We start from the raw sequence: 64,450 nt of genomic DNA on the forward strand, positions 1-64,450 counted from the left end.
ACTCACTCTCATTTCATCAGTCCATAAAACCTTAGAAAAACCAGTCTTGAGATGTTTCTTGGCCCAGTCTTGACGTTTCAGCTTGTGTGTCTTGTTCAGTGGTGGTCGTCTTTCAGCCTTTCTTACCTTGGCCATGTCTCTGAGTATTGCACACCTTGTGCTTTTGGGCACTCCAGTGATGTTGCAGCTCTGAAATATGGCCAAACTGGTGGCAAGTGGCATCTTGGCGGCTGCACGCTTGACTTTTCTCAGTTCATGGGCAGTTATTTTGCGCCTTGGTTTTTCCACACGCTTCTTGCGACCCTGTTGACTATTTTGAATGAAACACTTGATTGTTCGATGATCACGCTTCAGAAGCTTTGCAGTTTTGAGACTGCTGCATCCCTCTGCAAGATATCTCACTATTTTTGACTTTTCTGAGCCTGTCAAGTCCTTCTTTTGACCCATTTTGCCAAAGGAAAGGAAGTTGCCTAATAATTATGCACACCTGATATAGGGTGTTGATGTCATTAGACCACACCCCTTCTCATTACAGAGATGCACATCACCTAATATGCTTAATTGGTAGTAGGCTTTCGAGCCTATACAGCTTGGAGTAAGACAACATGCATGAAGAGGATGATGTGGACAAAATACTCATTTGCCTAATAATTCTGCACTCCCTGTACAGCCTCTATGTCTTTGGACTGTGGGTGAGAACCCATGCAAACTCCACACAGAAAGACCCTGGTGGTGGTATTGAACTCAGGACCTTCTTGCTGTGAGGCAACAGTGCTAATCACCATTTATTACTGCCAGTAATGTACTTATTTATACTTTACTTTGTATTTTCTAATGTAATTTAGTTTGACAAATTTATCAAAAGATTTCCATTATGCTCAGTTTTCTACACTGAAGTATTAAATTTGTGTATTTAATTTAATTTAATTTAATTTAATTTAATAGCGCTTTTAGAGCTTCGCTTATAGCGTCGGGCTTCCATACATCACGTGCTTCGCAATGTTTTTCGATCATCTGATTGGCTGCTGCAGTCTCGGCAGTGCTTTTAATCTGTGGAACAGGGAAGTGAAAGTTAGCTGCAGTTCATTATTGATGTGTGTAATCATTACACTGACACCTCATTAGTTACATTAACTCGTGAACAGCTGGTGCTACTTTACTCTTTCTTGGTTAGCTAAACGCGGCTGTACCGACTTCCTGTTTGATTTCAACGGAAAAAAAACTGTCCCATTGAGGTGATAAATAAGAAGATGACTGAAGGTAATGGCAAGGTGGTTTACTGGATCATTGCCTCGACTTTCATAGTAAATTTAGCTCAAACTTTAGCGGCTCGGCAGCCTCACGTCGTGTTTATCCTGGCCGATGACTTCGGCTGGTACGATATCGGCTACCACGGCTCCGAGATCAGGACGCCAAACCTGGACAAGCTGTCGTCCAGAGGAGTCCGCCTGGAGAACTACTATGTGCAGCCTCTGTGCACCCCCTCCAGGAACCAGCTCATGACCGGGAGGTATCAGGTGAGAGAACAGACTGGATATAAAGATAGGTTAAATACAGTTGATATTTCTTAATGACCAATAAGCCAAACAGTCCTGATCTGAACTTAATTCTTAATTTTTCTGACACAAATTACCGGTGTAAACGATCAATCATTTTAAGAGGTGTTAAGTGAATATGCTAAATAAATCAGTGAAATGGCTACAAACGCATACAGGGGAACAAAATAATGAATCTATTCCAATATTTTAGAATCGTTATTGTCACTTCATTCGACGAGTTGGAAAATATCACATTAGTTACTTGGTAGGCTTAAAAATAAATAAAAGACGGACATCTATATAGAGTCAGGTAATAAGTATTTGGACAGTGAGGCATTTTTTTATATTTTGTCCACAATTAAGCATATTTATGCAACATAATGCCATATTAGTGACGAGAGGAGCAAAAGCTTCAGGAGTGGTCAAATCAACAATCTGCTTTTCTAAAAAGACAGAATAAAGTGGCCAAGTTGGCAACACCCAAAGGTCTGAAGAAAAAAAAAAACACACACACAAAAATTACTAAAGTGGAGGATTACAGAATCTCTCCTGCTAAACTGAAGACAGGGAGACCACAACTGATGGTGGCTGCATTAAAGGCATAGCAAATGGTTGGTAACAAAGCTTCTCAAGGGAGAACAGTCATCATGGGAAGCCCCCAGCAGCCTAAGACCTATTGCACCACAGCTATAAGGGGGGGTTAAAGTCAACTCCTTTAAAGGAAGCTTTTAAGCCTAATCTTAAAGTAGAGAGGCCGTCTGTCTCCTGAATCCTAAGTGGTAACTGGTTCCACAGAAGGAGGGACTGAGGAAAAGAGTTCCCATTCTACTTTTAATTATCAGAGAAACCACAAACCAGCAGTCTGAGAGCAAAGAGCTCTATTTGGGTGATATGGTACTATAAGGTGTTTAAGATAAGATGTGGCCTGATTATTCAAGACCTGTATGTGAGCAGAAGGATTTAGAATTGAATTCTGAATTTAACAGGGAGCCAGTAAAAAATAAGCCAATGTGGGAGAAATCTGCTCTTTCTTTCTAGTCCCTGTCAGGACTCTTGCTTCATCATTTTTGGATTAACTGAAGGCTCTTCATTGAGTTTTTATGACAGCCTGATTATAACGAATTATAATAGTTCACCCAAGAAGTAACACATTCACGAACTAGTGTCTTCAGCATCACTCTTAGATGGATGTATTTACGTGCATGAAAGCTGGTGCAACAACGGGACAATTATAAACAGTCACTGCTCCCCGAACCTCGAGTACATGTCGGTAAGATGCCGGCCTTTCTTTCTACCGAGAGAGCTAACAGTAGTGATCATCACGGCTGTGTACATTCCACCCGATGCCAACGTAAACACGGCGCTCTCTATCCTGCTGAACACCATTAACGAACAGCAGCGGGCCCACCCGGACGGTGTTCACATAATTGCAGGTGACTTTAATAAGGCCAACATAAAGACTGTACTCCCAAAGTTCTGTACTGCAAATGTGACAGTGGACAAAAGCATTCGGGTTTTCCCAAATCAAAAACCCTGGATGACCAGCGAGGTCCGCTCACTCCTCAAAGCCCGTGATGCCGCCTTCAGGTCAGGTGACAGAGCTCTGTACAGGGCTGCTCGAGTTGACCTGAAAAGGGGGATTAAAAAAGCCAAGTCAGACCATAAAAGGAACATCGAGTCCCACCTGTCCAGCAACAACACACGAGAGGTGTGGCAGGGAATGCAAGACATCATCAACCACAGAGGCAGTACTGCGAAAACATGTCTGTGAAGGTTCTCAGTCATCCAGGTCATCGTAGTCAAAGGAGCTTGCAAAGAAAAGCGTCTGGACTTCTTTAAGTTGCTTGAAGACGTTTCACCTCTCATCCGAGAAGCTTATTCAGTTCTAAGGTCAAATGGTGGAGAGTCCCAGATATAAACCTAGTGGGAGTAACCCCCCACAGAGGGACAAAAGGACCTCCTGATGATCCTCTAATCGCCTGAGCCAAGGTGTGAAACTGGGCGTGGGTCCCAATCAGCCAGAGTTTCGGGTGTGTTCATTGTGAAACCTGGCCCCACCTTATCATGCGAATTCCTGAGGTCAGATGGCCCAGGATGTGAGTGGGCATTAAGGCGTCTGGGAAGGGATCTCAAAACTGGATTATGGCAGAGAGTTGGTGTCGTAAACCCCCGCCTCTGTTCAAAGATGGTCGCTCACAGTGGACATAGATGGCTTCTTTCACTCCTCTTTCAAACCATCTGTCCTCTCTGTCCAAAATGTGAACATTGGCATCCTCGAAAGAGTGTCCTTTATCCTTAAGATGCAGATGGACTGCTGAGTCTTGTCCTGTGGAGGTGGCTCTTCTGTGTTGTGCCATGCGCTTGTGAAGTGGCTGTTTGGTCTCTCCAATGTAGAGGTCTGAGCATTCCTCGCTGCACTGTACAGCATACACCACATTGTTAAGTTTGTGTTTTGGCGTTTTGTCTTTCGGGTGAACCAGTTTCTGTCTGAGCGTGTTGCTGGGTCTGAAATACACTGGGATGTCATGCTTGGAGAAAACTCTCCTGAGTTTCTCTGATACACCGGCTACATAGGGGATGACAATGTTGTTGCGTCTGTCCTTCTTATCCTCCCTCCCACTGAAGAAGCTTCTCGGATGAGAGGTGAAACGTCTTCAAGCAACTTAAAGAAATCCAGACGCTTTTCTTTGCAAGCTCCTTTGACTACTGCGAAAACAGAAAACCCGAGTGGGCAGCTGGCAGAGGAAATAAACAGCTTCTTCGCCCACTTTGAAACACCACAACAGCAACACTCATCTGCTTCAGCCCTGCTCCCATCCTCATCCTCACCTGGTTCCTGCACCGCTCCACTCACTGTAACAGAGCACGATGTCAGACGTGTGCTCCTAGCAGTGAACCACAGGAAGGCGGCCGGTCCAGATCGAGTACCTGGCAAGGTACTAAGAGCATGCGCACACCAGCTCACCCTCATCTTCACCAGACTCTTCAACCTCTCACTGGATCAGGCAGCCATCCCATCCTGTCTAAAATCGGCCACAATCATCCCAGTGCCGAAGAAGTCTCCCATCTCCAGCCTGAATGATTACCGCCCTGTGGCCCTCACACCGGTAATCATGAAATGCTTTGAGAGACTAGTCCTTCAGCACATCAAGGATTACCTCCCCCCCAGAATTCGACCCCCACCAGTTTGCATACCGTGCAAACAGATCCACAGAAGACGCCATCGCCACAGCCCTCCACGCTGTGCTGAGTCACCTAGAGCAGCGGCAAAGCTACGTCCGAATGCTCTTTGTGGACTACAGCTCAGCCTTTAATACAATCATCCCGGACATCCTCATCACCAAACTGGTCACTCTTGGCCTCCCTCCTCTCACGTGTGCCTGGATAAAGGATTTCCTCACAAACCGGCCCCAGACTGTAAGACTCGGCCCTCATCTCTCCTCCACTCGCACACTGAGCACCGGCTCCCCACAGGGCTGTGTGCTGAGCCCCCTCCTCTATTCTCTCTACACCCACGACTGCAGTTCGACCCACAACAGCACTCTCATCAAGTTTGCTGATGACACCACGGTAGTTGGACTCATCTCGAAGGGAGACGAGGCAGAGTACAGAGAGGAAGTCCTGAAGCTGGCAGCATGGTGTTCAGAAAACAATCTGGCACTGAACACTAAGAAAACCAAAGAGCTCATTGTTGACTTCAGGAGACACAGCACCGACTTGGCCCCCCCTCTACATCAACGGGGAGTGTGTGGAGAGGGTCCACACTTTCCGGTTCCTTGGTGTCCTCATCTTTGCTGACATCTCCTGGACAGGAAACATCTCAGCGGTCATCAAGAAGGCCCAACAGCGGCTGCACTTCCTGAGAGTCCTCAGGAAGTACAAGCTGAACTCCAACCTGCTGCTGACCTTCTACCGCTCGTCCATTGAGAGCCTGCTAACCTACTGCATCACGGTATGGTACGGCAGCTGCACCAAAGCAGATAGAGTGAGGCTTCAGAGTGTGGTCAAGACAGCACAAAAGATCATCGGCTGCCCTCTCCCCTCCCTGATGGACATTTATTCCTCCCGCTGCCTCAGCAGAGCAGCAAACATTATCAAGGACAGCTCCCACCCTGGCTTCAACATGTTCAGCCTGCTTCCCTCAGGGAAGTGCTACAGGTGCATCAACTATGTCCATATGTACATAGCGCTGCAGAACTGTACCCCCCCCCCCCCCCCCAGCATGTTTACACTGAGTAGGAGATGCTCTGTATCTCATTGCCTTTATTGTCACTATACAGTTGTACATTCTATTCTGTTTTAATTTTAGAGAATATTGCGCAACTTAAAGAAAGTAGTCCTACATATTTTTTCAATATGGACATTGGAGGACAAATCCTGATCAAAATCACTCCAGGATTCCTCACAGTGTTACTGGAGGCCAAGGTAATGCCGTCCAGAGTAAGTATCTGGTTAGATAACATGTCTCTAAGATTTTTAGAGTTTTATCTGCAGCAGGAAATTAGAGTTGATCCAGGTCTTTATGTCTTTACCACATACTGCAGTTTACGTCATTGTTGTGTCATCTTCACGGATCGATAACAGGATATTTAATGAACAGATGATCAATTCTGTGGACAGAATCGAGATCAGGATGTGGGAGCCAGAATTCTGGCTAGGTTGTAGGTCACTCAGTGAAATGCAACTCAATTTACATATTTAAGTAATGTGTGTTGGGTTTTTTTTTTTTTTTTTTTAACCGCAGGAGTCATTCCCTGCTGGCCTTCATAAAGGCGTAAGCTGCACATCCACCCACAGCAAAAGTGGAAAGATCACCAAAGAATTTGCATCAGTAGTATGAAGAGTCACTGATGGAGGTCATTGTGATTCCAGCTAGCTAGCGAGCTAACACTCTTATGTCTGATGTTAACGTCACATGTTTCGTGGCATTATTTGGTGTTTATGCATGTTAAATTGTCTTTCCTGTAAGGAACAATCCCCGTTATTATAACCAACACTTCTAAACAATAGTTAGATTTTCTTTCTTTTTTTTCTTTTTTTTTTCTTGTGAAATTTGGTTAAGCCAATCACAGAGGACCCTTCCCTGCACGATGAGAACAGTCTTCCTACAGGCTCTACTTTGGATTTGTAAACTTTATTTTAATGGAGTCTTTCTAGGGAATTACTTTATTATTATTATTATTATTATTATTATTATTATTATTATTATAATAATAGATGTTGATGGAAAGGAGAACAAGACAAAGTCAGGACATTTATTTTGAAACTTCTGTTTGAGTCATCGCCACCACAAAGGCTGTTGTTTTCCTCTTTTCTGTTTTTTAACGATTTTGTTCCCTTTTTACTAAATTGCAAATTTCTTCTTAACCGTTTGTGTTTGTCTTTAAACTTCAGATCCACACCGGTATGCAGCACCAGATCATCTGGCCCTGCCAGCCTTACTGCGTTCCTCTGGATGAGAAACTGCTGCCTCAGCTCATGAAGGAGGCGGGGTATGCCACACACATGGTCGGCAAGTGGCACCTGGGCATGTACATGAAGGACTGCCTGCCCACACGCCGTGGCTTTGACACGTACCTTGGTTTGTATAATGTGGAAGAAACACTTCACGGAGCACATTTTGCATGAATGCTACTCAGTAACAGCTCATGTGTTTATCTTTGTGTAAAATCATGCACATAGTAAGTGACGATTGCCTTAGTTACACGTCACCTTCATGATACATTTGAATCTTTTGCATTTGAACTAAAAATATTAGATCGTGTATTAAAAGCGAAGTTACCCAACAGTTAATGCAAGGTTTTTGTTCACCCCAATCATTAATGCTGACACCTTAGATGCTAAGGCCACATGCTAAAAACTGAAGAGGGCTTAGATGAAGATGTTTGACTTCACTGAAGAGGACACTGTTAAGTGAATAAATCCAGTTCTAAACATGCAGAGAACAAAAGCACCGTTTGGACTAGAGCATAGCGCCTTAAGGGAGGACTGTTCTTGCGAAGGTTTAGCCATCTTGTTTTTTGAACAATTTTGTTGACAAATCAACACGTATACCTCTGCTGAGGAAACTTTCCTAACCGCTTGCTGCATTGCTCGCTGTGTGTCATGCCAAAGTCTGCAATTTCTTCACATGTGAAATGAGCTCCTCAGTAGCTGACCACAACTACAGCATTGTTATTGTAGCCTTTGTTTATCCCAGTAAGAGTCAAATTGAGAATTTAAGTCTTCTTGTTTTTTAAAGAGTGACATAAATTAAAAAAAACTGCGACTATTAAAAATGCTTCCCTATACTACTGGTCCAGAGGTCGAACAGTATTATAGACATTTTGCATTATTTTTAAATAACATTATGTATTTAATGATTTTTGTTTTTAATTTGAGCACATACAGTACTTTCCCATCTATATTTAAAGCCTAACAAAACTAGTGTCATTATTTATCTGGCATCTTGATCGTAGTCTCATAGATCACATCCGTCTGTTCTCAAACTACCCAATATACACACACGTCTGAATGACACGTGCTATATAAACTGCCAGTACCAGAATTCTCATTATCTATGTGGTTTTTGGGAATCATTTCTGTCACATTCAGATCTTTACGAATGATAAAAATTCTGTGTCGTAGCAGACCTCAAAACAAACTGCGACATTACGTGTAAATTTTGCTAATAGTGTCTGTAATGGACAGTGAATATGTAGCTTACAGAGAAGAATAAATATGTAATAAATATTTAATATTCTTTGGTTTTTTGCCATCTCACTATATAAAGTGATATAATGAACGTATAAAGAATAACAGGATAAATTACCATGCATGACTGTGCTTTCAATGTTTTTAAAGCTGTTTTTAATGTATTGATTACCCGCTGTGTGCCACAGGTTACCTGACAGGTGGTGAGGATTACTTCACTCACTTCCGCTGTTATCAAAGCCGCTCGCTGAACCTGAGCCGCTGTGCGTTGGACCTTAGAGATGGGGAAGACGTCGCCACAGGATACGAAGGGGTCTATTCCACTGAGCTGCTGAGCCAGAGGGCCATCAGCATCATTGAGAGACACAACTCTCAAAAGGTGACACACAACATCTCATCACATACATTAACTGTGAAACTGCTGGCCTAACCAATTCGTAGAGTTAACCTTGGTTATCTTAATCATAATCCTAGATTTAACATGTATAGAAGGTTATCAGCTCAGACATCGGGGGGCATTTAACGTCTGTAATGACAACAGTGTGAATGTTCTGTCCCCGTTTCCCTCTATCTTTCAGCCACTCTTCATGTATGTGGCGCTGCAGGCGGTCCATGCACCCCTGCAGGTGCCAGAGCGCTACGTGACTCCCTACAGTTTTATCACAGACACCAATCGCAGGCTCTATGCCGGCATGGTGTCAGCTATGGATGAGGCGGTGGGCAACATCACCCTGGCTTTACAGAAAGTGGGACTCTGGAACAACACGGTCCTTGTGTTCTCAACTGGTATGAGTTTAATTATTAGTTGTTGTTGTTGTTGTTTTTGGTTTTTTAAACTGAGATGCTAGATAAACCACTATTTGTTCTACAGTTGATGTTGTTTTTATTTATTTATTTATTTAGAAATTAATGCATTATGTAGCTGAGCACTAATTAGAGCTGTGTCACAGTGCCGTCTATCTCTTCATGTAATCCCAAAATTGACTCCATGATGTTGAAATCAGTCTCCACGAGCTGAAAGAGATCTCAAATGTCCCAGATTTATTTATTTTAAGTTATCTTGGCTGACAGCTGTATTTCTGCGGATGCCCACTAGAGGGCGGTGTTTTGCCATGTTTGTTCAAACGTCACTGCCGGCTGATAGAAGTAAGGAAAACTTTTCTTAGCTCATGTCTTCGTGTAGAGCTCTACAGGCAACTCGCCGAGAAAAAGACAAAGGAAAAACATCTAATAAACCTTTGATGAAGAACGTAATGTGGCCAAGACGGGCCATAAACCACATCATTTAAACCTGTGCCTGCTCGCAGGTTTCCACACGTGGAACATCTAATGATTTGCATCTGAAGTAGGTAACTACGTTTGAGGGTTATTTTTAGGGGGTTTAGTGTTTTTAAAGGGTAATTAGAAGACAGGAACAATGCTGTGAAAGTAAAGTGTGAGCGTTTTTATGCCTGTGGTGGGCTACGGTAGGTGGCCTGTTTCATTGTTCCTTTACACATTTGGCTCGCTGTGATTCTGAGGATTGAGCCAACCATATGCTGGGCAGACACTGACTCTGCTGAGCTGAAGCAGTGGAAAAACTCAGAGTACTTCCTGCTTCTGTGTAAATGTGGTGCAGAGCTTATGTAATCTGTGATTTGACCAGATAAATGTTTAACTATAACTTACTGAAAGAAGGCTTATCAGTTGTTTGGTTAGTCACATTTCCAGCTCACACTTTGAATCCATCCTGGTCAAGCTGTTATCACTGACTAAGCTTAACAGGACAGAATTGGCAGAATTTGGTTTGGTTGGACTTTGAGTTTCCTTTATGATGACATTTTCTGTAAACTGACAGCCTCACTGGGAATTTACTGTAAGCAAATGAGCAACGAGGATGAAGGGACCTTTTGGGGGAGCTGGGAAAGACAGAGTTGGCCTGTAGAGAGGCGAAGCAGCTTGAAAAGACATTAAGAAGCAGACGGTCTCTTCCAAAAACCGTTCGGGAATCGACACAGACTACTTCCTGGACTTGGATGACACTTTGCCTGTGAAAGGGGAGCCTTGCCTGGATGTGACTGGTCAAGAGTATTTATACTGGATCGGCTTATTGGGATGATGACAGTCTAACCGCCTGTGTGTGCACTTGTGTAATGGTTGGATATTTTATAGGTGTATTTGTCAGACAGTGAGACAACATCGGCGTGTTGTTTTAATGTCTCAGCTGATCACTTGTTTTCAGCAATAGCAGCCCTGGGGAGTGCACTGACAGCTGCTTCATTGGTTGTTCAAACTGAAATCCTTCATCGCTTGGATGGATTGCTATTGAATTTTTACAGTCATATTACAGAGTACATGAATCCCTAATGACTTTAATGATGCTTTGACTTTAGCTCAGCACCACATGAAGTTTCCCAATAATTGCTGATCACTGGACTTTATGCAGTTTTATTAAAAAACAAAACAAAATTCATAGATTTGCAGTGAAATCTATAGAAGATTGTTCTTCACATGACTGTATGTCACACATCTGAAATTGACGACAACAACAAAATAAAACCCTGTGTAGCCCCCATAGCAAATTGGCACATTACATTGTGTCAGCTGTGAAACTTTGTAATGTTGCAGCTTGTTGATGCTGTTCATTTGCTATAAGGTTAAAGGCTACAGTTGCTGCTATAGTCACAGTTGACCTTATTGGCATACAGTGATCAGTGATTCAGCTCACTTGAATTAGGTAACATAAAGTGGAAGGATATCAGCTGACTGGATAAAATGTTATCAGGTGATAGGAGTTTCCTGTTGCTTTTTTGCCTTAAAAAAAAAAAAAGAAGAAGAAAGAAAACAACTTTATGCATTTGCTTAAAAAGTATTTGACTCATCAAAACCTGAGCACATATCGCTTAGATGGGTTTTCCACCTTTAAATTCATTTTCATGGTTTCCCACATGTCTGCTGGAAATATAAAATGTTTGGCTGATGTACAATCAACATTCAGAAACCGAATTTCCACAGAGTGACATTGGAACCTGAACATATATGAAATCCAGACTCTGGGAAATTTTGAACATTGTTTCAGTATCTACAAATGATCTTCATACCTTTTGCCCCTGTGGTTGTTTCAGATAATGGAGGTCAAACGCTGTCTGGTGGCAGCAACTGGCCTCTGCGAGGGAGAAAGTGGTCACTATGGGAAGGAGGAGTCCGAGGCGTTGGATTTGTTGCCAGCCCGTTACTGAAACAGCCGGGTACCGTGAACCGTGAGCTCATCCACATCTCCGACTGGCTGCCTACACTTGTCGGCCTGGCAGGAGGAAACACCACAGGTACGAAGCCGCTGGACGGCTTCGATGTGTGGAACGCGATCAGGTGAGCTGGGCCGTTTTTTTTTTACTGTCAAGATCTGTCACAGGACTTGAGGGGGAAGTTGGCTGTAGCCTGGAGGGTTTTTGTGAGTGATACCAGCTCTTAAGTTTGACAGCTTGCCCTCTCTTGGTGCCCCTTTCAGACCCTCCCCCGCCCCATGCTCGCACTCTCCAGCTACCTCTGTCTTCTTCTCGTAGGAGCCCCTGCTTCTTTAATAAGCCCTTTGTTGCTGTGGCATTGAGAGCTCAAAGAGAAGGAAATTGCATCAGTCATTCTCACACAAATCTGTAGTCCATCCATCCCTCTGTTCTGCCCCCCCCAGCTTCGCTTCAGACTAAAAATTAAGCTGTCCTCCTGTTAGATCAGCTAATTTGTTTTGCTGCAAATCCTTTTATGTCAGGACATGCCTGAGATGATGCAATTTTGTTAAATGTAATATATTCAATTAAACGTCTGGATGACCTCTTGTGTTTTGGAGAACTTTGCAAAGAAGCTATTAGTAAATCGATAAGTCACACGGAGCAGCTTGCAGACCACAGATGTGCTTTCCATGTGAGGCGAGCTGTCACTGTGTCCCATTTGACTGACGCATTATATTTGTAAACTAAATGCGGACACAGTGAAAGAGGTGAAATTGAGGGCTACAGCAGAGCCCCGGCAGAAAATCGAGGCTTAGCCAGGACCGCAAACTACTACTCGCAGCCTCCACTTGACTCGATTGGCCGTTGCGTGTCAGCTGACCACCAGCTGCTGGCACGGCCGTGTGAGCAGCACTACAGAGCACAAAACGCTGCTTTCATTGTGTTTTAATTGGACGTCCCAGTTGCAGAAAACAGCAGCCCCGACAGCACGGCCTGGGAAGGGTAAACCAAACGAAGGCCCAGAACAGGGAAGCACCCAGTGAGAGAGTGAGACTTATTTCAGTTGTGTTATCAGTCAGTGTGGTCAGAGAAAGTGGTGCGTTTTCTCTGTGGTGGAGTGCGGTCAGCGCATATGACCGCCTGGTGAGCAACAGCCAGCTGCTTCAGATTTACAGATCCCGGTGGGTTTCACAGCACATGAGTCAGCGTGGTGTGTTGGTTGTGTGTTCTCTTATTGAAGTGCAACACTGCTTTTATCTTCCAGCAAAGGGTTTGCCTCACCCAGACTGGAGCTGCTGCACAACATCGACCCTCTGTATTATGACATTGCTCCATGTAAGTTCACATTTCTTTTTTCCACTTTAACATTATTGGAAATCTTTTTTTCAGTATGTCTGAAAATTTTCTCAATTAATTCAAACTGCTGATTTCACAGAATGTCCATTGTTAAAGTCAATTATGCCTTTCCCTAAAGGTTGAGTGAGTATTTTTTTTTTTTAAGGTTATTTAATAGAAAATAGAAAATTATACTGGAAATATGGATTGATTTGTGTGTAATAATGTCTTCAACCATCTGATACATTGTCATGAACTTAGAAGGAATCCATTGAAAATACATGAGTGGGCATTGCTTTGGGGAAGCTGCTAAACAGCTACATGTATGATGTCATAAATATCAGATAGCCCTGATATGATCAACTTGGAAACACTGTTTCGACTGTGAGCACAGAAGCTCCACCTACCTGTTGTTTATTAAAGCTTTTGTTTATGAGGGTGCAGCTAATCACAATAGTGCTGGTTTAAAGGACTGGTGGGATGACCCCACTGGTGGGAAATGACCCCAAGAAGAAAATCTTCAGTGAAGCTAAATTGAATGTATATGATTCATTAAAAAAAAAAAAATAGAAAGTATAAACTGACCATCACTGCTTATTCAGTTCGGTGTCTCCAGGTAGGTGGAGTCTATCCCAGCTGTCATAGCGTGAGGTCAGGGTACACCCTGGACTGGTCGCCAGTCCATCAAAGGGCTAACACATCGTATAATTGTGTCTTTGGGCTGTGGGAGAGAATACCCTGAGACAGGCAAGCCCCGCAGAGAAAGGTCCCAGCTGACCAGTGGATGTGACTATTTTGAGCTTTTAATTATTCAAAACTATTTTGGTAGAGCTAATGAAAAAAGATACAGATCTAGAAATGAGTTTCCAAAGATCCATGTAACTCTTTATAATACAATAATTATGTTAAATTATTTTCTTTTCTGCACAGTGCAGATAATTAAAACATTATGCAGATTAGTTACATTCACTTGCATTTAAAAAAAAAAAAAAAAAAAAAAAAAGTAATTAAGAGAAGTGATGGGCCCTGTGACGAACTGGTGACAGGTCTGGTGCTACCCAACCTCTTGCCCTATAACAGCTAGAGTATAGGTTGCTCGCCAGCGACCCTGAATTGAATAAGCAGTAAAGAACGATGGAGGGCTGACCTGTTATTGCAATAAATGTGACAGGTAATCATGATATGGATTTTAGCTGTTCTTAAGCGGCGCTGCTGTAAATCAGTCTGCTCGTCCTGTGCAGGGTCATGGGTATCTGGAGTGTACTCACATTGGGTCAAAGGTGGACTGCAGGCTGCCTGGCAGATCATCTGTTTATCACACACTGCAGGCAGTTTAGTGTCACGGCTAAGCCTAACCTGCATGCTTGTGTACTGAGGATGAAACTCACACAGGCAAGCTTAAACACTCTTAGTCATAATTCACATGCCAGTGAAGGTTTAAGATGATGAAAACCTCATGCACTGACCTCCTCCTCCTCTGTGTGCTTGCAGTGTAGGATATGTTCTCCTTTTCTTACTAACAATGTAATTCTGCTGTGTTTTCTCATTAAGCCTGTATGAAAGGATCATTGTTTGAGCTTAGACCTTAGAATAGAGTCTTATATAACATTTGAATAAAGCAAAAAGAGTGTTTGAAATTGTTAGGTTTGTAAAGAGTGTTTGGAATCTTAGTTAAAATGAGCTGAATCCAGAGAATTTTATCAGATTTTTTTTTTCCCCTCACTGTTTCGTATATAACAGATATTTTGTTTTCTTCTGAGGAATGCTGATAACACGGGGGTGAAACTCTAATCATTCACTGTTGACACTGTAATCAGTCGCCAGGGGGGAAATCTGAGAAAGCTGATGTTAGAGGGCAGGGCGGGTGTTCGCTCTTTAACCTCTGATTGTAGGGAGGTTTTACAGGAAATCTGCTATGGGACTGCTTTTTTGGACTCATCCTTGTCTAAACCACTTAATATTTAGTGGACCAAACCGCTTCCATCTCTGGGGAGGTAGCAGGGCAGTTATCTGGGGCCGTGCTTTCTGACTTTTGGGGCGGATACTACACCTCAGTTACACATTTAAAAATAGTAAAGGTCCAAGGGGACTGAAATGGTAAAAAAAAAAAAAAAAATCCTGCTTATATAGCACCTTTTTAACCTTGGTGGTTTTTCCAAAATGCTCTAAAGTGTTTCTCCTACAGCATTTTTAAAGCAGCAGAGACCTACAAGGTGCCATCCTGCCATAGGGAGCTACTTTTGGTTTAGTTTCTTGCCCAAGGACACGCAGACGTGTGGAGGAACTGCAACCTGAGCCACCAACCTTGCTATTAGTGGACAGCACACTCTACCAACTGAGCCTTGGTTGCTCTCTGTTTCTTTTTTTGCTAACATTTTTGGGACTGAAAAGCTTCACAGATGTATCAGACAGATATTAATATGTTGATCAAACATATGTGAAACAAACAGTAGTCTTATGTATTAGGGGCTTTTCAAAATATTATCTGGATTTCTTTAAACAGCAGTCCTTTAGAGTTTGTACAAGTCACGCTCCTTCCCGAGTCCATATTCAACAATGAACGTCAGCCTGCTTTAATATGAGATTTTCAGTGTTCGACGTCAATCCGTATTTCAAGTCAGCTAAGCACTGCACAGATCTGGGCTTAATTTCAGGTTTAAGGGCAACCTTTGGTGTTCACTGGTGGGATCATGTTCACTTATCTACATTAGCGACTCTCTAGTGGGTGGGTTGGACCAGGCCTCAATGCTCACCAGTGAGTCCCTGTTTGTTCCGTTCTCTGTCAAGATGATGCAAGTGCGGAAATAATGTTGAGTTACGGGCCCCGGGGAGGCCAATCCATGATGTGTGTGTGTGTGTGTGCATGTGTATTTCCAGGTATGCTTTTACTGTATTGCCAGTTTATCTGCTATCAATGTCACGCTGAAAAGAAGCCATTGTGAATCAGGTACTTTGGAGATGGTATTGCACAATGGATGAAAATCTGACGGTACTTTTCTTCGTTCGAAAGTCCTTCATTTTTCTTCCTAAAAACCACTGAATGAAATGCAGCCCAAAACCATGAAAGAGCCTCAACCATGTGTTACAGATGAGCATATAAACTCACGGGCCTCTACTGTCGACGTCTACTGACTGAAATTAGAATTCATGATCCCATAAGACCCGTTGGCACTGATTTTCAGTCCACTTCTTGTGTGTTTGGCATCCCCAGTCTTCTCTCTCTGCTTGCCTTCCTTAAGAATGGCTTTTTGACAACCATCTTTCCATAGAGACCATTTCTGATAAGGCTTCAGTGAACAGTAGATGGGTGAATTGATGACAGATGCTTTGCTCTGGCCCTGTGTTAGGTATCTGTGTTGTTTTTTTTCTTGTTTCTTAAAACTGTGTACAGCAGATGAACAATATCTGAAAGTCATGTCCATAAAGCCTGATTCTTATAATTTTGTCCTACTTGTCTTTTCCTCAAATTGTTTTAAAGGAACACTGCACACCATGGCAGGTTTGGCAGGTTTTTGTCAGTTAATGCCTGTCAAACTGTTTGATCTTTGGCATTTTTCTTAGATTCAACTTAAGTAGTGAAAGCAAACTGTTTTTGTGACAGGCTGACAGTAACACAGTGCTGAAAGAGCCAATTAAAAATTGGTTCTTTGCTAAGTTGTCTGTTGCATGTTCATACAATACTGATTTATTCCTCGAGTTAGATGTCTTTTTCATCCTTGACTGATAGGTCGGTGTTAGGTATGCAGGTTAGGCTTAGACGTGACACTAAACCGCCTGCAGTGTGTTTCTAAAATGGCAGTGTACAGGATTAGACTGAAAATGAGTTAAAAAGCAGACCGTGTCCCAAGAAAACATCTAAGAGTTTGGAGAACTTTTGCTCAAGATAACTATCAAGGACCAAATTAGGTCCTTGGAAGCCAGATATAAAGAAATAAAGGATGGCTCAGGACTTTTACAAAGTACAGTATGTTCTGTCTTTAATGATGTGTAGTAGACCTCAAAAATGAGGAACAAAACAATATTAGCATCCATCAGCAGTTCTTTAGGGGCAACCGTGGGCTCAGATTAACTGGTTGCTGATGTCTTTGGTGGGCTGTTTATTGCTGAGCAGGGAGTATACTTTGAGTTTATCAGGGCCTCTTGTACTGAACTAGAGTAACAAAAGTTTAAAGTTGCTGATTGTTTTTGTGTCTTTAAGCTTGTTTTGGTTTGACAATCATTGAAAAAATGTAATGTGAAAGCTGTAATAGTTGGTTGCACCAAGCTGAGAGGAAGAAAACCAAATACAAATATTGGTAAATGAAGCTTTAACTTAATAAAATCCCTCATTCGCAAACCTGTTTAAACGAATAATTCCAGAAAATCCAAACAGTGATTTATTGTCTGTTTTGAAACAGGCTGTTTGTACAGCTTCAGCCAGTGTTGCTCAAATTATCCTCAAAGTTTACTGGTGGTCATTAACATTTAGATCATTGGCTTGATAAGGAAAGCACTGCTTTACAAGCTTTCAACCTCACGTTTTATGTTTGAAAGTTTATTGTCGGCCACCGCTTTGACACCCACCCTCCCTTCCAGGCTGAAATTCTTCTCTTTTTTTCCCCTTTTTCTTCTTTCCTATTATAACCCAGCCCCTCTTTGAGACCTCCCTCTCCTTTTCCTTCTCCTCTTCATGCTTTTTTTTTTTTTTTTTTTTTTCACTCCTTTCAAGTCTCTTTTTCAAAATCTTCTTTGCTGTCGCTTTGTGAGTAAAAGGATTGTGGCTAAATGGGCCACAGAGGGGTCCCTGAACTTCTCACTTGCTGAGAGAACGATTCCTGGACTTCACCCAAGCCTTAAATCACTCCTCAGCTCTCCCTCTAGAAACTTCTCTTGCTCACTCGGGGTCTCTTCCCACTGTTCCTCCCTCCCTCCCTTCCTCCTGTTTGTATGTCATCCTGCTGTGGATCCAGATGAGTGCAGCCTCCTTTGTCCTGCAAAGAATGAATGTAAGAAATGGACATGTGTACACTGCGGGCAATCTGTTGGGGTTTGAGGTCCAGTCCCTTTTTAAGAATAGAAGAAGAAGCTCGTGCGCAGCATAATTAATCAAGCCTGTCAATCATTAATCACCTGCTTACATAACTGTGTTCACACCTGAATCTGAACACCCCATTCTTACGCAACCATGTGAGCGATGCTGATCTGAAATGAGCTGAGCAGCTTAGCTCTGCATTTGGAAGTGTTTGAGATACCCACACGTCATTCGCACAACGATCAGCAAAGAATTCATTGTCGAAGCTTTTATCATGTGGTCGCAAAAAAGCTGAGATCGGAAATGTTTTAATTCCCTCACTCATGTTGCTGCGGCGGGATCGGCTCTATTAAACAAGCCCCGATGGGGAACTTTGGCTTTGTGTGGGTGCGGATTTCTCTTTATGTGAAGAATGTTGAGGACATGCTTGTTTTTGACAGCGTTAGGAGGCTGAAATGACTTGCTTGTACTTGACTGTCTAACCAGGACCATATTGTTGGGGTCAACAGCGGTATGAACCTGAGAAGGCCAGATCTCCTGTGTTTGAAGGTGCGGAGATGTGTACTCACTCCTGGGAGACATTTTCCATAAGGGTTAGAAATACACAGTGTTGGGCAAGTTACTTTGAAAGGGTAATTGATTAGTTACTAGTTATTACTTCAAAAAAAGTAACTGAGTTACAAGATTCTAAAAGTAATTAATTACTTGAAAAGTAACTATTGCGTTACTTTAAAAAAAAAAATGTTTACCCCTCTGGGCTCCAGGGTATAATTGGCTATTTTTGACTACTTTTGATGTGTCCTCTACATTTCACCTTTAAAAACTATTTACTTTGTCTTGTTTGGTATCATTGTTTTCAGCACAACCTCACGTGCCTGAATTTACAGTTATGTTTTCATTTTGGCATACTGTATTAACACAATTGATCTAAAATCGGACAAAAAACGTAAAATCAGAGTAGAAAAAGTTGTTTTTTAATGTAACAACCACAAACATGTTTATTGAATCATATTTCATAACTTTAAATGCAAATATAAATTGTCAATTTTAAAATCATATGCACAAGTTTTGCAAACAAAGTTATTTGCAGCCATTTACCTTTTACCCCCCCTTTTTTTCTTTTTTTTTTTTTTTTTTTTTAAATAACCATTTCAATCTATTTACAGAACAATCAGCTGTTCTGCATTCAATAAGATGCCGCACAGATTATTTGTGCCACTACAAAAAAATAATTTCTGTCCACTATAAAGGAGAACATCACAGCCTGATACCTGGAGACAGCAGTCACCTCATTATTCTGACACACAACACAAAACTATCCACAACACTACACACTCCAAACACGCTAAACGTCACAAATCTCTCTCATTGTTTTGCCCCTTTAGCTCCCTTTTGTGCCAAAAAGTGATCGTCTACCAGAAAGTGATTGCCGTCCGCGGGAGCGCGCGCAGCTGTTTAAAGCTGTAGCGCCCGGATTACTTACAGCTACTTCCGTGTAACTGATATAAGGTGCAGTAAGCTGAACACAGCTTCAACCGTCTGTTTGTTGAAAAATGGTAACGCGACCGCATTTTCTTGTTAGTAACCGTAACGGCGTTGAAACGATAGGAATAGTAATTAGTTTAACCCGTTACTGAAAAAAGTAACGCCGTTACTTGTAACGCCGTTATTCCCATCACTGGAAGTTGCAGATATTTCTACACCATCAAAAGGAAGATCAGTTATTTACTTTGGCCCTATGAAACTGATAAAAGTGTGCTCATTGGTAACTGCGACCCTTGTTTCTGTCTTTGTGTCTGCACAACTGCACTAACAGCACATTATTCATTAGATTTGGCAAACATGGAGGAATGGTGCTGAGTCGACCACATTACCACCGTATCTGTCAAATTCCTCCAGGCCCAAAGTTCTGTGTGTTTGCAGAAATGTATACATTTAAAAAAAACAACTTTTGTTCTCGAACAGGAGGGATTTTCGTGGGGTTTGTTTATTTAAACTGTTCTATTTCACTGCAGATTTTGCAGCACAAGAGTCTGTTATTAATACATTTATTTTCACACCCTTCACCTGATGCCAACTGTGATTGTCAAGTATGCTGATGCCAGTCCACCTTCTCATTTGGTTTCCGATCCACAGAAGGCGCTTTGTATCCAGGGGTGGACTAATATCATCTTAATCAGCGAACTGTAGTTTTTAAGATGGATGGTTTCTTTGAATCAGCTCTGTCCTCTGTCCTCCTCTGTCTACAGGTCCTGGCAGGCAGCGCGAGTTAACTTTGGCTCAGGTGGCCAACTCCGGCTTCAATGTGTCCATTCACGCAGCCATTCGATCTTCAAAGTGGAAGCTACTGACTGGGTACCCAGGTCAGTATCTTCTGTCACTTCTAATGTCATATTTAGTCTAAGTGGGACGTAGAATATGAAACACAGTAATGCACAGGAAGACATTCATTTCTTATCTTTATTTTTTTTTAAAAAGAAAAAAGAACTTAATACAATCAAACACTCCATCCCAAGTAAAAGTCCAACGTCATAAAGTAGCAATACATGAAGTAAAGTTTGGTAGTAGCAAATATTTGAATATATCTTATGTAAAACGGTAAAGTTGTTGTTGTCAGAGCTGACAGCATGTCCTCATTGTGCAGGAGGAAAATAGTTCTCTCTTCCTTCATTTTTGAGACCCAGAGACCATCTTTTATCTTCAGTCTGTGGTCTGGTCAATGAGCCAAAGTGCCATTAGCCGTGGCCCTGCCCACTGGGTACCACTTGGCCCATTACATTGTGATCACACTGTGGAAAATGTATATTTATATGGGGGGGTAAAAATGTATTCTGGGTCTTGGAGGATTTATTTATTTAGTTATTTTTTAAATTATTGTTCTAATACCAATACTAAGTGATCGATCTAACCAGTAAGAAGCAAGTTGCCTTATGGCTCAGTCACACTAGAGTAAAAAGATGGCAGCCTTGTTGCCACTAGGAAAAGCAGTGGTTGCCTGGTCATTTTTATTTATTTAAATTATTATTCTTTTTTTTTTTCTGTCTGATCTTAAGTGGACCGGACCAGTGAAACTCCCCTTTCTGTCAGTAAAGAAGTTTAACTACACATTTAATCCCTGAGATATTCTAGTATAAGAAAAGTGCAATTTTAGCAGTGCGTCTCAGTTTTTGCACATGATAAAATTCATCTATAATAAGTAGGGCAGGAAAAAAGAACAAACAAGCTGAACAGAAAATGCAGATGGGGTTTTCTTCCCTTCTTAACAATACTGCTAATGTCCTTTTTGTTATCCCCAGGATGTGACGTTTGGTTCCCCCGACCTGACGGCAACACCTCCGACTCAAGCTCCTCTGAGGTAGATCAGCTGAAGCCTGTCATGCTGTTTAACATTGAAAAGGATCCAGAAGAGAGAAATGAGGTGTCTGCTCAGTTCCCCAAGGTAGTCGAGCATCTCCTCTGTAGACTAGAGCACCACCAAAAAAGTGCTCAGCCCATAAACTTTCCTGACGATGACCCTAGATGTGACCCAGGCCCCACTGGAGCCTGGGGGCCCTGGGCTTAGGCGGATATTACCGATATTGTAGTGTTTTGTTTACTGTGAATTACAACAGTAGGAATTTTCCTTTGTGGGGAAAGGTGAAGTTTTACAACAATTTTTGTTTGTTTTTAAAAGGGAACAGCCAATACCAAAGAATTCAGAAAGTCATTAACAGCAGCACCTTTACTCTGCCTTACATAAATCTGGTTACAGCGGATTAGTTTAAATGAATCAACACCGCTAATTGTCCCATAAAAGCAAAGGCTGAGGAGGGTGGATGGCAGCAATCTTTCACTCCAGACACTTTAATTCATTTGGAAGCCTAATGTTTAGCCCCAACCATCCTTGCTGGAAAACTCAAAAACCAGTTTTATTTGTTATCTATCATCCACCTGGGCCTTACTCAGAGATTCTTATCTGCTCTCTCAGACGTTTTATCTTAGGCTGTATCAGGTTAGGGCTGGATCAAGTGACCCTGAATCCTCTCTTAGTTACTCTGCAACAGGTCTAGGCTGCTGGGGGCCCCTGATGGACTGAGTGTTTCTTTTTCACTCACCGTGTGTTTATAAATCACTAGTTATTATTAATCTCTGTCTATCTTCACCAGTGAATCTTCGTCAGATCACGACCGGTTGAGGTATATAAGTGCATAGTGTTGTCTCTGAGGGGAGCTACACTATACATTTGCATGTCTAGAATCTGAGCAGGAGAAACTAATTTCTTTCATATACGCATCCTCTTTGACCTTTGACCCCTAGGTGTTTGACCTTCCACTGAAAGCAGCATGCAGACTAGAGCAGGAAATGCTTCCTGCTGAGAGCAGGCGGCCGCTGTCCGAATGTGGGCCGCGACCCTTAACCTGCCCTGCATGTTGATTGACAGCTGAGCACAACAAACAACAATACTGCTGCTACAGAAAAACAGAGCCGTAGACCTATTTGTCATTAAGGAGTCAATGATGCTCGTGTTTTGTTTGTCACATTTCCCAGACTTGTCACTATAGAAACCAAAGCTGCAATGCTGTTTGCTCTCAGCTCCTTGCTCCATGTGACGTTTAACATATATCTTGCACTGTTACCCACTCAAATCTGTCCTTTAAATGTGAAGGATATGCCAATACGTTTATGCAAAGTTGTGAGGGTTTGAACTCGTGTTTCAGTTTAAATGGTTTGTTTTGAAATGTTCTTTTGTTACGCTAAAAGCAAATCAGTGGATTGATTTTTTGTTTTGTAATTTGTAATAAGGAAATGGATACCTTGGCTTCCTTAATTTATAATTATTAATATTTGTTCCATAAATACCAGCACCACAAAGTCTGTATGAAGTATATTATCTTTATTAACATGTTTCCAAATCCTGGTCGGTGTGCCTAAATATGTGACATCACTTTTTTGTAAGTAAAAAGTACTTGGAATAAAAGAGTATAGTGTTTTGAGATTAATCTTTTACTGTGTTGCACAGTATAAAGCTGATTGAGAGTAAAGTATATTTTAAAACACTGTAAATCTCTTCTATCTGTTTTAATACACTCAGTTTACTTCAATATCATCTCTTTAAAGCACAAAACTGATCATAATTCAAAAGTGTTACATTGACTTTCTCAGCGTCTTCACTTGTCTGTGGTCCAAAGTAAGTCCTACTTAGTTAAACTGAATTTTGATGCTTAATTGATGAGTGGCCTTTGAGATTTTTTAGGGCAAATTTCACTAAATTATTTATTAAATAACAGTCAGCCCAGATGGCATGCCCATGTCCACTGCCAATTTCTTACTTAAATTTTTAAAACCTACTCTACATTTTTGTTTTCTAAGTTATTTATTTGGTGTCTAAGTCTGTCATGGTACCACATGCTAAAGTAAAATGGCATTTGTGGCAGTTAAATGGAGTTCAAACTGGGATTTTGGTAACAGCAAATACCATAGTACCACATGATTATTTTATGTTTCTGAGAAAGTGCTTCTTACTTTGCTGAGGCTGTAAATTTGTCACTTTGTCAGTTTACTCTACAATCAAAACTCTGCGTTTCAGTGTGATGGGATAGTCTATTTAATTAGACGTTACTAGTGTTTGCAATTCATGTAAAACCAGGGCCTGTAAGTTTCTCAGCTCCACTGCAGACCACTTTTGCACTTCTCATGCCCCGTTTGTGGTGAAGTGCCCCTCCTGACAGGCTGCTCAGTCTTCCCCTACGTGTCATTATGATCAGGGTGCCCCTGCGGTGTCACAGCTCGTCTCCTCCTCATAGTTTTCAAAGTGGTTTTGGTGTGTCTTTCGCACTTAATTCTGCACTTTGACTCAACACCGTGAGTGTCGAGCACAGTCTTCAGCTCTGATGTGCCTCCGCTGTATCAACACTGCGATTCGCTGACTCTGATGTCACCCCACGTTGTTGTTTTTTCAGCTGCAATGACAAAGCTATGTGTGGCTCCAGAGAGATGCCCCTGAAAGATATGACAGGGTAAAGATATGATATCCCAGTGTTGGGCTCAGATGTTTTTCCAGTGAGCACATGTGGGATGCATACAAAAAAGCAGGCTGCCACCCCTGATTCCTTTCTGGTATGTTCACAAGATGAGACTGAAGGTCTCACAGTCAAGTGGGACGAGAATTCCAAACAAGATTGTCTGTCTGTGCCGCCAGCCTGTGAAAACAGATTAAAATCATACTGACCAGTGCAGTCAGGAATGTGTTGAACCTTGAGCCTCGAAGAGGGGAAACCCAACGGCTTATCGCACCTAATTAAAAACGGCTATGTAGATATTTTGTACCGTATGTTGTTGAGGGTCGCAAAGGTGTTTGTGTGGGATATCGATGAAATTTTAAAAACTTTACATAAATAAAATGATCACATTACATCAGCAAACAGTGGACTTTGAAAAACATCACACTTAATGTAATTTATATACACATTAACAGCTCTGTTGGGCTTTACCTAGCATTAGCACTGGGGCGCTCTCAGCTAAATGCTAACACATTGCTTTAACAAGCTAACATTTGCTCATTAGCTTCCTGCCAATGAACTTTTGGGACCACAGTCTTGTTTTTATTTTTATTTTTTAAAGCTATCGGTTTACTTTTATTATGTGGCTTAAGATGGTTTTGTATTGTTCTGGTTTTATTGTATCTTTTCCTACCTCGGTCAACGAAATTTACTGACATTCAAAGAAAAACTTGCGCATTAACCCTCTGTAGGACCTACAGCCATTTTTCATCCACAGCGTTTTTTAATATTAGGCCATTTTCACTGTGTTGAATAGAATATAGCCAAACCTTCCAACCCTTTTTTTTTTTTTTCTTTTTTCTTTAGAATTGCCGTCTCCGTTTATTAGATTAGCTTAAAGTGGCTAAGCTACAAACCGCCATCCACATGAGGTCCTAGAGCCATAAATCGCCCCATTGAAACCCATTATAAACGCTATTTTTTTTTTTTTCACTGCAGGATTTATACCGTTAACATCTGGGTGATGGCTTAGGTTTCGTTTTTGTTTTGAAGAAGAGGCCTTAGAATTGTAAATTTTTTTTATTTGTCCACCGGGTGGCGCCCTTGCTCCACATTTGACCCGGGGCTGGAAAACAGCGGGCTGCTTAGACAGACCTGCGGGGAATGAAGCCTCATTTCCGGCGTGCAGCAGCGGCTTCGCCCGCTGATCGGGCGGACCATTTTTTGGTCCCTAGGACCGTTAGAGGGTGCTTTTTTTTTTTTTTTTTTTTTTTTTTTTTTTTTAGTCAACAGGAAATGACGTATTTGTTGTCACGTGGTATCGTACGTGTGTGCTGGAAAAAGGAGTCCCCGGTGATCGTGCCCCGGTCATCGTCGCGACATACCCCGGGAAGATGCACTTATTTCGGCCTAGAGGAGGAGCATTTGCCGCCTGGAGACCATTTTCTGGTCCTGAAAAAAAATAAATAAAAGGCGATCGAAATGAATGTTGGTGCCAATCTTTAGTCCATCCAAAGGCCTAATTAAAAGTACAATAAAATATAACTTTCAAATGTATTTTATGGAAAATATTTAATTTTTTCATTTTTTTCGCCAAAAACGGCCGTGCGCTCATGTGACAAAACCGGGATATAGAGGGTTAAAATCCGCGAAATGTAATTAAAACTTGACATGAATATTTCAAGGAGAAGTAGGTCTAAAAGATTGGCTAATTTAAAGTGGAAAAAAATATTAATGTATAATCTTTTTATAGCTCTTTTTATGGCGTGGTCGATTTTTGGCTCTAGGACCTCATAAGGGGTACTTTTTTTTTTTTTTTTTTTTTTTTTTTAGACTTACCAAGGGTTAAAAGGACGCGATCTGTGAGAGATGCATCAGGTCACTGGGAGTGGTTTGACTGGAAAAAAGGGAGTGCTTATTCCAGATAAGTCTATTAGGAGAGATTACAAAGAGATGTTCCAAGGTTTTGTTTTTTTTTTGTTTTCAATACAACAGGGGTTGGTTATTTTGCAATGCCAAGGATGATACTCACAGGGGGACTGCTGGGGTCGTACGAGGGTGAACAGCCAGGTGAGTTGCTGAGGTGAGTATTTCAGAAGGAACTGGTCAGCTCGAGACAGGTAAGTAGTCCTGGTAAGAGAACTGCTCTTTAGCCACACAGGGAATACCGGGAAGCTACAACATCAGTTTGCAGGAACGCAGTTGCACAATAAATCTCAGAGACAGGCAGAGAAGCTGAGTGCTGGAGGTGGTCCTTGCATACTGGCTGCTGATGAGGCTGATTGGGTTGACAAGACTCCAACACAACCTCGGCCGAAGCACCAGAACAAAAGCAAACCAGTGCGGGACTTTCTGAATTGTTTGAAAGCACTTCATAAATAAACTTTATTACTTGCAGTACTGTGCAGTATTTCATTGGTTCAAATGGTGGCCTTTACTGCTAGAGGAGCCAAAACTTTATCAGAAACTTTCATGCAATTTGTGATATGCTAATTATTGTTTATTTTCTGTTGGATGTATTTATTTTGCAAATATGCCAGAAACATTTGTACATTTTCCCACCTTTTTCCCTATGTCCTCTCTGGAATTAGCACTTGTCGCAGTGTATGCTAAGGAAGAACACAGTAATTTGTGGGCTGCTATTTATAGAAAAAACAAAGCCTCTAAATGTAACTTCTTAATTGCTGCTTCTCATACAAGATTTTGCACTGAACAGACTGGAGACCACGTTGAGTGCGGTGCATTTTTGCACAAACTTGTAATTCACTTGTTTTGCCTCTGTTTAGCACTTTAGGCTACCCTTTCCTCTACATGGTGTTAACAACAGAACCATTCTACGATGTAAATCCTTTCTGTAATTATTCATTATTTATCTCAAGTTCTAAACTTGTGCGTTCATTGATGAAGAGTTGGATTCCTGGTACAAAGTCACTCAGATCTTAGAGAAGCTAACCTTGTAGATCAAACTAGATAAATTAAATTTACAGATTATAAGTTAAACTATTTCTACAGTGAATTTTTGCACTTTCAGTCTGGCTTTCAAACCAAAGGTCAGTCAGAGTAGCAGTGATCCCAAGAACTGAAAGGATAACATCAGGGCTGCTATCATTGTCAATAACTGCAGTTGTTTAGCCAGAAACTCCATGACCGAGTCATGGGACTTCCCTTGTGTTTCCATTTTATTCCAGTTTCATTTGACTGACCAAGAAGCACAAATAGGTGGGGCACTGAAGTCCTGGCAGCAGTTGCTCCCCTCCTAGTCACAACACTCTCAAAATAGTGCATTCACACTTGTTCACTGTTGTGCAAAGTGCACACAAACATACAAAACTGTTTGAAACTATTGTTCTTCAAATGAACTGACTGAGCAATCTTACACTAACTCAACATATAATTCTATTGACAATGAAAAGAATATAAGACTGGAGATGCGAGATGGTCCATTCACATGTCTGAAAATATTGCAAGTATGGCTCTCTGCTGTGTAGCCTTCAGACTGTTGGACCTTCAGTATGTGACCCTTCTGTATTGATTGATAATGTGTCTAAGACTCAGCTGTTAGCCTCCCAGTCAAGGTTGAGCCTCAGATTTAGAGAGAATGTGACGGGTAGCCACAGTAATACTGTGTGAATGATTTGTCGATACAAAGTGAGTGTAATAAACGGACATTTTAATTGGGAAACAGTTCACCTTTTAGAAACATAGAAATTTCACATTTATTAACCTTAACTGAGTTTTTACTTGTTTGACTTTTGCTTTTATGTTACAAGTAAAGGTCAATGGAGTTACTCAGAAAATATGGATAGAAACCATATAAACTCTGTAGCTGTAATAGTGTCCTATTTGTCTTACATAGTAAGTCATGGGAGGTCAGCTTTGGTGTTTGTTAATTTTTTTATTAAATCCTCATGGAGGAGCAACTTGCAGTAACTGAATATGCCCTTGTTCACTTTTGACTAAAGAATATCACCCACCTGCTATATCCTTAATAGGTGTTGAGTCCTTTGTTATTGGCTATTTATTGTGTCACATACAAAGCAATCCCATTCTTAAAAAAAAATACCCTGCTTTCCACCTTTTGATTTTAATAGGGACCATAATTTACACAATGAAGATGGTGTTGTTATGAGACTTGCAATTAGAACCATAGACTCATCTGGAAAGTGTTTCATCATAAATCCAGTGAGCTGAATGCTTGTTTTCTCTAAAGCTTTGATTAAACTCTGTTGGGGACACAGGCATGGACAGCTTGAAAAAATTACAGCCAAGAAGCGATTGCTGCTATGCTTCTAAAAAGTCCACTGCCTGGAGCTGTTGCACAGTTGGTACATTGTAATGTAACATCTCCACAGACGAGTCTCACAGTTTTAAAAAGATTGGCAGGTAAGTCCACATGGACCCACGCTCACTGTCTGATGAGGACACTATGTCGCTGATTCCTACAGACTCACAAACACGGAAAGTATAACTGTAGACTTAGACTACTGCTGTGAATCTTTGTAGAGCCTACAGTGTAACGCACGTAGTGGCCGATGCCATCGCCAGCATTCATGCTTGTGCATGATTTCCGTTACATCCGGGGGTTTTTTTGTTTTTGTTTTTTCTGCGGTGCTAGAAACAGATAAATTCCTGGGACTTTGTCCCTCCTGGATCCCCACTGTTTGTTGTGATCAGTTTTTCTTTTCATACGTTCCTTCCTGTCCATTCCAATAGTTTCCGAAATCTCCCTCCAGGAATTTTTTGACATATGTGAGTCTTTATATTGAGGTTATAATTATGAGCTGTTATGACATAACTAAGGCATAGGTGTAACACAAAGGGGTAAATCTCCTTTCAGACTCCATGAGTCTCCTCCTATTAGTTATTCAAGAGAATGCAGCTTTAAGGTATTCCCATATTAGCTACGTTTTTCATATACAGTTGAGGGAAGTAACTAGATGCAAAAACCTTTATGGAATAACAGATCCAAATTAAAAGAAAATATCCCAAACAGATTATCATCCTTAGAATTTAACAAACTATCATGCACATTAGTGGGGGATTAATTACAATCACACACACACACACACACACACAGCCCGTTCAGCTATCTTAGTGAGCACCTTCACTGAAATAATGGTTTCCCTAGCCCCTCACCCTAACCATTAAAAATGAATGCCTAACCATAACCGAATTGTAACCCTGACACTAAAACCACATTTTGAGCCTCAAAAAGGCCTTCAAACTTGTGAGGACCGGCGAGTGTGTCCTCACAAGTGACTGTTGGTTCTCACAAGTATAGTAGGATGCAGATTTCGGTCCCCACAAAGATAGCTAGACAGGAACACACACACACACCCAGTTGCCCCTTTGAACAGCAGGTGGGTAGGCCTTATTAGAAATGACCATATTAGAAATAGCTCCTCTGTGTGACATCATAAAGGTCCAAATTTAGAAAAGTTAAGAGTTTGCTGCCTGAGGTTTGGCCTCACAGGGATTACTGGTACATACTCTGACCTCATTATTTCAAACTTCAGCAATGTTTAATATTAGCACCCACCTCTGAAATAATCTATTTATAACAGAAAATTAAGGAAACACACATCAGGACTGCTTTAAATTACTTTAAATCATAATGGTTAGATATCTTCTTTACTCAAAAACAAGATTGTTCACTCTCAGTAAACATGAAGCAATAATTTTGACTAAAATGCAACTGAAACATATAAAACTCAAAGGTTTATGTATTCAAATACTTTATCTTTTAGGAAAATGTACTCGGTATAAACTAAATGGATACCAATCACGTACATTTCATTTGACCAAATTTCATTAAATGTAACATTTTACATTGTACATATGTAAGAAAACATGGAAAAATTTACATATAATTAAATTGGCTAAAATCAGCATTTTGGGCAGAAATGTTTTGCCTGGTGCTTACAGGCTGATATACGACCCCTGAGTGAAGAAAGTATTTTTTCTGATATTAATACTTATTAATACAGTGTTTTGTCCAGTTTTTCAATTAGTTGGTGAAAAAAAATGAAAATACACCAAATTCAGAAATATATTGGTGACACATTAGACTACATTTAATACAATTAAAAAATTATCATCGGTTTTCAAGAGTCCGCTGAGAGTTGCAGAGAGGCAGTAACTGGTGGGTTTGGGGCGGGCTCTAGCGGAGCAGTCACTCCCATCCATCCTAACAGCAGTCCTGTCTGGGTAGAGGGTCGGACGCAGGGAGCCATTCATTCTTCTCCGGTGAAAACGTGGAGTAGGATGAATAGTCTGTGAGGGAGAAAATCAAACTCGAATCGAAACAGATAGTCAAGGCAAAACCTGCACAAACTTCAGAGAAGGCACAAAAAGAGATCATCCCACTGTGAGGATTTCACAGCTCCAGATCCGCGCCGACTGCAGCTTTTACACGTAAGTACGTGCGCAAAGGGGGAATGTTTTAAACAGTACTGTTCTTCCCTTAACAATGGAGTGGTTATTCTTTTCTGAAACAAGCCTGAAAGTGGAGAATCTCTTCCAGACGTAAGTGACTTTCACGGGACTTTGGCTGGTTTTTGTATTTCTCTCGGAGCACTGACGGGGAAACTCGTGGCAGAAAAGCCGAGTAGTCGGTTTCTTTGCCATGTAATGAAGCGCACTGGGACCCCAAAATGATGTCACTGTGACACCAGTCTGTTGGGTTTAGTTCTTTTATTAAAAGTCTCACCCGCGGATGACGCACGCGATACAATAAAATGCGTAAATTTGAGGTTTTTATTTTATTTTATTTTTTTAAGGTTAGATAAAACGATCATCAGTAGTTGTACCCATTTATGCAAATTCCAGTTTTAAAAATTAAAAATCCCTTCTTTTCTTGGTGTTTTGTTACACCTTGTTTGCAAGTTGTTAAGAACCATGAAACCTTAAAACTCGCATTTGGTCCTTAAAATGTCATGTGGTGGTGATGATGATGATGGGAAATGTCACACAGGTCTTGTTTGCTCAATAGTCACAAGTCAGTTTACTGTCAAAGAGGTCGATATGCAACAAATCACATTTGAGAATCTTTGATAACTGATTCATCTTTGTGTGATCTAGCTCTAAAGCAACACAGCATGATTTTTATTAATATTTTTTCAATGAAAACGTGCCATCAAAAGGCGTCATTAACCCCAAACACCTGATCCCTGCCCGGATTTCCTGTGTCAGTGGGCATATTGAAAGTTTAAAGTTGCTACGCTATTGAAACTCTAAGAGAAAGTCTGTCAGCGGTCTTGACAAAGTGCTACACAGATCGTTGGCTTGTGTTTCAGCAGTAAACCTGAGAACCGGTTGAAACCTCTGAACCAGAGCCTGAGAGGGACAAAGAGCAGCGACAACTGGCTTTTGAGCTCTCTGCACACAATAGATTTCAAAAATGTTGTTTTTTGCTCTAATACATAGTATTGTTGTCACTTTATAGCTGGGAAGGTCTTGTTTATATTCTGTAACTTAATGATGCTTAGTGAATGAATGACTGCAGCATTAAAGACAGCGGTTGCTTGAGGTCCACTGTCAGGGCTTGCCAGTGGTTTGAGTTTATGTGCCAGCACACGTGGTCCCTCAGGGCTCTGTGTTTGGCCCATTAAAAAAAGGAAAGAAAAGCACGAGCTTCATTCGTTACAACCCGGCAGAACTCTCCTTTTCCCCCCATTCAGGCCACAAGAAAAGCAAAATTCTACCAATTTTTTTTCTTTCCTTTGGAACAGTTCTTACTTTTTTTCCCTCTCCTTTCCTAGACTAAATGGTAAACTTTCAAAGCATGGGGAAAAAAAGACACTGCCTGCCTCCTTTCTCCCACCGATGCAGATGATGCAGTTGGCGATGCTTTTTAATGCACGATACGAAAACATAAAACAAGAGCTTTAACTGCTAAGCCATTTACGCAGACCACATCATCTGCCTTTCGTGCCTCTCTGAGCTTTGATGGTAGTGCCTTTGTCATTAATCCAGGATTCTGGCTGCAGTTTATGGGATTGGTCAGTATATTTCTCCTGGAATGAGGGCTATTTTCAGTAGAGGATTTTGATCTACATCTTCCCTGTGCATTTGGATCCTAAATAAATACTGTGAGAGTAAATGTTGCCGAGTGGTCTGCTGATAGAAATCAGACCTGGGCTCTATCAGTGTTTGCTTGAAACCAAAGCCAGGACCATAGTGTCACTATGACCAGAGTGTGAAATCCACTAATTGAACGGCTGCTCCCGTGTCAAAGGTTAAACCAGATGACTCCAGCAGGCTGGGATTAACATCTGGAATACAGTTTGTTCCAGCAGAGGCCTGCTGTGGATATCCTCCAGTGTAGATGGCCGAGATAACGAGGCCGGTTTATTTGCATGGCACTTCCTCGGACTACTGTAACTGCTGCACGTGTACATTAGATCATTCGCTCACACATCTGTTTTTCCACAATCTGTGCTCTTTTTTTATTCCTTTTTTGTCTCCCCACCTCACCACCACCAATTGTATTCTTTTGTGTCTGCAAGTGTGGCCAGTAAAACTTTCAACAGGAGCATCCAGGAGGAAGCGCTCTATGAAACCAAACATCACAGGTTTTATTTAATATGCCTCTTGTTACCCTAAAGTTTGTTTATTTGCTTATAAAGTTGACGTAATGTGAGGAAGACAGTCTTAAAATCTTGACAAACCCAAAGTGGGTCACATTACGTTATACCGTTTCCATTCCAAGCTTCTAAAAAGAGTATTGAATTGAAAGCAGCCGTGAGTCTGACTTTTGTTGATTTTTTTCATAGCATGGCCTCGGAGACAGGCTGCTTGATCAGTGCTAGGAGAACTGTCTTTCACAGTCTGACACAAAAGCAACTGAGATGTTTTGTCATGTGATCACATATTTTCCCCCGTTCTCCATCTTAGTGCTTTCACTTTTTAATTGATTAACGAACTTCAGTACCAGCTACTTCCTAAACTACCATCATTAATGTTGTAATCTGGTCTGATACTGACGACTAAAACAGTGTTTTTGGCTAAAAGATGGCTGTAGCTTAAGTGAAGTCCTGTTTGGAAACCTTGAGATGACCGCTTTTCTCTGCCACCTTCTCGGTGAAACCTGATTTTGTGAGCAAAATGTGCTCATAGGCTAGCTTGTAAAGCTAAAGTTGTTAGCTAATAAGTTTATGCCCTGGTGGCCACTGGAAGGAATGCATATTTAAGACACTTTCTTGTTGGCTTTACTTTTCATGCTTGGAAGCCATCTTTAATGCTGTTTTCATGTGTGCATAACTTTTAGACAACCCTTATTTAACAACTAATGAACGGTGGTTCCTTGTCCTGTCTTCTGATTTGTAAACACAACTTCAGAAGGGCACTGTGGTAGTCTACAAGACTGACCTTTCCTAATGTGTCTTTAATGTTGTCAGAGCTTTTAAACCTAACTATGACTTTCCTAACTGACATTCCCAAAACTGACCAAAGTAAGAAAACAGCGAGGGAAAGTGACATTTACAAACGGTCCTCTTTATGAGTCAAACTCCAGTGTCATGGTTGAAAGTCACCTGTGCCCTCTCCACCCCACCTACCTCCTCAGATTCCTTAAGTGGGGTGTGCAAACACTAAGGCTGGTGGTTTTTCCTCTCATACTTCTTTGAAGTCCATGAGAAGGCCGCCTAAAAGGAGGCATGCACAGTTGGTGCATTATAGTTCACTAGCATGGTCATAAGAAACTGTCACTCGCATGGATGTCTGCATCAAGCCTGGTGCTCGCCTTCTGATGATCCACGTTCTGTCACTAAAACCTAAGCACACCCAAGAAGATTCACATAAATGTGAATTCTGTTTTCCTCTGACTCTCTCCGCCCTTCATGCCCCCACATTGTTCCTGGAGATGAGTCTCTCCTGGGGGTACCTATGCTTCCAGCAGCTCTCCTGTTTACTGGGAAATCAGCATGGTGGGGTCACAATAAGAAATCCCTCATCTTACACTGGAAATAAAGACCTGTCCAAAGAAATGACTAGTAGAGGAAGGAGGAGTTGGTGGGGGTTGAGGCGGAGGGGTGTTGGGTAAAATGAGGAGAAGGAATCTGCACTGGGTTTTGTCCCTTTGTAACGAGCTGTGGGTCAGTCTCAGGGGAATGGACGGCAGACAGGCGGAGGGTTCTGCAGCTGCTTGGCCTGAAGCACTTCATCTAGTCCCTGAGCAACTGCAGGCTCATTAAACTGCACTGTTTCTACTCAACATTAACTTCAGTTTATGTCTCCTGTTTTCGTCCATGCCATCCATCGTTGCTCTTTACTGGCAAATGTTGTATGAGACATGCTTAAATATTGATTAGGCTGGAACTGGAGTCACCCTGGGACTTGGTCTGACAGCTGTATGCTAATGATAAAAGGGTATAACCTCCCACAATAGGCAGTCTGTGTGCGATGTGCGATAAGATGGTTCGTGTTCAGCTTGGCTGTGGACATGGAACACGTTTTGTGTGAACAAGATTAGTCTACATTGTGTGTTGCGTGTGTGTGTGTGTGTGTGTGTGTGTGTGTGTGTGTTTCTAATTCACACAGTATAACAGAAGATCTGCAATGACGACAAAGTCATTGTAACTGAAAAACGAATTATTGTCTGTCTGTTTCAGTTTTGGGAGGAATTTTCATCCACATTACTGAAGTTCTTTCACTTGTTTAATGTTGATAAATATTGGGGAATACTGCTAGTAAATTCCCCTGCTTTTTCTTTTATACTAGTCTGCTCAAGAATCCTTTCATTTTCACTCACATTCATTGCTAAATCCCAGAACAGCTGAAGGATCCTCCAGCTGGTCTGAGCCAATTTTTCTCAAAACCACACATCTGATTTTCTCTGTTTGAGTCAAGGTTCCAGCAGCACTATGGAAACCTTACTTTGGTTTGGACTGGCAGGCTGTCACTGGTCATTATCGCCACTGTACGCTGGTCCAGAGCAAAGCGAATCCAATGGCTGTAACACCCTCTGGCTGCATTCTGCCTTGGCACACCTACTTTGAATAGAGATGAGTCATTCTAAAAGTAAGGCAGGTCACTGGTTTGAGCTAATCCTGTTCATGTTACTGACTGTATTAACAGTAAATTGCTGTTTGCCCCCTTTGGAACTGTTGCTATGCAAGTCAAGCTTTATGTCAGTTTACAGCAAGTTACTTCTGAGTAATATTTTTTTTTTTAAACAGTGGGTCTTGTCCCCAACAAGTGAAAAGCTCAAATGGCAACTGTTACTAATTATAGTTTATGAAGCAGATGAACACTGAACAGTCATTATTTTGCTGTAGTGGTTTTTTTTGCTTTTGGGACGGCTAACAAGTCGATGTCTCAGGGGAAAAATATTTAAAAGATTGTATATAATATGTATTTTATCTCTTAAGTGTATAATTTAAGCATATAAATGTCTTATAAACCCATTGAAACTGGTTAGTACACATACATCTATCTAAAAGAGTTGTTGCTTCCATGCATACAAATATGCTACGGCCCACTTGGTTCAACTGTATGCGTATGAATTTTTGTGATGCAGAAACGCTTAACTGCACTACTTGAGCTCTGCACATGTCCTTCAGGCAGATTAAGTGGACTTTAGAGAAGCATAACTGGAAGGACTATTTGTCCATGGTGTTTGCAGCTGTTTATGTTTGCAACCAAGTGTAATCCCTTCTTAATGTTATTGCAAAAACATATGCTCTTTAAATAAAAAAAACAAAAAACAAAACATTATTACTGTTTCTTTTCATCGGGCTTATCTATTTAAGAAAAATACTGTCAAGGCTATAGCTTAAATAAGGACATAAATAAAGACCAAACCTCCGGCATATATATAATGAGCTGACGTGACTAGGCTAAACGGATTTGGAGACAGGACAGATTTCCAAGTTGCAGCCTCATTATTAGATGGATTCTGTTTAATATGTCTAGTTAAATCAAGACCAACACAGTTTTGGCTGAAGTTGGTGTCATCTCTCTCTCAATCTTAAGTCATAAGTAAACATTTATGCAGTTGCAGGACTTTGTTAAATTTGACTTTATTTAATTTACCTTTGCTTTTATTCCAACACCTTTATGAAATGTGCATATTTGCTTTGGAGAAAGCAAAAAGAATGCAGAGAATGAGGCATTTCTTTGTTTGCTCTTGTCATTTGGGGCGGTCCTGCACAGCTAAGTGGTATTTGCCAGCTTAAGACGGCAGGGATTGTGTATTGGCTCTCTGTGTGGAGAGGGTAAACAAAGGCATGACAAAGTGGATAACAGAAGACTTTAATAATAGGAGTTGGAAGCACAGACAAGTCATAAAGGACATATGTTTCAGAGCGCACCATGGATCAGAGAAAACAAAGATATTAAACAAAAGAGTGCAAAGAGTAAGCATAAAGATAGTAAGATTAACTGGAATTTTCTTGTTATACCCACTGATGAAACCATTAGTTGTCCCACAGAACACTTACTCAGAGGGGTATCGCTTTCTGAAAAGCTGCCTCTGACCTCTGACCATTCATCTGTCCATCTACAGCTTGGCTAAAAAAATGCCCATAGAGAGGTGATCATGTCCACACCAAGATGAGTTTAAAAACAGCTTGTATACTTTTGAACATTTAGGGCTTCCCAGGGCTCATGTTGTGTAAGAAAGCATTCAGGTGACAATCTGTGGGAACTGATCAATAGACTGCTTGTGTGTACTGGCAAACTGAGCGTGCAGATTCAACTTCCTGACCTTAGCACCAGTGGATTTACACAGTGAGGTCCATTTTCAGAATCCATACACTACTATAAACACAGTTTTGGCTCAATATAGCACCAGGGCAATGATTGGTTGACTTTACTCAATTCCAGCAAGGAGTAACATTGCACTTGTGCAGCATTGACACATAGCTGAACTGTTTTCATCGCACTACCTACCACTAGAGGTAAATAACAGTATAAATAACTGTGATCTGACCTTTTTAAAAGCCACCTGAAATGTAAATGAAGGCCCCTTAACAGCAATTTCAGATTGTTGTTGACAGTTTAAGGGCAGACATGCACTTAACCAGATCTTATCCTCTTCTCTGGATCATTAGGCATGTTGAAGAAACCGTTAAGCTTTTCTCACTGAAGAGCCATCAGATTCCTGGTGGTCGATGGCCTGTGGTGCTCAGTGGGAATCTTTATCACCTCAGGCTCAGGGATTCACCAGGGAGACAGAGAAGAGCTTGGTTTTCCAGACATGATAACAGAACCTGGCAAACATTAGCCAGGCTGCAGTGCATATACAGATGAGGGCAGGAGGGGAATGTGTGTGTGTGTGTGTGTGTGTGTGTGTGTGTGTGTGTGTGTGTGAACTCATGTGAAACTTTTTTGCCCATTATATCTGTCATCATGTCTGGGAGAGACTTGGCTCTCATCCAATCCAGAGAAATTACCCTCCTATCCACATTAGGAGAGCACTTAATACACCTGTCTTCTGTTATTAGGGAGAGGTCGATGACTTCATCGGATTTGAACAAAGGCGACACACACACACACACACACACACACAAAGCATTTTGAAATCTCTTCTTTCTCTTTGATTCAATTTCTCTTGTTTTTATGAAACTGCTGCAGCTGTAACCATCTGTTATGTTCCACGTTGCTCTAACACACTAATCACTGTAAGGTGACATCATCTCTGTGTGCTCTGTGCGGTCTGTGGTTTACAAGCAGGACACACATGCATCCACGCACACACACACACACACACAAGGACATGAGGAAATTGGATCGAGTATGGATAATCATTGCATTAGTGCAGTGTGTGTAATCAGTGTGTGCCTAAGGGAGTAAAACACACCTTGTGTTTTTACTTTACACACCGAGCGCTCTCATAGCAGTTCAGCTTGTGCTCCAGTGTTGAGGGTTTTTGTTGAATGGAAAGGGTGTATGCTTGCATCGAAAGGAAGTGGGAGCTAAAGGAGATACTAGCGTGATGTCACTGAAAAGGATCAATTTCCGTGTCCTTATAATTATTGTGAAGAATTCTGAGAGTAAATGTTCGGATTTTTAATTGTGTTTTTGAATGTTTCAGAAAAACACCATGGACAAAGTTACAGTTAGCATGCCTGACTAATTATCTGATTACCTCAGTGTGAATGCCTGGGTGCACATGACACGGCTCTGTTTTCAACAGGGCAAATGCTAACTTAATTAGTTAGCTATTAATAACTAACTGAATATATGATTAACAGATGTGGTCAAATCAATTGTGGAGTTAGTGCTTTTCTATCTCTGTCATACAATAAGTGATTAATCGGGTACTTAATGACCAGATTAATCAGACAAGGTTATCTCGTACGCAACGTTCACAGAGGTGTGTAGGGCACACCTAATGGTCTCTGTTTCTGTCTTTCTGTTGCCATCAGTTGATCCCCTCATCCCCAAGCAGTCGCGGCAGATGGCTGCCCGTACATTAGCCTGTTTCTCAAAGGGGTTTTTCCTTCCCACTGTCACCAAGTGCTTTATCATAGAGGGGTTGTCGAATTGTTGCAGTTTTCTCTGTATTATTGCAGGGTCTTTACCCTACAACATAAAGCATCTTGAGGTGACTGTTGTGATTTTGCACTATATAAAACTGAATTGAAGTGAAACGAGTGTGCACTCAATGTGGAAGCTCCACAGGAACCAGCAACCCAATGTTTTTGTGTTGGTTTTTTTTGTTTTTTTCTTGTCCCTGTTTGAAGACCTCCTGGTGAGGCTTTCAAAGCCCTTCTGTTTCAGCGCTACAGTAAATGTAACACAGCTGAGCAGGAACAAGCAACACTCATTATTCTCCGCAACCGTAATGGCTTACTTCGTGTTTTTGTGTGTTACTTTTTTTTTTGCACATTTCATACATTTTGCATAACTAAATAAAGTCTCACTGTCAGCTGCCACTTGTATTTGATTTTAGCACTAGTGAATAAATCTGGGACTCTCCACCATTTGACCCTAGAGCTGAAGAAGCTTCTCAGATGAGAGGTGAAACGTCTTCAGGCAACTTAAAGAAGTCCAGACGCTTTTCTTTCCAAGCTCCTTAGACTACGATGACCTGGATGACTGAGAACCTTCACAGACACTAGTGAATAACATTAGTGCGCTTGTCCCATAAGCACAATACTGAATGCACTGTGCTGCCACTGAGCGGTTTCTGTGGTGCTGATGCAGCAGCAGTTTGATAGTCATATAAAAATGTTCCAGTCTCACACACATACACACTGGCTGCTGTCTGCTATGATGAGGTCATAGTTGGTCAAGTCTGTTTTGTATTGTATGAACAGAGAGCAGCTGTAATGCCCATTCAGCTCTGGACTTAAGATAGAGGGCTTATATAACCCAGTGTACACTGACAATATCTATTGTGTTTCTGTAAACTCTGCAAACACATGTTCCCGCTGGGTTTACAATGGCAAATATTTCCCAGTGTTCATGCCTTTGAAGTTGACCTTTCAGACCACAAAGGTGAGTTGCAGCTTTGAGTTCCAGAAAAATCTGCTCTAGTGCCTGATCTTCAGCACTCTTTAAATATTTACTCACTGACGCGCTTCAGCGATTGCTCATAATCGCTTTGCAGTTTGCAGTGCATTACAGTGATTACTGTTCAGAGAGTGAATTGGGTTCGGGGTGCTGGCTGCTTCCTGACACCTGTGTTGTATGTGTGTGTTAGCCTGAGGGATGGGGCTACCGAGCTGCTTATTTTTAATGAGAATGCTCTCTGCTTAGCCTCACATGCCTCTCATTACTGCCCGCAGACCCAGAGAGTGAAGAAAAGACGAGGATAGGAGAAATAAATATAAAACAGATGGAAATGGTAATGAAAGATCCTTCTGATTTTGATCCTCACTGCCAAATACAGTATCAGTGCTTGGTGTGTCACAGCCTTGATGGAGAGTAACGTATGATTTACATCAAACAGCATCCAACTTGGCTCCTGCATGTGCAGCTACAGAAACATTTGAAGTAATAATTACACAGGACCAATACAAGTGGTTCCATACCTGATGTGAAGCTATAGGTAACCGGATGTTAGCTTAGCATGCAGTGCACAGTTTTCACTGTTTTCAATCGAGATGTTAAGAGAATCTAACAAGCAGTTTTTTTTCTGATTTTGCAAATATGGGTGCGCTGATCTTCTCATCAGAGTATGTGCAAAAAGAAAAAATCATCTAAAAAAATTGGAAAATGGCAAACCTCTTTTGTCCCTTCCATTCAGCTCCCCTGTTCCCAAAGCTCTTAAATGCTATAAGAAAGACCCTTTTGTGGCGGACCTGGCTGCAGTGAAATTGCCTATGGTTCCCACATAATAGCCTGCCATCTAGTCTGAAAGGATTCAACAGCTGAGCTCCAAACACTGACATCTAGCTCACCTAAACTAAGAGGTATTAGGTTAAATGTGTGTTGGGGCATTTTTTTGGCAATGCTTTAGAGAGGTAAAAATAGTAGTTGGTCTGTAACACTTGGGGAAAATCCCCTCAGCTGTGCAATTTGGAAAATAATTCACACTGTTGAGTTTCCCCAGAGGACAAAACTGAACTCAGAACATCAATCTGAAGTCTTTTCCTTATCTGTTATTATGTATTTCAGGGCACTTTTCTGTAAAGTTGTTCTTCCTGTTTTCCAGCCAACATATTGATTCTAAATTCATCCAAAATCACAGCCAAAGGATCAGATTAAGTCATAGCAAGTACGCTTTCAGTTTTGACTCTCTGCGAAAAATTGAACTTAGCTCGGGGGAATTGACTGAGAGGCCTACTGGCCTGTGGTTTATTAGTGTAAGTCCCAGTGATCCCAGAGAAGCTGCTGTGTGTGTCTTGTATTATTTCAAGCTTACGCCAAGTTTTTGTGGCAGGATACTGCTTGTTTTCCCACTGTTCATAAAGTCGATGCTAGTGTCGATTAGATCTTATTTGATTGAGAGATTTCAACACAAACACAATCTCTCTTTTAGCCACAGCTGTTGCTTTGAATGGCTAACGGAGATGAAGGCATATTAGTTTATTAAAGATCATTTTTTGTGTACCTTGTAGCTTATCAAATTCTTGTAGAATTTTTACAAAATATTTCATCAGTGCTTTTTTGTCCCCATTGGTCAGGCTACAGAACAATCCCAGTGGAAATGATGTTTTCTCAGGTATAGAAGAAATGAGATGGCTTATGGTGAGTACTGGAAGTAAAGTGATTGGATAGTATTGGATTATTTTACTGGTTTTACTGGAAAATCTGGTGTAACTGAGATAAAAGTTTAAGACATGATGAAGTGTACATAATTAAAGAAACAGCACCAACTGCACAAGCATGACAAGCTTGTCGAGTTCAGTAACTCCAGTTAGTGGAAAGAGGGCCTAGCAGCAACCAATTGGCCCTAGTTGCATATCTCAGCACACCTATCAATCAAAGTGGACACGCCCCTACAAGAACAATTGTATAAGAACAATTCTCTCACTTTAGAGTTGTTATGAATTGTTATGAAGGGTGAATCTGTCCATGGAGGTTAGAAATGTTTTTTTAAAGTGTCCCTAGTGTCCCAGGAACCCTCACCTTTCAGCTTTGGAGTTTGCTGCTCGGTCAGTTTGGAAGCTAAAACATCATGAAATAGAGATTGTGGATAAGTAATTTGAATTGAATTTGAATTGCTGACAGTGGATCCCAAAGAAACTGCATGTAATCATCTTGGAATTTGTGAAAATGTAGGTGGTCTCTGTCTCCACTGTTTGAATCAGTCATGGATTAAGAGCATTGTCAATCCAATGCTGGCAGAGAAAAGGTGTCCTTTACCGTCACAATCTATCATTCTGCCATCTGCACACAAACAAGCAAACAAACAAAACTTCTGCTTCCTTTTGAGACAGTCTCTGTGTTTGCTGACCTGTTATCATCACCTAATCTGGTCCACTTATCCTGTGTTGGTGTTTCTGTGCAGTCTTGTTATGTCAGAGTACTGACCTGATCATTAACTTAGCTGAGTGCTATCTCTGGACAGTAACCATTAAAAGGCCCCAACATCACTGAATAAAAGGGAAGAGAGACTGCCATTAGTCAGTTATCTGCAGCCTGTAGAGTGTGTCTGCCGTCAGTATGAAGAGGGTAGAGAAAGCTGAATGTACTGCTGACAGCTGAAACATGTTTAATCACTGTCAGTGGTGCTGTTGAGATTCATTTTGTTAGCTCCAAAGTGATTACTTTCTTGCTCCTTGTATCGACTGATAATGTAATGATTTAGTATTATTTTTTTATTAGTTCTTCTTTTACTCATGAGTGTGTTTCTGCTGTGACTTTTAGATCATAGGGTCAGAATTTGGCACTAACAACTTAAAACCATCACGGTTTGTATCAACAGCTCAGGCTGCTGCTGCTGGGACCACCATATTTTTTTGGCACACTTTGGGCCCTGCAGTCCAAACTAAGCATTGTTTAAACACCACACCATGCCTACCTGATTATTGGTGCTGACCACGTCCATCCCTTTATGATCCCTGTCATAAAGAGCTTATATATATAAAATATAGTCATTTGAGTCAATATTGATGGAACAATAAACACAAATGTGACCATTGTAAGGACTCTGGATTGAGTTAGATGACAGAACAGACACACTGCGTGTAGCTAAAGTAAAAATGTTCTAAAAATACAGGTTTTTCAACTTTTGAATATGAATAGAAGTAATATGATAAAGCCGGCACGATAAGGTTGGAAACACGAAGAACACAAGCAGAGTAGTCAAACACTGGGTTGAAGTTGGTTTGAAGTTTTCCTGAACTGAGGGAGTGATTCAATAGTTGGAGTTTGTACTGCAAACCTAACATCTGGACAGAAGATATTGTAATTTCTTTGATGCACACAGAGCTTAAGAGTTTGCGCTGTGGTTGTAAACATTATGCAACTTTGCTACTGAGCCCCAACTGAGGCTGCACCTCTTCTCTTTTTTTATGAACATGTGAACCAGTTTAAGAGTTTCTCCAGGTGCAGTTGCTCCGTAGTCTCGGGTTTAAATGGAAAATACCAGTGAGCAATGAGGAAAGGATGCTCATTATTGTTGGGGAGCCAACAATGACTGAACTATAGCCCTCTGGAGATGGTGTGTTTTTGTCATTTGGACTCATCACTGCTTCGTTCTTGCTCTCTACAGGTTGTGACGATCTGAGAGAAGAGCCTTACGTCTGGATTTCACCGAAGAGATTTTGCCTCTGCATCCACTGCCGGGTCCTGCACAGGAGGTCGGTGTTGTCGTTTGTTGTCACGTGCGTTTTTCCTTTCATTTCATCTGTGCTCTTTGGTCAACTGTAAATATATAGCTTTTCCTCTGGAGCAAAACAAAACAAACAGAAGCATGATTTCCTGCTTTTCTTGTCATGATATTATTGCAGTTCCTGGCACCTTTCTGTTTCTAGTGGAAACACAAACTGTTCCCATGGTCCTATTGTTCCAGGCAAGTGTTAGGTAAATCTTGTAAATCCCAATTTTAATGGATGCTTAAAAGTTTCATTGCAACACCTAAGCTGATCATTTTGCTGGTGTTAAAAGTCAGCAATGCTTTTATAGTTTCTGAAGTTTCTTGCTCAACAAGCAACCTGATATGTGGGTTTAAGACTTTCCATGGTAACACAGCGACCTCCACCAATCAGAAATGTCGCTGTTCCAATTTGTTTAGATTGTTGGTCGAGGAGGGTTTTTTGTGACACTGCAAATAAAACAAGGTTTCTACTGGAGTGCTCACCACCACTTCACAATGTCGTAGCTCACAGTAAGTCTGCTTTGAACAACAATATGAATCACTGTTCATATTGTGCTTTTTACTGGCCCTCATTGAATCTGCCCTGAGGTAGCATAGGTAGTTGGCGCACTTGTACTGTTGTGTCTGTGCTGCAACAGAGCAGATAGGTATCTGCACGGAAACTGCATGTTCCCACACTGACAACAAAATCTGTGTCAGATCCTCATGTGCTCATGGACGTGGAAACTGCTGCGCCGGTACCAGTAGAATCCTCGTCTCTGTGCAGCCAGAGACCTACGCAAACCGACACCAATGCAAGGCTGTTAATCCAGCTGCATATTCAACAAATGTGATTCAGTGTATGACTTTCTTTTTTCTTCTTTGCTTCACCGCGAATCGTCTTGTGACCCCAGAGATTTATGAACCATGAACTTTGATTTAACTGAGGGCAGAAAAGCATCTTCAGCAGCTACACTCAGTCTTTTCATTGTCTGCCATGCTGACTCTTAAAATCTGTTTGATATATGTCTTTCTGGATGAAGTAAGGAAGTTGGGGGGTGTCCGGATGGAGAAGCGTGTTTTTCCAATATGGAGGAAAACAATGGAGTCGGAGATATTGTGCAGGAGACCACCTGTGAAGGTCATTTCAAAGTGGAAAGCCCCAACTAACACAATAAACAAAAAAGTGTTTGTCACTTTGCTCTTTAAATAGGGAGACTTTGTGTCAAGCACTCACTTCCTGTTATCTCATACTTGTTTTGACTGAACCTCATTTGTCTTCACGCTCTGTTTTAAACACATCCAGTTTAACTGAATCTGAAGTGTTCAGTCATAATTCAATCTGAAAGCTTTTATTTCCACTCATGTTTTTTTCAGTTAAATTTCATTTTAAAGAAGGATGTCTGAGGTTGTTATTCTTCCAGTATGAAGCATGATGGTTTTTATCCTCACGTCAGCTCCAATTTAGACCGATTTTTATCTATTGTGTCTGCGGGATGCAACAGTGGTACAATCTGACAAGAACAGGGTTTTTGCTTGGTATTCATAAGAAAAGCATGACTTTTCAACACTCATCTCTTTGTCCGCAAGTGAAAGCACCTACACATCTCACTTTCCTCCCCCAAAACCAGTCTGACAAAAGCAACACGCTTCTTCATTTCCCACCTCTTCTTTTTGTTCTCAGCATCTCCTCATTTGTCTCCGTCCCTCATCTACTCACCTCCTACACATGCTGTGTTTTCCCAAGGGCCTGAAAGTGGGGGATGATATCACTTGACACTTTTATTATCCCAAACTCAAGTGAGAGCGAGTCTGGTGCCAGCATTCCTTGGTAGTGCTTACTTTTGATTTTGAGCAGAGTATCAGGTTAAGTGCCCTCAGCAGCCATGGCTGTGTCCCCCAGGGGTGTTCGGATAAAGCAGGTAGAGCAGTCTCCGTTTGCAGGGGGAGTTTTTGTTACTCTGAGCTATAGTGGGAAACTCAGCTGGGAGTAGCAGGTCAGCACCACAGGGAAGTTAGGATTAAACTGCACTCATCCCGAGCACAAAACACAGTGAGAACAATGCTTTTGGCCCTTTCTAGAAGGAGGGACAAATGGCGTCGACCCAGCTTAGCACAGTGACTGATTTCCTGAGTCTGGGGGAGAAAATAGGATTTGAAGTGGAAGGACTTTTCCCCCCACCACGACCCCCTGCGTTTTTGGACCCCAGGGCAGTTTGCAGAGCTAAGGTGGGGCTAGAAATGGTTAAGCACAATGGAGACAGTGTTAGGCCTGAGGGGCCCAAACGCTGCAGCTCTCTTAACAGTGAGGAAACAGGAGTGCTGGTGACTCCTCAGGGCTCTCAAGTCCATCAGCAGCCAGAGGAAATAGGTGTGAAGAATGTGGCCCCTAATTTCTTAAAGTGGTATTTTCTCTTAGTGGAATATTTTCATTTTTTACTGCACCAACACTGAATCCCTGGAGTCTGGCCAGAACTCTTAAGTCAAGATCATGCTTTATTAATTTCAAATAGTACATCTAAGGTGTCTGTTTTTCTTCATTTCCTTCAATTTTCCAAAACATAACATAAAAAGTGTAATTAGTTTGCTTTGATTTCAATATCAACTTGCAAAATCTAAATAGTCACAGTGAAAAATGCAACAGCTTAACAGTTTTAACATTAAGTATAAGTTTTAAGCAGATACAGCACTATAAAAGTTTGTTTAAGGTCCCACTGAAATACAAGACTGAGTCGGTTACCATATAGCTATCAGTAAAGGATAACTTACAATCCTGGATATTTCCTCCAGATTTGCTATGTAACAGTTTTGAATTGAATCTAGCTGATTCTCAGCTGTATTACAGTTCATCTCCTCAGGTTATAGCAACACTGCTGAAGCAAAAAAAGGACTATTACAAGTACTAAACGTATTAGACATTACTCATTACTTGACAGAGAAAGTAATTTGTTACATTACTCATTACAATACTTTCTCATTACTCTGTTAAATGATTTTTTTTCTATCTTTCTGTCTATCTGCACAGATAATTAAGCTTTGTCAAGTAACAACATAACTTGAATTGAATTTAGTATAATAACGCATTACATTACTGATTTAGTGAATGTGATTACAGTAGCACTCCTGAGTAATGCTAGTAGCACAACAAAACATATGAGATGGCTAAGCTGGAAACCCTGGAGATGAAAAAGTGGTGCTGTTGTGGAAGTGCCAAAAACCACAGTTCATAGCCATTTGTGGCTGACTCCAAAACTGAGTGAAACACTGTAGAAAACTGTGTTAAAAAAAACGTAGGATGCCACATCTTGTCTGATTTTTGAAGCTAAGGACGGTCATGCCTGGTTAGTAGTTGGATAGGAGACTCCTCAGCCACTTATTCTCAACTTCTTAACTGCTAAGATATAGCAATCTGGAGTCAGAGCCGAGCCAAGAAGAAAAAAAAACCTGTCTTCTGTGGCAGGCAGAGAGAATAATCTCTAACCCCTCCTCTTCTGTGGCGATCCGGTTGGCCACCCACTTTGACGCCAAGCTGTGATATGTCAGATGGTCGTTGTTTTCCTTCACCCTCTTAACCCTCATGGCGCTGGCTAACCGTACGCCGCTTGTGATATGGTCAATATGAGAAGATGAGAGATTGTTGACCTCTGGCTTCCTCCACAGAGGCGCAGCTGAAGAATGACTTTGTCCTAAACTGGATGTGGATCACAGTGTAATTCCCCTGCAGAAGACTTAGGTCTACCAGAATCACTCCTGCTCCACCTCAGCAGTGACACACAATCTGTCAAGATTACATAAACAGATGTTTCTGGGGCGAAATGGTGACCGCATGCACAGAGATCAAACAGAGGTGTGCATGTTTAGATCCAAATGTGAATGTGTGAACCGTTGGTATTTTATGATGTTCTTCGTGTTAAAAAAAAAAATACTGTTGTTCTGTTCTGTGGGGGACGTGTTATAGCGCCACACCTCTCACAGGTGTGCCCCCTGCTGACCACTAGCTGTGGCTTCTGTAAACCGTACCACCATTATTCCTTTTCCCTCCTTGTTTCTTTCCCACACTCCCGCCTTACTTCCTCCCGAGCTCAGTGTTGTGATTCCCTCACCTCCAACACACATGTGTGTTTTTGCTCCAGCGGTACTCCCGAGAAAGTTGATAAAATAGCAAATATGCTGCAGAGATAACACTCCCACGCTAAGATGCGGGGAAGTAAAAGCACCGCTGACGAGAGCTGAATGGATAAAAACGAGCGGTGTGATCTCGCTGGGGAGATTTATCTGTCTCCTGACCTCAGCTGTCGCATTAGATAAATGGATCGCTGTCAAATGTGTGAATAAGACGCTGAGGTTGTGAGTGACGATGAGCCAGTGTCAGTGGAAACTTACATCATGTTTGGCATTGCGTAGCATGAAATGAGATGGCACAGGCTACACATACCCAAATATTGTGATCAAAGTGTATCTATAGCATAGAATAAAGTAGTACTAAGATCCTAATTTTAAAAAACAGATTGTGACGAACTCAGTCAGTATGCTGCTTGATATTTGCTGACCTGTTAAGAAAGTTAATGCCTGCTTGTTTTTTTAGCTAAAGAATCAGTATTCTTCAGCTGACACCGTACAGTCCTGCCCAGAATGTTATTTCAGTAGATGTGGACCTCGTCCCCTGTGTGTGCGTGTCGAACATCTGTCTCCATGTGCCTGCTGATGGGCCTCAAGCAGCCGTGGCCTTGAAGTGGCAGATGGTCATAGCGGCTCCCTCTGTGGGATTCAAACTCAGCTCAGGCTTCTCCGATTGCGCAGAAGCAAATGTACATCACTGCAGTCTCCCTACATACATTTGTCACCCCTGAGCTGCTTTTAGGCTGCACTGATGACCCTGAGGTGCTTTTTTTGGATAACTAAGGAAGGTTATAAAAACAGGGATAACATTTTCTTCCATGTGCTACCATCATGTGCAAGATGCTCTGTTTTTGTCTGGGTGTTTGTTTAGTGCTTTAGAGATTTTTGTGTAGCAAACTGCATCTGATTTCAGCACTCAGTAAGCTGTCCCCCCCCCCCCCCCCCCCCAAACTGGAAACTCCATAGGCTCTCATCAGAGCCAGATATTCCATCTGTCCATCCGTTGCCTCCAACTCTTTCCATATTTCTCTCCTAATGCCATCTCTTTCCACCGCAGTTCTTAAAAGCGAACTCGGGGCAGCCTCTTAAGGGTGGCTGGACGTTGGAGTGACATAACATGTGCAGGCAGAGCTCAGATTGAAAACATGTGGAGATAAAGCCTCAATGAGATATCTGTGGCATGTCTGGGAAGCACGCATTGACACGAGCCCAAATAAAGCATTTGGTTTCTCTACTATGAAATCAGTTCCTTCCTGACTCAAACTGGGGCTTGGGCACACCTGAGTATTCAGGTCACAAGTGCATGCACAGTCATGTTAATAAGTTGTTTGTTTTTTATCATTATTAATGCAAGTGTATAAAATCAGAACATGCTTCGGGTGGATAAACAATAGAGTTTCTCTATAAGTACACCAGGCAGTAGTAGCTCTTTCAGGGACCACATTTAGCCATGACTCGCAAGATAGAAGAAACACCATTCAATCTGTCACAGTCAGCTGGGATATATAAAGCACTCCCAAACTTGGTTTCAAATCCAAAAGCTTGCAGATTTTTACACATTTATTTTGTTTATTGGGCTACTTGGGGTCAACAGAAGAAGCACTGACACGTTATAACACTACACAGCTGCTTCATGTTCAGTGTTGTGTTTCTGTCTCTGAATGGATGTAAGAAGAGTGTATATTTCTTTTTGCTCTTTGTTCACTTTCCACCAGCTCTAGAATGAAACATGTGGCTCTAAATGCTTCATTAGCTACTATTATTCACTTTGTGAGTCCAAGCAGACAGAACACATTTGGATTTGAGACTTTTCTCATAGTGAGTGTGAGTTAAAACTGTAAAGTGATGAGATGTCCCGGCCCATCAGATTTTACTTATTTTCTTATCTTTCTTATCTTCCATGTTTCAGAGTTAGTTTTTTTGTCTTTTGGTTACTTTGTTACTTTGAAGTTCACTTTTCCCATGTACCTTGTGATTTTCTGTGTTTGCTTGTTTCCTCCTGTGTCACATTTGCTCCCATGTCTAATTGCCAGTCATCTGTGGATGTATTCCTGTCTCATTATTAACTCACTGAACTTTACATTTCCTGGATGAGCCCAACAAAGACTTGACATTTGTTGTTCCATCCTGCATTGATATTCCATTTGGAGAACCAAAACAATAACCTGCAAGCCTGAAAAAGGCTGTCAACCTCCTTTTAAAAGGAATAAGGGCTCAGGTGATAGCTTTTTGTGCATGTGTAACTATATACATCATGAATCCATATATATGTAAATGTTTTTAAGTTTTTATGAAGAATTAGGGCTGTTTAGACACATTCATTTCTAATTTTAATGATTATTACAATTTAAATATATGTCATTTTTTTCTGTTGATCAAAACAAATGTATTTAAATACTTTTTATATTTATTGTGGGAGGCTAATGAGAGCATTTTTTGTAATTGGGCGAAAAAATTCTTGTTTAGGTTTTCCCAAAAAAAACAGACAATCTGGCTCCACTGTCCGTTGGATTTCTTTTATCAGTCGCCACCCCACTTTTTATTCTCTTCCTTTAAGTCTTCATGATTCCACAGACAAAAGTCTGTCGAGGAAAGATGAATGACTAGCAGCTCAAAGCAAGACACCTTATGTTCTATTTGGATCTGTATGAATGATGTTTTAGCCTGGCAGGCGTCTGGTGTGTACATGTAGATGGTTACTCCCTGCTGATCCACTGGTCTTTGATGTGAGCGTCTGTGCTTTGTCAGAGCTCCTGAGGCTGCCAGGAGAAATCTCTGAGATGTTGGTAGCTTTCTCTTTGTCTGTGAGAATCAATTGAAGTCTCTGGGTGTTCTGAGTTTGTATCTACATAACAAATATCGTATCTGAGAACTAGGCCCACTCACAGTCAGGATAATGAGTAAAAATATTAACTGAAAGTGGAACTGATTGGTGTCTTTTCAGAGGACTTTTCGCCCCAACATCTTGAAACAGCGATTATCTGGATAAAAGCTTAAGCACCAGCCAGTGTGCAGTGACTCTGTGTGCAGTACATGGAGGTCTGATAACAAAACCAAACCACAGGAGTATAAAAGAAGTAAATTGAACAGTGTGTCTTTTCTGATGTAAACCGCCAACCTAAGTGTATCCAGCTAGTTCTACTACATTAGTATTCGAAGCAGTAAATGGCAAGAAGCACATAACCGATTAATATTAGTTCAAATAATTAAAGATTATAAAATAATATAATAATAAATAGCACATATAATGATTATTATTATTAAGTAATTTCTGCTTAAGATTCTTGAACCATCTATATTATGATTACACTGCCCCTTAAATTTGTTTTTCATTTATGTACCTGTGCATATTTTGTGACATAAAACACCTAAGTATTGAGTAAAATGAGGAGTACCATAGTATCTGACCTTTGACCTGGGGGTGGAGCAATCCTTTCTAGTGCCAAATCTGGATGTGGCACAGTGCTAGCTACTGCTAAGACTACTAACATTTTTTATGTATGTTTGAATTGAAATGAGTATATTTCAGAAAATATGTGCATGTGCAAGAATATCTGAAGAATTACTTTTAGTTGATTAGAGACAGACTCTGATTTCCGAATCAGAATCTGTTTTATATTTTAGGGGTTTCTCCACTCCAAAACACCTGGTTCAAATGATCAGTCAGGCAGTTGCAGCCCAGCAGGACATTTGAAGGAGGTATGTTGGAGCAGGGATTGAGATCACTTTTTGAGAGCATTGATTGATGTGATGTGTAAGCAATCAAATCATGCACTAAAATGATAATGTACAAAGCTGCAGGAAATGAGCACAAGCAGCTTTCATAGGAGGATAAAATTTGATTGGACGGTTAGGGTAATAAGTACACTCCCTCGGTGAGGACAGCGAACTGGATGAGAGTGACAGCGAGTACAAGAGGGTCCCAGAATCAGGTCTGAGGTACAGTTAGGAGATCAGGGGTCAAACTCCCAAAAGAAAAGGGTGATTTTTTTTTTCTCTGAAAAACAAAAATGCACGCTGTGTAGTTTTCTTTTCTTCATTGTTGTAGTTTTTTGTATTATTTTTATTCATTTATAGATTCTAACAATTACTGCTTACTATAGTAGTAGCTAGTAGTTAGTTAGCTAGTAGTTACAGTGTTACATTTAACTTTAGTCTTGTCTTTACTTTTGTCTTGTAATCCTAAAAATAAAGAAAACTGTAAATTACTTTTTAATATAAAGAATAATGAAAGCTTATATTAAACAAACAAGGTTAACCTGTTAATTAGCTAGCTACAGCTTTTCACTTCTGCTGGATGCTGCGATCACACTGTTGGACGGATATGAGTGCTCTGGTTTCTAAAATCATTTGACATAAAGCGCCACTGTATCAAGAAATAATAAGAATTTTGAATTGTATCACTGCTATTACAGAAAACTGTATGTTCACAGTATAAAAAAAAATTAAAAAGCCTGGAGCCTTCGTAGCTGTTTTGTTGAGTGTGACTGGGTTGAATTAAAATGGCTCATTTAACTTCTTCCCATACAACTCTACCGTAGGAGGAGGATGAGTCACCAGGGTTTATTAGAAAATAGGTTGAAGTTTTATTAGGTCTAGCATGTATACATCTGCATTCACAGGCTGCATTTTTGAACTGTTCTGGCCTGACTTTAATTGAAAGTGATAAGAAAGGCCTCTTCCTCATGCTTTGCAGGTTGCATTCAAGTGTCTAACTGACCTATTGGCTTCTCTTCCCGTTTGCCTCCTGCCCCCCCCCCCCCCCCCCCCCCCCTTATTATTTTTTTGTCTTCATATGGATCTCATTTGCGAGTGAACACAAATGTCAGAGAAACACTGTGGCTGAGTGCACTGTTGGCTGAATGCACACAGTGCTGCTGTAAGCAATCCCAGGGCACTTTTCTCCCATCAGCCAGAAAGGTTAATCCATTAGTCAGACATCAAACCATCTGCTCAATCAGTCAGTTAACAAGCATCGAGGCAGCTATCTTTTACAGCAGTCTGATGTAACAGGATCTGTGTGTGTCATCGTTCATGGACCCCTTTTTAATAGAAACAAGCCTGATTACAATTTTTGAGTTTTACAAACTAAATAGCAAAACCTATTTATATTCAGTGTGCCATTTTATACATTAGTGAACAAATCCTGCACTTCAAAGGTTACGTATATATAAGCTATATAAGTAATTGTTTTCTTTAGGTATACTTGCATACATACTTATTCCTTCCCTCTCACCCAGCATATGCTACAATCTCCCAGCTGTTCTAGGGGGGATACTGAAACATTCCGAAATCAGCCAATAGACGTAATCTCTTCCTGGGTCTGCTGTGGGATATCTTCTCAGCTGGATGTACCCCAAGCACCTCACCTGTGACAGACACCCAAACCATTCCAGCTGTGCTCCCACCAAATAATCAAGCTCCATATCTATACGACTGAGCTCAGCTGTCAGTTCCTTGCTCCATTCATCCTTGACTCATATATAATGAGCTTCTCCACCTGAGGCAGCCACTCGTCCCCACACAGGAGCAGGCAATCCATCCTTTTCCTGCTGAGAACCATCATTTCAGACTTGGAGATGCTTATTTGCATCCCAGCTGTTTTGCACTTTGTGGCAAGTGGTCAATCAGGTCAGCATGACCACCCACATTCAGTCCCAAGCCCAGCGAGCTTGGCACTGCAGCTAACTCCACCTAGAATTTCTATCCATAAATGTTCCCAACACATCCAGTAAAAATGGATGCAACCAAAATATGTAATTTACAAACCAAATTATAGAAATGCCATATTGTAGTTTATTATTAACATGGATAAATAAGTGTTAAACCAGTCTATTTTGAAGTGATGCTCACACAGCTGTATGTTACCCAAATGCTTAAAGTTATATATTTCAGATTTAAGAAATTGAAAATGCAAATCTTATTGAAGCTGATAGTGAAATGTTGGGCTTGGATGATTGAGAAGGTGCAGTGAGCCATGAAAACAGAGCGAGAAGGTGAGAGAAACTGAAACCAAGAGAGAAAGAGGAGAGAAACCCTGGGCAGCTCCACATCTTGTTATTTTAACCCAGATTCAGCACTGAAATATGGCCACCATGTGGACCCTTTCAGAAAGTTTGGATCTGCTGTCAGTCTAGCCAATCAGAGCAGATGCATTGGTCCAAGAGGAGGGACGGTGGGAGGGTCCTGGAGTCTCGAGCGTGAGGGAGGTTATTAAAGTGTGTGAGCAGAGGAGAGCAGGGGCACAGAGGCCGCATTTACAGGAGAGCTGGACTATCCACAAGCCAATGGAGACAGGTTGGACTATTGTCTCATTTCTCTTAATTTTCCTGATTTCATTTCCTGTTTAAACAACTGGGTTGACTCCTGGGGTAAACTAAATCTAAAGAACTGCCTTGCTGATGCAGTAAAATAGCATACCTTGGTCTTAATCACAGACTATTTATAGTGTTTCGGAGCTCCGGGATTCTGAGCAGGTGTGCAGAAGTGGTGAGAAACAAACTCCTTTGTTAGTGACAGAAACTGTAATTTTCCTTAAATAAACAAAGGAAAGTCTTGAAATACAAAGAAAGACAGATGCTGTGCTTTCATTGCAACTTATTTACAGAGTTGACGTTGACCCAAATATTATATTTGTAAGACTGCTTGTCATCTTTTCACCATGTGGTTTATCTTGAATGGTTATTAGTTATTTAAGACCAATCACAGCCTGCATTCCCCCTCTGTAGCTGCGGGGGCTTCTCATTCAAACAGATCCTCACAGATAAAATCAGCACACGAGAGGTGTGGCTGGGAATGCAGGGAACCCAAAAAATAAACAGGATTTGTGATTTGTCACTATGGTGGCATTACCAGAATGACACCAGAGGGTTATAAGTGCTTTGTATTAATTGTATCTGATCTTTTTGGCTCTTTCTTAATGAATAAACTCTTTAAATTTCTTTAGGCAGGTTGAAGCAGTGGTGGGATGGGATTTTAGTTGCAACAAGTCCATACAGTAGATATGTAGATTGCTTCCTGTCAGGGGCAGTGTGGAAAGGCGTTTCCTTCTGTTTTGCTGTTGTGATTAGGGAAAAGCTGAATGGATGCTCTCAGCAGGAGCCGTAGTGTTAAGCTTTTCAGGCCTATAAACAGCTTAGTTTTTTGGTTTACAATGAATGTCTCAACAACTACTGGGTAGATGGAGTTGTTTTCAGAGCCATTCATGACCCCATGACTTAGGTGAACATCTAAATTTTGCTTAAGTCCCATTATGAGTGGAATTATAATCTTGCCATGAAATTGGTGGCCACGAAATCCAGAGGATAAAAGTACTCCACAGAGTCAGCTAAACGTAATTGTAGTGGGAGACTGTTTCAAAGGGTTGGAAAGGAAGCCACACTGCTAAAGCTCAGTCCACACCTAGTCTTCAGGCTTGTACGTAGAATGACCAGCAGATTCTGAGATTCTCATAGAAAACTATGAGTAGCAGTGTGTTTGATATAAAGATGGACTAAATAGTTTAGTTCTTTGTAATGTGAACGTATTAATAGTCTGGCTGCAGCTTTCTGTATCGTTTGGATGCATGAGAGATCAATTGTTCAAGTTAGTAATCGTAATTGTGATGAATATGTTCCTCTAGTTCCACCAAAGATCAATTTAGAAATGTTCCTTAAATGAGAAAAACAGGAACAAGAAAGGTTTTTACATGAGAGTCAAACCCAGAGAGGAATCAGATATTTCTCCAAGTTTTCAAACAAAGGATTTACTGGTTAAACAAAATGAAGTTTTGTTGGTGTCTAAAACGAAGTAATTGATAGAGAGCCAATCATTAATCCTGGGTAAATGCTGGACTAGAGTGGACAACGTATCCAACTGGTGAGGCGTAAAAGACATACACAGCTGAATGTCATCAGCATAGAAAAGATAAGAAAAGACTGAATGATGCGAGCTGAAGGGAAGAAATGTAGAAATAAAATAGTATTGGTATTAATGGTTTCAAGAGGATGATGCTCAGTGACTTAAACAATCCATTAATCTTTTCTTCTAGCTACACCATGAGTTTTTTTGAGTTTTTTAGTGAAGTGTCTCCATAGCTTTGAGATTAAATGCTATGGAATTTAGTAGACATAATCAAGTTAAAATTTGGTTTGCGTCCAAGTGTAGTTTGGTCTAAATGTCCTATGCAAGTATGCTAATGTGATTGTGTGTAGATTTGAAGGGCATTGGCATCGGCATCAGGAGCATTTTAGCATTAGCTTAGGAGTGTACCCTAAGCTAATGCAGCTGAGGCGTGTTCCTCTTTATTTGTTCATTTGTTTCAACAAGCACAATATTTAATGGCTGCAGGACAACTGAGATGAAACTCTGGAGAAGTTCCTTTTCTTTCTAACAGCTGGTTACTTGCTCACACTTTATGGGAGTATGTGTCATATGCAGGGAGTCTTGTAGATGGGGATTAGTGTTGGGTGTCACTATCGTGGCGGGTGCAGTCTGAGGGCTGTTAACTCTTTTGTGTATGTAAACTGATCCTCAAATAATCCTCTATCTCCTGCCTGGTTACTCTGGGAGTATAAAAGACATCATAAATCCACCTCAAGCCTCACATTTATGGACTACCATGCTCCACTCTAGCTTGGGAAACCTGCGTTCTTCATACCTGTTCAAATCTGTCTGTCTGGGAACAGGAAGCAGACGTCTGGGTATATATTGTCACAAATACCAGGTGCATTAATTGAACCAGACTTGTTTAAGTACCCAAATTCAAAGAAACTTCACAGACATAGAAACCTGCTAGTTGCCTTTGTGCATCTGAGAGGCATGTGGTGCAGACACACTATGGCTGAGCAAGGTCAAAGTTTAAGGCTCAAGGTCTTCAAATATTTTCCAGCTGGTTTAGATTTTTTTTTTTTTTGGCTCCAGTGTGTTTTCAACAATATTTCTGTCAGGGAAGAAATAGTCTTTGCAACTAGCTAGGAAATGTTTGACTAAATACTTTAGAGTCAAATATTAAATCTTAAATCTTTATGTCAGACATTATTCAAAACACCCCTGAGACATCATCAGTTTAAGGCCTGGGAAGAGTTCTTCAAAAAAGTGAACTGTATAAGTGTGCATATGTTCTCGCAATTGTTCACGGTGAAGCAACGAAAATGCTTGTGATTCATAAAACTAACTCTGGTCCAACTCCACTGAAGCAGCTCTCTGTGCCTGTTCTTATGATCTCATCTGCTTTACACAGTCCAAACATATTGTACGTCAGCTCACACACATACACAAGGACCACAGATCTGGCTCATTTTCTCCACTGGAAAAGACAGGGGGGTTGAGGAAGGCGAACCGCTGTTGATATCTCAACAGGGTGACAAAGATCAAAGTTTGTGATGTGCTCTTACACACACACACACACACACACACACACACACACACACACACACACACACACACACATACTGAGTGTTACACAACGGGATGTAACCACAAGGGGACGAACGTCTGTCCCGACCCTCTCTGTAAGGGCACTCCAAGGGCTGGGCAATGGAAACCTCACAGTGCGGGCGGCACACGTGTCAACAGTGGCCCCCGGCTCCCTTTGCTGCTCTGCCAAACATTGGTTGGAGAATGACTAACAGACTCCCCAGAGGCAGCAGGGAAACCATGGCACAAAAAACCCTCAAAGAAAAGAAACAACTCTCAGCTTTAACCTAGAGCTGTATTTAGAACATGAGCACAAATACTTAAAAGCTCCTATATAAGCTCCTTTTAATCTTTTCTGGCGTTCCTGCTTACATTTGTTAGACAAAAACTCTCTGTAGGTTATCTACAGGTTGACATTTTATCCATCTAGTCTTGAGACAGCCTTGGGTAGGGAAACCATTTTTTTCTGTGTAGTAAAATGAATGATATCTCTCACCCGAAAAGGGTTTTATTGCAGTGTAATTATGATATGTAAAAGGTTTGCAATAAAATAAAACTTGGCGATAGCAGGAAGGAAGAACTTCTTTTTAACAGGAAGTTTACAGCTCAATTAAAAACGCTTTTGGAAATTGATAAATGGAGAATTCAATAGGAAAATTCAACTATTATTGCTAGAGGAAGAACAATCAGATGAATCCACTTAGTAGTAAGACCACATTATAAAGAATGACTATGAGTCTTGAATTCAAAATTATGAAGTATATATAAGATTTTTCAAGAGAACATATGCCATTTATAATAATCTATTAATGTGCATTAAACTAGTTCAAATTAGTTATAGCTTGTGATAAAGTATAGAGGGTTTCAAATGGAAACACCCATGCATGAGGTTTGGAGCTTGAGTAGCAGTGTATATTTCATCCGTGTGCTGTGCCAGATGTGCATTTGAGACCACCTGCTGCTTCCTGTTTGTATCATCTTTGACTCTGCAGAATTGCTGCCACTGAGGTTATCAGTGGTTGTGTGACAGCCGGACGGCCGTTACGCTATCAGCCATTGACTGACCCCAGGTCAGCTGTGTGGGCTGCTTGATGAGAGGCCTCGGGCTTGTTTTTCTCTTCGTCTGCATCCGCTCCTCATTCCTCTTTTTTCCAAGTCTATTTTAACCTTTCCCCTCTTCCCCCACAGCACACACACATATGCACAAACGAGCACAGGCATAGATAGAAATGTTCTGTTTTTCAACACTTTAAAATTTTGCTGCCTCAATCACAAAACTTTACAGGGAGTGCAGAGCCTGATCTGTGGCCTGATCACAAATCATTCAACATAAACACAGCGAATGAGGCCCACTTCAAACGAGCATGTCTCTTCACAACTCATTAGACTCCCCTCTTAAAGATCTACACCAGGAGCCTCCCTGCCTCTTTTCTCTGTTCCTTCTGCACACTCTTTTCATCCTCCACACTCCTGCTTTTGTAAAATATGATGGAGCACTAACCCTGTTCTTGTCCCTCCCTGTTTTATCTTTTAGGTGTGTTTGATGTGACGCCAGCGGGCTGGCTCAGGGAACACAACTTCAATACAATGTAGACACCAAAAACCAAGCACAATAAGAGTCTGAAGACCGCACCGACAGGAGGGTGAGCTCAAGGAGGAGGAACCTGCTGTACTGAGACAACACCAGGTTAAGATAAGGAGTGAGAGAAGTGGAGAGAAAAACAGAGAAGGAGCAGGCTGTGAATCATTGACGTGAACCTTTTGTGTACAGCGGTGTCACCTTCTTCTTCCTCTGAAGGGTTTTCACTCGCTCTCACGTCTTCGCTGCAGAACGATCACAACCTTTGCTCTCTGTCTTTTGAGGACTTTCTATCCACAATCCAGCGTTTCATCTCTCAGCAAGTAAAGGTCTTAAATTGCAACAGAGGGAGCCATCCAGCCACCGTCAGCATGTGCCATGTTATTGTCACCTGTCGCTCCATGCTGTGGACTCTGCTGAGTATTGTTGCCGCGTTCGGAGAGCTCATCGCCTTCATGAGCACCGACTGGCTCGTTGGATTCCCCCGTGCATCCGATGCAGTTTTCGGCCCCCATGGGGCCACCACAGCCGGAGAGGCTTACAGGCCCACTTTAGGCATCTATGGTCGCTGTATAAAACTGCCTCAACTGCGGGGAATACTGTGCGGACCGTACGCAGTCCACTTTGGAGAGATTGCCAGCGGGTTCTGGCAGGCTACTTCTATCTTCCTGGCTGCAGGGATCCTGTTGCTGTGTGCCGTGGCATTCATTTCCGTCTTCACCATGTGCTTTCAAAGCATCATGAAGAAGAGCATCTTTAATGTGTGCGGACTGCTGCAGGGAATTGCAGGTGAGATTCTCACACAATTTATATAAAACAGTTTTGATATTTAACACGACTTTGAAAGGTTTGGCGCCCATACTGGTCTTAGGTCAGATGCTCAAATTTGTCTGATGGATGGAGAGCTTTAGAAAAGCACACGCCTTTATGGGCAGTAGCTTTCCGAAAGTAACAATCTGACATCCACACTTTGGCAATGATTGACCAGATCTGGAGGTGAGAAAGTAAACGAGGTCTTAAACTGCCTTACTTTTCACATCAGTGATACAAAGAACATATAAGCCGTATTTAACAAATATTTGTCTGCTTTCTGTAATGCCTGGCTTTCAGTTTACCTTCAAAACACTGTGCCTGAACGACTTTAATCTTCCTCGTGCTTGTTTTTCTCGTACCTAATGAGGAGTCAGTTTAGACTGAGGACATGGAGTTGAGAAATACGTGTTCAAGTTTTGTAATCTGAAAGAAAGTTTGTTCATCTGAACCGTATTGTTTCTGTTCATTCCTGCGGCGTCCACCGTTCATCAAGGTAAATGAAACGCTGTGCTCTCAGTTAAACACATTCATTATGAGCACCACAACTCCCACTGCTGGAATTATGTGTTTTATTCTTGTGGAGCCCTCAGTGAGTCTTAACCCAAGCAGAAGTTTAAAGGGCATGGTGACTCTTTGTCATCAACTGGAGCAACTACCGCCCAAATATTTATTCTTCACGCAGTCAGCTGGAGCTTTCTGACACTCCTCTGGTCTCCAAAGGGGTCGAGTACGCATGCGTATCTCTCTTTATGTGTGACGGCCGTACATTCTGTGTCTGTGCCTGTGCACATGAGGTCAGATCCCGGGCCACTTTGACTCACTGTGGTGAATTATGGAAGGGAGGAGGCCATGAGATCATGCTCGCTGAACCTCATCTTTTTTTCACAGAGTGTAGCCTTCAGCTCTCCGGTGATTATGGCTGTCCTCCCCCACAGTTGTTTATTTGTGGGAGGCCCAAACAGAAACGGTGGGTGTGTAGACAAGGATAAGCCAAGCTGTACCCTCAGATCTATGCAGGCCTGCTGACCTGAAAGAGCAAAATCCATTCAGCCAGTGGGTGGCTCCTTTGAATGCATTTCTTTTCATTAAGATTAAGTTGCTCAATGTTTATTTAGGACAAAACATTCATTTACCAATGCCTCTATTCAGCGGCATAACCTTAACTCAGTGAGTTAATGTATAGGAGACAGATGACTCTTTGTCAGCTATCTTAAATTTATTATGCTGCTGATACTGAGGAACTAAACATAGATTTCTCTGGCTATTATAGGCCATATTGAACAAGCAGAAATCCTTCAAAACACTATTTGTAATGCCAGTCATTCTTTCTTTAGCTTTCTACATATGAGGAGGTGGCGGTGTGGCAGAACTACTTGGTTTTATAATATACATAAAAGTCAGTCCTATACTATTTTCAGCTTGAAAATAAATGAACATTTCAAAGTCATCTTGAAAGCCTACAGAAATTAAAAAACAAAACAGAACTCCCTACTCCCAAGTACCTATTTGACCCATCACTAAGTCATACAGTGACTTGATCAGTTTAAATGAGTTTACCAATAAAATTTGTTGCAATTTGAAGTGATCGGGTGACAAGTAAGTTTGCTTCCTATTTTGGTAAAACAGCATTTGCGAGCAGGATTCAGGATTTAGCATTAAAGATTGTTTCCTGAGATCCTTGCATGTTGCTTTCCAGCTGATGTTCAGTTCAAACAGTTTTCAGTAACAGATTGAGGTTAGAGTAAATGCAAAATGAATGTCTGTTTCCATCCGCTGCCATTATGAGAAAGCCACATGTGTTTATAACTAGACTAGTTGTTGCAAGGAAACTCCAACTAAAGAGCCACTTTGGAAGTCAACAAGGAAGTGGTAATTAATAGACTCAAAAGAATTTTGGTGGGGTACATATTTAAGTAAGCAGTTGAACATTTGCTAAGCCGTACAGCGTCTCAGACTTCTTCTTTGGACATGTTCATATTCACTTCAGAATAAGTTGGTCATATATCATTCGAACTTAGTTGCAATTTTTTTTTAAAGTAGATAATAGCCTAATAGCCACCAAAGTAATGACAAGAAGTTTTTGGGTGCAGCGCTGTAAACCTGTTTGTGGCCAATTTCACGCTAGCAACTGCCAGGAAACACTCACCAGCTTATCAGGGCATACACATTTTTACCTAGGGAATGCTAGTTACCAGGGAGTCGCTCAATTTGTTCCCCATAACACACATTACTGACTAGCATGGTAAACTACAGTTTACACTGAGAAGTATATTAATGATTGGATTGAATCCATTCATTTTACCTCTGTTTATGTTCCAAAGAGTGATGAAAAACAAACCATCCTCCACACTGAGCCCAGATTGACGGTCATATGTCAGGTGATCTATAAAAGTGGATTCATGGCCCCACAAAGCACAGTGTTACATAACCGTAAAGTCCTCTATTTACATATTAAGTCATTGGATTGCGGGAGACATGGTTGAGATAAAGAAAAGGGGAGAAATGCACCCCTGAGTTTCCTCTTTGTTGAGAGGATGAGGATGTGAAAGAGGAAAGGGGGCGAGGAAAGCATCAAACAGTTGAGGAGGCGGGAGAGTTTCTTTTGTGCTTCCGAAGCACTGTTTTCAGCCACAGGATGAGAAAGGAGATGGTCAACTGCATCGGTATCTTAACAGTGTCACTACTTCCTACATTAGTCAGCCATTGTGCTCTACAGCCTTCTACTCCACTTTTCACGAGGCCAGTGAATGATATCACAATCACTTGATATCCATCACCAAGGCTACCACACCGACTTTTCTACTATCATTATTTCCACAATGTGTGCCGACCCTCCGGTAATGAGAAAACTGGAGCCAGACGGCAGATGTTTGGGGAAATGATTGACCTCAGATAGGAAGATTGCGACTCTCTTGCCAGAGACGGTCACGTCATTTCACTGGAGTGACTCCCAAACCTATTAACCTCGTCTTCACATTCGTTGATGTCACTTGGACTTTGTACTTCAGCCTCTGCAGTCTTTTTTATACGACGCCTTTCTGATGGCCGCAGTGTCCCAGATGCAATTTAAACAGACAAATAGTTTAAGCTCAGATGGTTTTGAGATTTCAGGAGAAGTTCAAGTCATTCCTTTCACTTTATGCAATCAGATAGCTAAAACAGACAGACTCCTGTTGAAGGTCAGCCGGGTTAAACTTTGCATCCTGCAGGCGCACACTTTAGGGGCCCTAAAGACTTGTTATACCCCAGTTAAACTTGCTGTACATTTACTAAAATGACGTACTCACTCATCGTCACTCAAGCTGAAAGGGATTACAGATAGAGCGGCAAACAAACAGGGCCATAAAACTGTCTCAGATTCTTGCACGTTCTGTGTCAAATACTTTTATTACCTTCCATAAACTTAAACAGGTTTAATCGGTGACTGTGACTAAGCTCCAGGCTGGAGGAGAAACAAAATAAAGCAGTGTCTTGCGGGAATTTAAGCTGTGCTGTTGAGTAATGATGACTCTCACACAAGATATCACGTTACATAAAAGAGGGAAGCAGACTTGTCAGCTCTGAATGATAAGAGATGCGATTCCCATGCACTGATTAGCTTTTCCTGTGGTTACAGCGGAGGTGTGGATGTTTCATAATGATGGTAAACAACTTTTAAAACCAAACTAACAACCTCTCTTACTGAAGACAGAACTGACAGTTTGGAAGTGAACAGAGACGCAAGCCAGTGCAGAGAGAATAGGGTGGAGCACACTGGGATATTAGGTTAGAAGGTCCAGCTTGAAGGTGGAATGGGAATGAGTGTGTGTGTGTGGAGTGGGGGTCTTTGGAGGGGTGGGGTTGTGAATTAAAACCATGCCTTCAATCCATCAGCAGAGCCGGTCTGGCCGTTAGGGCAAGGCAGCAACATGTGGAAAGAATTTATGACCTAGTTTTCATTTCCCTGTTTAATACGATATTGGGTGCTTTAGAGAATGGGAGGAGGAAGAAAGAGGAAGAGAGATTAGAAGAGAAAAGGCATGTTCTCCGCCAGACTTGAAGCAGGCTACACGTGAGGTTTTTATGGAGCGAAGCTAACAGGACCTGCTTGTTGAAAGAGAGCTAAATCCTCGTTCCCTGTCTGGCTGTTTTATTGTCAGTAATTGTATTACTGTAAATGCTTCCTCCTGAGCTTTGATTGAAGGCAGACTCCTCGTCCGGCCATCTGACCTCGTCCGCTGTCATGGCAGAGCAGAGTAGAAGAAACGACGCAAACGCATTTAGAACGAAGGTTGCCTTTCCATCTATGAGACAAGCCGTGCGTGCCGAGGGGCTGAAGCCAAGCTGAAGAGGCAGAGTGGTAGAAGTGGGTCATGGTAACACAGGAAGCGACCCCCCTCCTCCTACAAAGACTCAGGACGCCGGAGGGTTGGCCAGTGACCGGGCCAGGCGGGAAAGTCCATCGGCTACTTTTATCCTGTTGATCTAGTCTCTGCTTTGTGCACAGGATTGAGAGGTCTTTCTGTCATACATCAGACAGGAAATCATTTCTGCCAGTTTAAACGTTTTCTTCTTCTTTGTGTCCTGATAGGATGCTTGAGCTGCCAGCACGCCGCTGCGGCCGGAAATGTTTTTTATTTTCAAGAAAATAATCTGCCCGAGTCTCTTGCAACAGTGACACTTTACTTTCACCGTCACCTACTTAGCACCTATGCGGCAAGCACTGCTTAATACATGTTTAGAGCACAGGAGGTCTTCTCGATGCACTGGTGAATCCACATTGAGTTTATGGAGTCACTGCTTTATCATGTCCTCTTTGATGGATTTTCTTGATGCCGTCCCCTAGATTTCATTTAAAAAGTCTTGACAAGAATGTGTCCAAACCTGCAGACGTCCCTCCTACCGTTGAAGCAACCCTGGCCGCTGCATAAACAGACGCAGTAAAACAAAGCTGTAATCATATTTAACCATATGTGATTAGAATCACGGACAAATACTGACAATGTGTTTATATATGTGCACGGATTTATAAACATGCAGACGAGATGACGTGGCGCTCCTCGGTTAATTGTTCACGTTGAAAATAACGTTTCACTCAAAAGCCACTTGGTAGATTTTCCATGTGCGTTCAGCTGCTTCTCGTGGATGAAGTTCAGCTGGCACAGAAGTATTTCTGATGCTTTTTCTTCCCTCTTTATTTATGTGTGTAGACATTTTTAAGATTGCAGCTGTTCTACATTGTAAAAGTCATCTGAGCAAGAGGCCTGAATGTTGGCCAAGATAAGGAGCTGTGCTGACGCTGTGTTTTGGGTGTTTTGGGTTTTCTTTGTAAAGAAAACTCATCTTTCTTGACGCCACTGTTACAGAGTGTTGTGCAGGCTAACTGCTATTCCTTCTGCTTGATACAAGCATGCCGTGAAAGCTAGTCTGTCTCTGAAATGAATCCACTCCTAAACTGTTGATATGTGTTCGCTTACTGACGTACATCATGACGTTACTGCTTAGCTTAGGAAATTTGGGATTTCCATCTGTAGCATGCAGGATTAAAATTAAAAAGCTGGTGAAAGCCTGCTTTGAGTTAAAAGCTCTTCTGCTGTTGAAGCGCACCGTA

At 41.4% G+C, this 64,450-nt stretch overlaps 2 protein-coding genes across 6 annotated transcripts in view; both read left to right on the forward strand.

Moving 5' to 3' along the window:
* Nucleotides 1–963: 963 nt before the first annotated feature.
* On the forward strand, nt 964–42,933 carry arsb (arylsulfatase B). Of its 5 annotated transcripts, XM_085464295.1 has the most exons (10): nt 964–1,517; nt 6,933–7,119; nt 8,420–8,610; nt 8,810–9,017; nt 11,336–11,579; nt 12,702–12,772; nt 20,033–20,146; nt 21,080–21,138; nt 40,837–40,900; nt 42,870–42,933. In XM_085464295.1, exons 1-9 carry the CDS (start codon nt 1,251–1,253, stop codon nt 40,861–40,863), a joined length of 1,368 nt encoding a protein of 455 aa, XP_085320421.1. In that variant the 5' UTR covers nt 964–1,250; the 3' UTR covers nt 40,864–40,900; nt 42,870–42,933. The 5 variants fall into 5 exon arrangements, with proteins under 5 accessions (XP_085320421.1, XP_085320422.1, XP_085320419.1 ...); XM_085464296.1 differs by lacking the exon at nt 40,837–40,900 and having other exon boundaries at nt 965–1,517; nt 42,870–42,931; XM_085464293.1 differs by lacking the exons at nt 40,837–40,900; nt 42,870–42,933 and adding an exon at nt 22,080–22,756 and having other exon boundaries at nt 965–1,517; nt 21,080–21,222.
* Nucleotides 42,934–58,417: 15,484 nt separating this feature from the next.
* lhfpl2a (LHFPL tetraspan subfamily member 2a) overlaps nt 58,418–64,450 on the forward strand; it is a 6,858-nt gene continuing 825 nt past the window's right edge. The window contains exon 1 of the mRNA XM_085464297.1: nt 58,418–58,836. Within this exon, the coding sequence (XP_085320423.1) occupies nt 58,419–58,836 (418 nt within the window). The 5' untranslated portion in view covers nt 58,418. The remainder of the gene's footprint in view (nt 58,837–64,450) is intronic.

This window comes from Copadichromis virginalis, linkage group LG7 (assembly GCF_057382275.1).
Source record: "Copadichromis virginalis isolate Kocher_CV1m ecotype Utaka linkage group LG7, C_Virginalis_male_GT1.1, whole genome shotgun sequence".
Classification (NCBI taxonomy): domain Eukaryota; kingdom Metazoa; phylum Chordata; class Actinopteri; order Cichliformes; family Cichlidae; genus Copadichromis; species Copadichromis virginalis.

Excerpts from the sequence above, each read along its gene's own strand:
- arsb (XM_085464292.1), top strand. The coding sequence starts at position 1,251 with ATGACTGAAGGTAATGGCAAGGTGGTTTACTGGATCATTGCCTCGACT. Across the intron at positions 1,518-6,932 it reads TCATGACCGGGAGGTATCAG|ATCCACACCGGTATGCAGCA; the intron begins GTGAGAGAACAG and ends TTTAAACTTCAG. Across the intron at positions 8,611-8,809 it reads AGAGACACAACTCTCAAAAG|CCACTCTTCATGTATGTGGC; the intron begins GTGACACACAAC and ends TCTATCTTTCAG.